The sequence below is a fragment of the Papio anubis genome, chromosome 7 (assembly GCF_008728515.1).
Source record: "Papio anubis isolate 15944 chromosome 7, Panubis1.0, whole genome shotgun sequence".
Taxonomy (NCBI): Eukaryota; Metazoa; Chordata; class Mammalia; order Primates; family Cercopithecidae; genus Papio; species Papio anubis.
In genome coordinates this window covers 127,055,725-127,127,813 of record NC_044982.1, presented here as the reverse complement: position 1 = coordinate 127,127,813, position 72,089 = coordinate 127,055,725, and the positions used below count along the sequence as shown (strand labels likewise).

General features: G+C 40.4%; 1 protein-coding gene and 1 long non-coding RNA gene across 2 annotated transcripts; both read left to right on the top strand.

Annotated features, from left to right (window-relative positions):
- Nucleotides 1–16,422: 16,422 nt before the first annotated feature.
- Nucleotides 16,423–18,925, top strand: LOC116275807 (protein MMS22-like). Its single transcript, XM_031668575.1, has 2 exons — nucleotides 16,423–17,027; nucleotides 17,121–18,925. The coding sequence occupies exons 1-2, from the start codon at nucleotides 16,600–16,602 to the stop codon at nucleotides 17,674–17,676; spliced, it is 984 nt and encodes a 327-aa protein (XP_031524435.1). The 5' UTR covers nucleotides 16,423–16,599; the 3' UTR covers nucleotides 17,677–18,925.
- Nucleotides 18,926–35,551: 16,626 nt separating this feature from the next.
- Nucleotides 35,552–49,579, top strand: LOC101005507. Its single transcript, XR_649178.4, has 3 exons — nucleotides 35,552–36,438; nucleotides 38,871–39,009; nucleotides 49,542–49,579. It is a non-coding gene; the product is annotated as an uncharacterized LOC101005507 (long non-coding RNA).
- The last annotated feature ends 22,510 nt before the right edge of the window (nucleotides 49,580–72,089 follow it).

Sequence of the window (72,089 nt, the reverse complement as noted above, 5' to 3'; positions counted from 1 at the left end):
GAGTCTCCTACTCTACCCCTCCTCCTGGTGTAGATATTACTTCTTCCTGCTATTTCATTTAAGCCACAGCTCATATTTTTATGCATATTAGCATTTTTGACTCATATCATATTGAATTCTGTTTTATCCTCGCAATTTAAAATAAAAAGTTCCTGAGTCTGATTTATAGTAGGTGCTCAAGAAATAAATGAAGAAGGGATATGCATAAAATTGTCTCAGGATGGTTCTGTTGCAGGAAATTAAATCCCACTCAATGTAACTCAAGGAAAGGGAGGTTTATTACTGAGATATAGGGAGAGCTCACAGAAACTGGAGGCAGGAAATAGAATCAGGCCCCAAGAAGGACATGATACTTCTTGGTTCAGGGAAAATTACAAACCAGTTCCCAGGCTCTGGGTCTCTCAGTTCAAATTCTCAAAAGAGAAGATCTATCTATACCAGGAAGAGTCAACTGTGGCCAGAAAGAAGTGAGGCCCCATGATACAAACATGGCAAAAAGAGTCTACCCTTAGGCTAGGGTTGATTGTTTCTCACCTGTAGAAGACACCTTTGCTAGAGATAGTAATGCTTTTCAAAATACTTCACAAATGTTGGTCTCAACTAGGCAGAAACCTCAAATCCTGTGAAATAGGGATGGATTTTTTTTTTTTTAATCTCTCTTTTACCAGCAAGTAAAGAGGCTCAGAGAAGCTAAGTGATTTGCTCAATATCACACACAAACTCACCGGGAGAGCAAAATACCTAAAACCAGGAATCTACCTTCCTCAAACCCAAGACTATTTTGATCACTTTCAAAACATTTCTTTCCATTCATTCACTGACCAATATTTGCTAAGTATGTGTGTGTGTGTATATATACGTACAGATGTGTGTATATATATGTATATATACGTATATATGTATGTGTATATATGTATACACACACACACACACACACACACGGGCTAACTCTTGCGCTTGAGATTAGAGAGGTGAATTCTTAAAAATCATTTTACCTATGCTAATCACTGAAGCGACAAGGTGATATCTTTCAGTTTACCACTCAAGAAATGTGACAAACGGGAGAATAGTTTATTAAAGTACTGAAACTTCTCCTGAAAGTTTCTATAATTAGTGCAGGTACTTAGTGATATTCTAAAGTTATTTTATTCGGCAATAATATTTAAGATTAATATATTCCTCTGGTATCTATAGTAACCGGTCTTTCGGCATAGTATTAAGGTTGGGGATTTATTTATATTTAGGCTTTACCCAGGAGGAAGATTTTTGTATAATTTATTGCTACATTTAGAGAGCATAAAACCTTTAGGCCACAATGTGTAGTTAATATTCAGAATTAAGTCAGTTTATTATGCATCAACTGGTAGGTCAAATTCAGCTTTGTGTGCTATAATTTATAATACAGGTTTTTGCCTGGAGCAACATGGAAGCCCTGAAGCAGTGCTGTGAATTATTACAACTAAATCGGGTACTACCTGCCAAAATATACGCCATTGCTTGTATTTCTATTGCACGAAGACTATAAACATGATTTCCAAGAGCTCTGTGCTGCAAGGACATCTAAATAAAATATCAGTTTCATGACCGGTGTCAGCATTTAGAAACTTATTTCCTGTACTTGCAGTGCTGCAGGTCCGGGTTTCTGTGGCAATTCACATCTTAGCCACTTACAAAATGGCAGTTTATAGGTTTTATGACTACACCATGTAAACGTATTTCTCTCTTTTAATGGGTGCACAAACTACACTGCAGTATAAGCACTATTAAAACTATTTGGAAAGCAACCGTAAATATGGCATTTAATAAGCCAAGATATTTTAATAAAAGATTTAATGCATGCTTAAACTATATTACAGATTTCTTTCCCTGAATACCATTTGTGTTTTTGATAACTGTTTACCTAGTTCCTTGGCTAGGATTTTGAAACTAAAACATGAACAAGCTCTTTTTGGACTGTGGCTTTCAACTGCCTTAATTCCAGGGGATATTTTATAGTCTGCACTAAGTCTAGCAAATGCAGTCACCTCTTGATTATGTATGAGTGAGTTTCCTATTTTATGGATCTGTAAAAATTATAGAAAATCATTTTAATCTAAACATTCCAAAGTAGGAGAAGGTTAAGTAAACTCTGGGACATAGAGTCTATGTATATGGCCATTTACATGATGTTTACAAAGAGCATTTAATCAATTTTTAAAAATTGTTGAATTCCGGCCTAGCGTTCCCTGGTGAAGGTCAAAGTCCAAAAAGAATGACACAAAAACAAGTGAAGGAAGCTAACCTACTGTAAAATTACATCACACATTCCAGGCACTGGGGAGACGAAATAGGTTTCAATAATACACGTCTCTCTCTTCTCTCTAAAAGGGGTGCCCAGGAGTCCATGCAATTGGCATTAGCGGAAAAAAAATCAGCCAAGAAGGAAAAGACAATGGGGAACAGATTTTGCCCTAACCTTAACCCTGATTCTAAAAAATTTAGACATTTCTAATAGTCATAACTGACCAAAAGTCTTCAAATAGAACAGTGAGGGCAAAGCCCCTGGGGTGGGAATCAGTTGGCATGTACTAGGGACACCGAGAAGGTCTTTATTTGTAAGGAGAAGAGTCCTGACTCCACCTTTTCATAATCTAGCAACTTTAGTCCAAGATACTAAATTTTTAGTAACCTTTAGTAGAGTACTTTTTAAGATTCTACTAAGTAAACCTTAGTTCTATAAAGAAACAGAAATTTTAAAAAAGGGAAAATAAAATCTTTCTATGGACACACCATTTGTCAATAAGAACCAAAGTAAAGGAATGGAATTTAAAATCAAATCAGGAAGTTGAACACAAATCAAGCTTTAAGAACTACTAGATAAAACCAGGATCTCTCCCTTTTTTTCTCAGTTAGCATATCAGGGATTGCCTGTAGCTGGGAGCCTATGTCATCAATGCTGCTCTCCCTATCTAGGGATTCCAGGGAAGACACAATCTGTGATGTCAGCATCAGCTGTCTGCTGTGATGCAGCAGACAGAAGGCAGACAGGCAGAGACAGCCATCCAAATAACAGTGGTCCTCTGGGTGGCTCAGTTGGATGACATTTAGGATCTTTTCAGCACTGCAATTCTATACAACTATGCCTCCTGACTAAAAGGACAGGTTGTACCACTTACTCAACAGACATGTACAAGAACATTCACCACCATGGCACACTGCTTCCAAAATGGCAGGAAGCAACTTCAAAGCAGCGATTGTAGTTAATATGTGTTTTATGTCCTTTTGGCTTGAGTATGAAGCACACAGGTGTGGGGAGAGATTACCCCTGCCAGCCACAGGGGCCCATCCTGGCCCAGAGGAGCAGTTGCCGCTTGTCACCTGCAATAGGTGCTCTGAGCACGTCTTTGAAGGAGAAATTTGGCTCATGCCGTGAACATATTTGCTTGCCTGACTAAAGAAAACAGGTGTGTAACCACCTCATGTAAGGGAAGTCGCTGCTCCATGGGCCATGTGATGAGCAAGCTGGAGCAGGTGTGCAGCCTGGCAGGCAGACCCCAGACATGCTCCCGGAAAGATATTGGGCAACAACTGCAGCGTGGTAACTGGCTGTTCCTTTGTGCTTGCCTCACAAGCCATGAGACTGAGAACATGCCAAAAACCTTGCTACTCCCACATCAGAGAGAACTGCACACCGCAGCCAGTAGGTTTGGGATCAAAGGCATATGAACTTTAGGGCAAGTAATCACCAACTTGAGGGTCGCCGTGCTTCAGGAGACCCCCAAAGTTCTCATTCATACAGCTTATGTATAGAAAAAATTTGATAGAGCTTTTTCCAAATTTTACAACAATTCTAGAAATTTATGATATTGCCAATAACTGTGTATGAAAATGAAACTAACTTTTCCAAACCACAAATAACAAAAATTACATTTTGATCAAATATGGTAAAGAAAAGAGTGAACTACCTATTTTCTCTTTAGAAAATACTATAAACTTGTCATATGAAGAAGATGTCAACCACAGAGATGTATAAGGCAGTTAATAAAGTATATTGTTATTTTTCTGGATTTGTATAATGTTTGTGGTATTTGTCAGCTTTCTGAATCCATAATTTGCTGTGACTTTTTTCCTTGTTCTAAATAAATATTCACTATTTTACCTAACTTTGTATGTAGTTGACATATTATTTTTCTTAAAGAGGGGCCTTCCAAAGTATATAGGCTTCAGATTCTACAAAATCTTGATCTGCCCCGGTTCAAAAGTTAACAGCAGGAATGGAAATTACATGTTAAAAATAAGGCAGCATGAGAAAGAAAACATTTAAAAGAATCAAATTTGAAACCTAGAAATAAACATATGGAGTCAGTGAAAAAAATTCCATGGGTGAGTTGAACAGAAAACTAGACAAAACCTTTGAGAAATTAATTATAAGAACAGATATAAGGAAACTGCTCAGAATGCAACACAAGGAGAAAATATGAAAAAGGGTTGAATACGTGGAAGATATAATAATAATGTGCAAATATACATTAGGAATTCCAGAACATAGGAAATGAAAAAATAGAAAAGAGTTAATATTCAAAGGGATAATATTTAAGAATTTTCCAGAATTTAAGAAAGAAATCCTCATATGGCAGGAACATAAAAATTTTTAGACAAATAAATTAAAAGAAACCCACCTCTACACACATAGTAATAGAATGGTAAAGTGTTATAAACAAAGCCATTCAGAAACAGAGAAATTAACAAGCAATAACATTAAGCTAAGACTTTCTACCACAACAAAAGATTCCAGAAGACAATGGAGTATGTTATCTAACTAAACCAACATTCAAGAGTGAGCACAAAACAATGGTGTTTTCAGAAAAAGACAGAGAGTTTACTAAACAAATCCTTTTTGAAAGATCTGCTAAAAGTGTATTTTAAGAAGGAAAGCGAACCCCAAATGATAAAAAGGCTTCAAAAGTAACACTAAGCAAATATATTGGCAAATATCTTTTGAATATTTCTAAAATATCCAAATAAGATTTCTCTTATTTAGATTGCTTTTGGAAACATCTAAATGAGCACTGAGTGCTAATCATAATAACAACGACAAGAGTGGGAAGAAGCCAGGTGCAGTGGTGAGCATCTGCCATCCCAGCTACTGAGGAGGTTGAAGTGAGGATCCCTTGAGCTCAGGAATTCAAGTCCAACCTGGGCAACAGAGTGAGACCCTCATCTCTTGTGGGAAGAAATCAAGGAGGAACTTAAATACTGGAGAAAAATAAAATGAATAGTGTCGGTGCAGAGATTAAAGCTTAAGTTCTTATATTGTCTTGGAAGAGAGTGAAGGTTAATGAATGAGGGTTAGAGTTTTGCAAAATCATAAAATGCATGTTCATACAGAAATCAATAGCCTTCACATACATAATAACCAGTTATAGAAAATAATGGTTAAGAAATTTATAATAGCAAAAGATTAAATATATAGGAAAAATCCAACAAGAAATGTGCAAAATCTCTATAAATAAAACTTTAAACCTTTTGGAAGACACAAAAGTAAACTTAAACAAATAGAAAGAATCTATTCTTGAGTAGGATGACTTAACATCATAAAAATTGTCAGTTCTCCCTTTGTTATTTTATCTTGTTTTATTTTTTTATATACAACAGAAATTTATTGCATACGGTTTTGGAGGCTAAGAAGTCCAAGATCAAAGTGCCAGCAGATTCAATGTCTGGTGAGGGCTCGCTGCTTCATGGATGGCACCTCTTGCTGTGTCCTTTCAAGGTGGAAGAGGCAAGGGAGTTCACTCAACCTTTTCAGGTTTGATTTTTTGTTTTTGTTTTTGATTTTTTCTGAGACAAGTTATCCCCTGCCGCCCAGGCTAGAGTGCAGTGGCACGATCATGACTCACTGCAGCCTCAACATCCCTGGTCTCAGCTGATCCTCCCACCTCAACCTTTAGAGTAGCTGGGTCTATAGGCATGCGCCACCACTCTCCCAGCTAATTTTTTGTATTTTTTTGTAGAGATGGGGTTCCACCATGTTGTCCCTTTGTTAATTTCTAAATTTAATGTTAACTCAATAAAATTCCAACAAGCATTTTTAAGGAGTTAGACCAGTCGATACTAAAATTCATATGAGGAACATACGTGAGAATAGTCAGGAAAGCACTTCAAAAAACAACAGAGGCTGGGCATGGTGGTTCATGACTATAATCCCAGCACTTTGGGAGGCCGAGGTGGGTGGATTACATGTGGTCAGGAGTTTGAGACCAGCCTATCAATATGGTGAAACTCCATCTCTACTAAAATTATAAAAATTAGCGTGACATGGTGGCGTGCGCCTGTAGTCCCAGCTACTCGGGAGGCTGGAGGCAGGAGAATCGCTTGAACCCGGGAGGTGGAGGTTGCAGTGAGCCAAGATCACGCCACTACACTCCAACCTGGGCAACAGAACGAGACTCGGTCTCAAAAAACAACAACAACAACAACGACAACAGAAAAATGAAAATAACTGGGGGGAACTAACTCTGTCAGACAGACATTAAACCATAATGTAAAACCCATATAATTAAAGCAGTACGGTATTGGCTCATGTACAGACAAATAGACCAGTGAAATATAATAGAAAGCTCAGGAATGAATCCAAGTACACGTGGAATATTAGTGTATTAAAAGTATGACATCTAAAGTAACTGGGTCAAAGATGGACTTTTGTTTTTTGGATTTTTTTAATTTTTAAAAATTTTTTGTTTTGTTTCTTCCTTTAAAGACAGACTTTTGAATACATGGTGCTTAGGAAACTGGAGAAACTGGATAGCCATTTGGAATGAAAAAAAAGCAAGATCCATGCCTCATTCAATAAATAAAAATGTTTCATAAAATAAATAAAAAATAAGTTTCAAATAAACATAAATTATAAAATAGAACCATACAAGTACATATATATATGTTTATGTATAGTCACTTTTCCCATGCTTAGGTTAAAGAGAAAGTCACCCATATATATGTTATATATTAAAAGTATTCTAATTATGACTCAAAATCCAGAGGTAACAAAATAATAGATTGATAAATGTTTCTATAGAATTTTAAAATAAGAATAAACATTTATTATTAAAATTCTAACTATTTATGGGAAAGACAAAACATAAGCCAAGTTAAAAGACAAGTGACAGAGAAAATATTTTCAGCAGATATTACAGATAGGGCTAATATCACTAATATATAAAGAACTTTTAAAAATCGAGGGACAAGGTACCAAAACTGCAATACAAAAATGTGAAAAAGATATGAACAATTTACCAAAAGAAAGATATAAATATGACCCTCAAACATAAAAAGATATTAAACTCACTCATAAGTACAGAAATGCAAATTAAAATGACATACCATTTCTTATCAGATTAGCGAAGATTAAAAAGACTACTTCTGTTGACAAAACTGTGATGAAAAAGGAAACAATTGCTCTCAAACACTGCTGTGAAAATGGAAATCACTACAGTCCTTTTGGAGTTCACAATATCTAATAAATTACACATGCACTTACCTTTTAATGTAATAATTCCACTCTTAGGAAGTTACCCTGAAGACATACCTCCATCAATACAAAAGTACACATGCATGAGGTTATTCATTGCCACATTCTTTGTAATTGCAAAATACTGGAAACAGTTTAAATACTCACACACAGAAGAGTAATTGAATGAACTCTGGTACATTCACGCTATGGAAATCTATGCAGCCATAGGAAGAAAGAGGAAGATCTCTATGAACTGTCATGGAGCAGTGTCCTAGTTTTGTCTACTAAGAGAATCTAGAAGCAATGTACATCTAGCAACCATATCTTGTTTAAAAATTTGGTCTCCAATAATAGGAACCAGAACTCCTTGGAGAAATGGCAGACTTTAGGGCTGGAGCAGGAACAGCACAAGGTGAGCCTGAAACATCTCATGTTGCCAAAAAGTAAAGAAATGCTCAAAAACTGATGGGGGCATATCCATAGGAGCCAACTTGAAAATGCTCCCAATGGCCAAATCTGAAACATTTTAAGCAATAACATAATTAATGATTATAATGGATTATGGCCCATAGAAAAAACAAGCGAGGACACAATAAGAATAAAAAGATGAATAAGGAAATGCAAAAAGGGAACAACTCTTCCTTACAGTATATTTTAGTTAATAAAAATAAAAGAAGTGATGGTGATAGAAACATTACCATTTTGCAAACACTATAATAAGTGTTGCAGGCAAGAATCATCAATGGATGCTAAAAGCGACAGATAAGAGTATGATGATGAAAATCAGCATGCTTTCCTGTTTCAAGGCATCTTCCTACAAGATATATCTCAATTGGAAAGGAAAAATGGTAACATTACAGTGGAAAAACCTGACAGACATCACCATAACCAAGTGACCAAAGTTAACATCACCAGTAATGAGACAAATAGGTATCGTAGTACTGAGAACCCATCGTATTTGTGGTATTCATGCCCAAAATGCAAAACTTGAATTTAATCATGACAAAACATTAGATGAATCCAAAGTGAAGATCATTCTACAGAATGTATTTGGCTAGTATTCTTCAGAATGTCGAGATCATGAAAGATAAGGAAAAAGCAAGAAACTGTCCCAGATTAGAGGAGACTAAAGAGATAAAACAACTAAATGTAATACATGATACTGGATTAAACCCTGGTCCAGGTAAAGGACATTAGGGGGACAACTGGAAAAATGCAAATAAGACCTATAAATTAGTTAATAGTATTATATCAATGTTAATGTCTTAGTTTGGATCACTTTACTGTGATTATGTGAGATGTTACTATCTGCGGTTGAAGAAGGATATGTTGGAATTCTTTGTACTATTTTTGCAACCTTTTGTAAGTATAAAATTATTACAAAATGAAAATTAAGAAATAAAAAATACATTCAAAAGATCACATATTAAAATTTCAGAAATACCAGGAATACCACCAGAAAATAAAAACAAAAAAAATAGAGAAAACGAAAGCAATCCAACAGAAAACAGGAAGCAGGGTGGGTCGGGGGTGGGAAGAAGCAAAGAAAAAACTTGTTAAATACAAAACACAAAATGAAATAGCAGAAATAAAACCAAATATATCAGTAATCACAACAGATTCATTATAAAAAACAGAGACACCTAGATGAAGTTTTGAACACAGCAATATTCTGTTCTGTTTGTTTGTTGTTTGAGAGAGAGTCTCACTCTGTCACCCAGACTGGAATGCAATGGCAAAATCTCGGCTCACTGCAACCTCCACCTCCCAGGTTCCAGTGATTCTCCTGCCTCAGCCTCCCGAGTAGCTGGGATTACAGGCAGCTGCCACCATGCCTGGCTAATTTCTTTTTCGTATTTTTAGTAGAGACCAGGTTTCACCCTGTTAGCCAGGCTGGTCTCGAACTGCACATTTAAAGCAAGGTTGAATATGAAGGAATTAATAAGTAAAATTTGAACAAAAGTCATTAAAATATATATGTGATATATGTATATATCATATAAAGGAATATATTTCAAAATAATTAACACTAACTTTTATGACTAACAGACCTCTGAAATCCCAGCAGGTTAATATAAAAAGATTCATTTCTCACTTACATAAAGTCAGTATAAGTTAGGAGGGCTGCTTATGTATTTTAGCTATGTCATTTGAAATGTAAGACCTCACAGATCACCATGGTAGGGGAGGAGAGAAATGAACGAGGCACTGCAGAGCCACACTTTTCCTCACAGTTTTGAAGGAGCATACTTTTCCTCACAACCCATTCTCCAGAACAGGTCCCATGGCCCAACCTGAGAGCAAGAATGTGGAGTACTAACTCTCTCTACCACAAAGGGGGAACACCATGATGACAAAAGGGAAAAACCACCCAGGAGATATACCAGTCATGAATTGTGTGTGCCCAACAGTATCTGCTTAGGTAAAGTGAAAAATGACAGAATTACATTAAGTTGACAAATCAACATGGCTAGCAGGAATTTTTTCACACATTTATCAGTAAGCAATTGTATTAGTCCATTCCCACATGGCTATAAAAAAAACACCTGAGACTGGGTAATGTATAAAGAAAAGAGGTTTAATCGGCTCACAGTTCTATAGGCTGTACAGGAAGTATAGCGGCCTCTGCTTCTGGAGAGACCTCCGGAAGCTTCCAATCATGGTGGAAGGTAAAGGGGGAGTGAGGCATCTCACATGGTGGGAGAAGGAGCAAGAGAGAGAAGGGAAGTGCTACACACTTTTAAACAACCAGCTCTCATGAGAACTTACTATCATGAGGACGGTACAAAGTGGTGGTTGACGCTAAACCATTCACGAGAAACCACCCCCATGATCCAATCATGTTCCACCAGGCCCCACCTCCAACAGTGGGGATTACAATTTGACACGAGATTTGGGTAGGGACACAGATCCAAACCGTATCAGCAATCAAGCAGACAAAAAAAATTAGCAAAGGCATAGATTTGAACAGCACTAATATCAATCTTGATCTAACAATGACACATAGAACCCAAGTGGAAAATACATATTCTTTTCACACACGCATAAGTTCAGTACCTACTAGGTCATAAAGGTTGTTTTAGAAATTGCATAGACTCTATGTTAAGAAGAACTCATAAATCAATAACAAAATAATTAAAATAAAATTGAATAAAAAATCATAAATTTGGAAAGCAAAAATCACATGTTTAGGTAACCAATGAGTTTGTTTGTTTGAGACATTCTTGCTCTGTCACCCAGGCTGGAGTGCAGTGGCACAATCTTGGCTCACTGCAACCTCTGCCTCCCGGGTTCAAGCGATTCTCCTGTCTCAGCCTCCAGAGTAGCTGGGATTACAAGCGTGTGTCACTAAGCCCGCCTAATTTTTATATTTTTAGTAGAGGTAGGGGTTTCACTGTGTTGTCCAGGCTGATCTCGAACTCCTGACCTCAAGTGATCCACCAGCCTTGGCCTCCCTAAGTGCTGGGATTAAAGGCATGAGCCACCACACCCGGCCACCAATGAGTTAAAGAAAAAAAAATCACAATGGAGGTTATAAAATATTTGGAACTGAATAACAACGAAAGCACTATATATCAAATTTATGGGAGTCAATGAAGACAAGAATTATAGAGAAATTTATAGTCTTAAATCCGTGTGTTAAATATTGAAAATAGATGAGTTAAGTATTCAAAAAGTAAGAAAAAGAAAAACAGATTAAATTAAAAGAAAATAGAAAAGAATAAATGAGAGTAAAAGCAATGGGAAAAACTATTAATGATCTGCAAAATTAAAAGCTGGTAGTTGCATTACTAATAGAACAGGAAAATCTCAAGCAAGGATGCCCGATTAGAAAGAGAAAGGGATGAACTACACATACAAAAAAGAATACTACAAAAAACTGAATTCTTATACATTCAAAAACTTAGATAACATGAAAAATTATATATAAGTATATAGATAAAAACAGAAATAGGTATGTATACTCAAACATACATAGATATGCGTATACATGCAAAATTTACCCAAGAAAACATAAGAACATCTGAATAAACCAATCACCATTAAGTAAACTGAACTGCTAGTCAATAGTTGGTTTTCCATATAGAAAGAGATAAAATTGAATACCCAGCTCATACTGTACACAAAAATAAACTCCAGAAAAATTAAATGCCTATAAGTAAAAAAATCCCAAACTTTTATAATTATCATAATATAATGTAAAAGAATATGTTTAGGAATTTAGAGTAAAGACTAATATCTTAAGCCCTCAAAAAAGCAAAAATCGTAAAGAAACAAATTGATAAACTTGACTACATAGAGATTAAAATTTCTAAATTACAATACACAGCAAAACACACAAGTAACAAACTGGAAGAAGATAGTTTGCTAGTGATATGGATTTGAATGCAGGATACAATTCCTATAATCATTAAGAAAAAAGACAAACATACCATTAGAAAAATTAGTCAAAATATATGAATGAGCAATGCACAGAGGAAACATAATGTCCCTAACAATTGGTCAAATGCAAAGTTTAAACTATAAGGTATCATCAGGTAAGCTAAATAATACCAAATGTGGAAGAGATTATGAGGAAACATTTGCTCTCATACAGTGCTGGTAGGAGCATAAATTGATACAATCACTTTGAAGAGGAATTTGGTAATTAAAAATGTGACTATCTTTTAGTTCAACAATTTCATTCCTAGTCAGATATCTTCCAATCTCATCACATTCTCATCCTCCTGAAAAAGAAAACCAAACCAAATCCAAATGGCTTTACAAGTTATTTTATCAAACCCTAAAAAGAAAAGAAAACCCAGAGAATCTCATCCTATATTAACCAAACAGTTTCAAGAAATTGGGGAAAAGTGAAAAATTATCCTGTTCATTTTATATGGTAACTTTGTTATAAAAGATAGGATAACTTTGATACCAAAACCAGAAATTCTCACATGTCCTTACAAGAAGAATAGTACAAAAATGCTCACTGCAATATTAGTCGAAATAGCCAATATTTACAAAATGGAAATTTCCATTAGTAAGGAAATGGATACATTATAGAATGTTCTCATTATGGACTACTACGCAGCAGTTAAAATGAATGAACTACTACTCAGTCATAAAAAGGAACAAATTAATGGCATTTACAGCAACACAGATGGAATTGGAGACTATTATTCCAAGTGAAGTAACTCAGGAACGGAAAATCAAACATAGTATGTTCTCACTCATAAGTAGGAGCTAAGCCATGAGGATGCAAAGGCATAAGAATGACACAGTGGACTCTGAGGACTCAGAGGGAAAGGGTGGGAAGGGGGTGAGGAATAAAAGACTACAACTTGGGTTGTAGTCTTTATACTGCTTGGGTGACAGGTGCACCAAACTCTCACAAATCACCACTAAAGAACTTACTCATGTAAGCAAATACCACCTATTTCCCAAAAACCTATGGAAGTAAAAATTTTTTTTAAAAAGTTAAATGAACTAGAGCCATGTGTATCAACGTAGACGGCAAAAACACAAAAATGACAAAAATATGTTAAGAACACTAAAGTTGGTATATTTGTGTAAAACAATAGGTTGCTACATGTTCTATACATGCACGCACACACACACACACACACACACACCACACCGCACCAAATACACTTTAGTGGAGAGGAAAGGAGGAAAATGAAATCAGGGAGAGGTACAATAAGCTTCAACTTGGCTGGAGAAAAAAGTGAAAGATTCAAACAAAACCAAGTTTTCTCTGACTCTTTCTGCCCAGTCCAGTGCCCCTAGTCAGGGCCTTCCCCAGGATACCAGTGCAGGAACAGCATTTTCTTTCACCAAATTTGAATCATTTGCACATATTGCATCATCAGTAAATCAGCCAGCATCCCATAGGGCACTTTGATGCAGCCAAAATATTTTAAGTTTCTCATCCTTCTCCCTTTCTAAAGACCAAAAGACTACAGCTGGCTGCTCTGGCTTCTGGCAGCCATGAGAATTCTTTTATTATTGCCTGGGACCCCGGCAAACAAACATCTCTAGTCTTCTCTTTCCTTTCCAGGCTCTGCATTCATCTTCCGAGACCTGACCACATACAAAAGTTAGTGTGCCCTGCTTCTCCTTGGAGGGCCCAGTGCCTTGGTGGAAAATTCCTTCTGGACAGTACAGCATAGAATTCAGAGTGCAGTCTCTAGAGTCCTACTCTGTCTGTGTCTGTGGACAAGGCACCTCACTTCTATGTGCCTCAATTTCAGCCTCCATGAAATGGAAATAAATATAGGACCTCCTGGGAAATGTTTTGGGAAGCTTAAGTAATAAGAGCTCACCTTTGGTACATGCTTACTCTGTGTCAGTTACCAAGCTAAATGCTCCACCTGTTTTATCTAGCCCTCTCAGCAATGCAATGAGGTAGACATTTTTGTCTCTCCTTTCAACAGACGGAGAAATGAAAATATTCTGTTTAAAGTCACACAGTCAGAAAGCAGCTTTGGTTTTGGGTCTTTGACCATTATGCTACATTGCCTCCCTGTCTAAGTGAGACAAGAAGAACCTCATGCAGTATTTCACAGAGTGCTTGGGATACAAAAAACACTCTACAAGGGTTAGATGTTGTAGTCGAGAGCCATACTCAGGCTATGCAGCATATAAACACGAAGTTTCCAGGTCCCGTCCATCAAGTGGGTCACTGATCATGACTCACTCCTGCAGACAAACCTGTGAGAGAGATCTGCTTATGAAAGGAAGTGTAAGACAGGTAAGAGAGCTGTCTATTTTCATCACTATGGCTCTGCCCCCATAAACCCATTCCATGAGCTTTCTGGCAGTAAGGATCACAGCCTAGCAATGAGCATCTGCCTTAACTTGCTTGTTTCATAGTCTTTAGTCGTCTAAGCATCATAATATTGCAAGCTCTTCAAAGGTAGCGACTTCTCATGTGTCACCTCCTCCCTGCCCACCTCAGCCTCTCTGTTTTCACTGATGATGTGCTTGTTTTGTCTTAAATCAATAAATGGTTAGATTATTTAGAGATAAGTTGTTTCAACCTAAAAGACTGAGAATCTATGGAATAAGTCGAATTTTTGAAGTAAGGAGTCAACTGGGATGCTGCTTTGGTGTCTGTGGAAACTGAAGAATAAATTAATAGGAAATTCCTCCCTAAACTAACTGATTCAATAAATAGAGAACACTTACATCAATTTCAGTATGCTCACATAAAGGAATATTATACAATCAATAAAAATTATAGTTATAAATAAGAGGGTTTGTTTGTTTGTTTGTTTGTTTTGAGATAGGGTCTTGCTCTGTCACTCAGACTGGAACTCAGTGGCTCAATCTCAGCTCAATGAAACCTCTACCTCTTGGGTTCAAATGATTTTCATGCCTCAGCCTCCGGAGTAGTTGGAATTACAGGCACACATTACCATACTCTGCTAATTTTCATATTTTTAGTAGAGACAGCGTTTCTCCATGTTGCTGAGGCTGGTCTGGAACTCCTGGCCTCAAGTGATCCACCTGCCTTGGCCTCCCAAAGTGTTGGGATTACAGGAGTGAACCACCCGCACCCGATCAAGAGCTTTTAATAACAGATGTTAAAGCAAACTAAATATGGCCTAAGAAGGACTCTGTACTTCTATATTTGAGCCCTTGTGGATGAAGAGTAACTTAGCTTAATAGTCTGACAAAATTGAAAACCTAACTTAATAGTATGCACCTGTAACAATGTCTGAGTGTTGGCCAGTCCCAACGGCCATACTTCAACCACTCAAAGACTACTGAATGTTCAAACTATTCAAATAAGGCAAACACCGAGCTGTAACCAACCTCACTCTTTCTGTACCTCATTTCTAATTTCTTTATGTCATCTTATTTTGTGTATAAATTTGTTCTGACCACGAGGCACCCCTGGAGTCTCTGTGAATCTGGTGTGATTCTGGGGGCTGCCCGAATCATGAATCGTTCATTACTCAATGAAACTCTTTTAAATTTAATTCAGCTGAAATTTTTCTTTTATCATAGAGAAGAATGTTTATGATACAATGTTAAGCAGAAAAGTAGGATACATAATTACACATAAAATGCAATCTCAGCTGTACAGAACATAAGCACAGAAGAAAGAATGGAAGGAAGTATGGTAAATTCACAGTATTTGTCTGAATGGTGAGATTCTGAATGATTTGTACTTTTTCTTCAGACTTTTCTGTGCTTCTAAAATTTTACAATAAGCATTTACTTATTGTATTAACTGAAAATGTTAACTTTTCAAATGGTTCCTTCATAGAATGCAGCTTCCTAGGCACACTGGTACCTCCTCTTCTCCCTCCACCAAAGACAGTGAAAGAATGGAGTCTGAAAGCTTGATCTGGGCTTTCACTCTCCCAGCCACTGGTTAGAGGAGCTTGGCTGAGCTCTTGTAAGCTTCAGTTTCTTCTTTAGATAAATAGGAATATAGGAATAATAGCTCCTCCTTACCCAGATATTGTTAAGGACCACCTGTGATGGAACAGAAGTAGAAGCACTTTGTAAATCCAAGTACCATCTAAACCTTAGCTGGTTGTATTTGCTCTGCTGTGATAGCACAGTTTTTTACTATTGTACCCCAGCCCCCAACACACACACACACACACACACACACACACACACACGCACATACACACACACACATTGACTCATATAGGCCTTTCCACCTCTACATGCTTTTATGGGAGAGAACACTTACCATGGCTGCCTTTTATCTCCTCCTATCCCAGGCCACACACTGCTAGTCTCGCCTCTCCAGTGGCCTGCTGCTGAGGGGCCCAGAGCCACACCTGCTTATCTTAGGTGGTAGCGGGTGGGGGTGGTTATTGTTGGAACAGAAGAAGGGTGACATCATCCTGGGTGCTGCTCATGAAGTGACCACAGGGCAGGGGCAGCCAAAGGCAAGTGCAGAAAGAAAAGCAAACACAGGAGGCGCGCGGTGGCGGGAATTTCGCTTGTTCGCGGTTTAGACCCCACAGATTCCTAGTGGTGGTATGGGTCACCGGAGGTAGATTTCGGGAGCTGGAAGTGTGAGCAGGAATTTCTTCACACCTTCTCTTTGGAGCCCTTAATGATACGACGAACCCCAAACATTTCAGAACATGAAGTAAACAATGGAAAACTGTTCTGCCGCATCGATGTTCCTGACTGACAGTTTAGAGCTGGAGCTGGGCACAGAATGGTGCAAACCTCCTTACTTTTCTTGTGCTGTTGACAACAAAGGAGAAGGAAAACATTTTTCTGGAGAATCCTACCTCTGCAGCGGAGCCCTTAAGCGATTGATTTTGAATCTTGATCCTTTACCAACTAATTTTGAAGAAGACACCTTAGAAATATTTGGCATTCAGTGGGTTACTGAAACAGCATTAGTGAATTCATCTAGAGAGCTCTTTCATTTATTCAGGCAACAACTGTACAACTTGGAAACCTTGTTACAGTCCAGTTGTGATTTTGGGAAGGTATCAACTCTGCACTGCAAAGCAGACAATATCAGACAGCAGTGTGTACTATTTCTCCATTATGTTAAAGTTTTCATCTTCAGGTAGGATATCAGATGAGTATTTTGATCACTGCATGAATTTCTGTGTGTATTCATATAGACTCTGATTGTTTATTTTATCTAATTATTTTTTAGGTATCTGAAAGTACACAATGCTGAGAGTCATGTTCCTGTCCATCCTTATGAGGCTTTGGAGGCTCAACTTCCCTCACTGTTGATTGATGAGCTTCATGGATTACTCTTGTATATTGGACACCTATCTGAACTTCCCAGTATTAATATAGGAGCATTTGTAAATCAAAACCAGATTAAGCTTTTTCCACCATCATGGCATTTATTACATCTCCACTTGGATATACATTGGCTGGTGCTAGAAATTCTTTACATGCTGGGTGAAAAATTGAAACAAGTTGTATATGGTCATCAGTTTATGAATCTGGCAAGTGACAGTTTAACCAATGTCAGCCTGTTTGAAGAACATTGTGAAACTCTGCTTTGTGATTTAATAAGCCTGTCACTCAACAGGTATGACAAGGTGAGGCCTTCTGAATCATTAATGAGTGACCATTGTCCATGTTTATGCATTAAAGAATTATGGGTTCTACTTATTCATCTTCTAGACCACAGAAGTAAATGGTCTGTCTCAGAAGCATTATGGGGTACAAGAATAGAAGATACAGTTCAGAGTTGATCAAGTTGGTAGCCTACAACTACACCAATTATCCATAAAACTGGGCACTCAGAAAGATGAACTAGAAACTCAACTAGATCTGAAAGGACAATTGACTATCTTTAACCATGGTGCTTTTCAGAAGTTTAAAATTGCGTCTGTGTGTTTTTTGTTGTATTCTATCCCTTATGTGGGATTACAGACTGAGTTCATGTTACCTAGATTTTATTAAAAATTTCAAACAGTTGAGCCGAGGAGATCAAGGATACAGTGAGCCAAGATTGTGCCACTGCACTCCAGCCTGGATGACAAAGTGAGACCTTGTCTTGAAAAAAGAAAAAAAAAAATTCAAGCCATTGAATTCTGGGTAGCCAAGAAAAATGGATGGATGCCTAAACCCACATCTGCCTACATAATCTTCCAACAAAATATAGAACAGCAAAATCAAATATATCTACGGTTGACTCTTGAACAATGTGGGAATTAGGGATGTTGACCCTCCCCCCAACATGCAGTCAGAAAGCTGCATGTAACTTTCGACTTCCCCAAAAAACCATTAGTAGCTTACTGCTGACTGCAGTCCTTACCCATAACATAAAGAAACAATTAACATGTATTTTGTATGTTGTGTACATTATATACTGTATTCTCATGATAAAATAAACTAGAGAAAATAAAATGTTAAGAAAACCTTAAGAGAATATATACTTACTTCTCATTAAGTGGAAGTAGGTCACCATAAAGGTCTTCATCCTTATCTTCATGTTGAGTAGGCTAAGGAGGAGGAGGAAGAAGAGGAGGGGTTGGTCTTGCTGTCTTAGGGGTGGTAGAGATGGAAGAAAATCCATATATAAGCGTACCCATGTATTTCAAACCTGTGTTCAAACGTCAGCTGTATACAAAAACATGCATATTATATAACTGCAAATGGGAGTGCTTAGTACCGTCAGTTTTAAAAACAGAAAGCCACTAAAGCTCTTACCACAAGCCTTTCTAATAAGGCAGGGCAGTCTGAGAAAAACTGCTCAGAGAAGAGAACTAACAGTGGTTATATTTTAAAATCATTGTCAGAATGTGAAGATACTGAAAAAGTTTTCTTATAAATCAGAGAACTGATGATAAGAAAGAAACATAGAAGTGTCCATATTACATGGAGTTTCTGTAGAATAAAAATATGAAAATAAGTCATGGTACCTACCCATTGGTGATTGGGTGATGAAGAGCACCAGAAGAGAAAGCAGAGAATTTAGGGTCTTAAAACACCACCACCAAAAAAAAAGAATAAATCAAAGGACTCATACCCATTCCCACCACCCAAAAAAAAAAAAAAAAAAAAAAAAAAAATTCGGTAAAGAAATGGGAAAATGGGACTTTGGTGCATTGTCAAAAGAAGGTGCCCCTGAATTAAGAATCTTTTAAGCTAGTCCTAATCTACAAAATGAACGGAATGAAACTAGACCCTTATAAACTTACTAGAAAAAAACAGATTTGATATACTTTACTTGATGGCATCCTCTCCCCCAGAAACAACTGTATAAAACAGAAGAAAATGACAGCATTGTAGATTGAATTAATTTGTCTGTTCAGACTACATCTGGGGGTATAGAAAAACACCTTGAATAAGATACTCAAATGTTAAAAACAAATGGACAGAAAACGGATTGGATGGAAAGAATACATTGAATGTAGGAAAGAAGTAGGAAGAGGAAAATTATATCAGAATTGACTAAATTACAAGATGACTAAGGGAGAATAGACTTAAATGAAAATTTAATAAGGGGCATAGAAGAAAGGTTGAAAAACAACTAAGGGAATAAAAATGAGATAAATATGAAGAGAGTGAGAAAATGGTTGAGGTGGAAGATAGGCAAAGATGAAATAACTGTACATATAAATGCAATCCCTAGAAAACAATGTGATATAGCTAATATTAAAAACTATAATCAAAGGAAACTTCCCAGAAATAAAAGATCTAAATCTATATTTTGAAAAGGCCTACTGGATAATTTGAAAGATTAACCCCAAGCAATCCACCCAAAGACAGGTCTTACTAAAACTGTTTCACTTTAAACATAAAGAAAAAAATCTCCAAGTTCTCTAGGCACAAAGACCAAACAACTTATAAGAGCAAAATAATTTTATTGACACTAGACTTGCAAAGTCAACTTAAAGCAAGGTCTGAATGCAGCATTTAAAATGACTCAATGAAAAAGTGTGCGCCAAGGATTTTGTAACTTTGACGCTAGCACTCCCACTTCCAGGCATTTACTCTAAATGTATACCCTCCAAAATTAAAATGCATATGCATACATTTATTTATTGCAGTATTGTTTTTATAGTAGTATAGTAGAAACTATCTAAATTCTCATGTATAAAAGAGTGGTTGAGCAAACCATGGTCTATCTGTACTCTGAAGTATTATTCTGTATTAGTGTGTGTTCTCCAGAGAAACAGAGCCCATAGGATATATAGATTTTTGGATTTATTATAATGAATTGGCTCACAGAGTTATGGAGGCTAAGAAGTCCCGAATCTGAGATTGGCAAGCTGAAGACCCAGAGGAGCTGATGGTATAATTTCCCGTCTCAGTCCAAAGGTCTGCAAATCAGGAAGGCCAATGGTGTAATTTCCAGTCTTGAGTCCAAGTCTGAAGGCAGGAAAAGAACAGTGTTTCAGTATGAAGCACAGGGTGTCTTCTCTACCCTCAGTATGACTTTTTGTTATATTCAGGCCACTAATGGATTGGATGGCACCCACCCATATTAGAGAGGGCAATCTCTTTACTCAGTCTACCAATTAAAATGTAACTCTCCACCAGAAAACCTTTATAGACACACCCAGAATAATATTTAACCAAATACCTTGGCATCCTGTGGCCTGCTCAAATTGACACATAAAATTAACGATTCTATTTATAGTTTTGCAATAGAATGAGGAAGACATCTGAACTGATGTGGAGTGAGTTGCAGAATGTATTGTTAGGTAATACAAAGTTCAAAACAATATAGGATGATGTTACCTTTTGTATAAGAAATTAGGAAAAAGGAAATGTGTGTGTGTGTATATATGTGTGTATATATATATTCAATTGTGCACAAATACTGGAAAGACAAACTATTGAGATTGGTGGGTAGAAATGAAGATGGATGGGTGAAAATGGAGTGGAAGGGTTTGATGTAATTATTTGGGTAGTTCTGACTTTAGAATCATGTTAATGTTTCACATGCCCCCAAATTAAATCAATCTGTATGAAAGGTGCACTCAGTGGAATATAACAGAAACAACTGAACTTAAATGTATTTTAAATGAGTAACACTCTTTGTGGAGATTGGCAGTACTAATCCAGGTAACTTTAGAATGTACTATTTTGACACTACTATAAGGCTAAAGACAAAAGAATCATAAAGAACTGTAAATATTTCACTTAGGAGATTTGTTTTTTACATTGTTATGTGAAGATTAGCAATTTAAAATCTATTCTATTTGTATTCTTGGACTGGACAAATTAATAAATACATCGTGTGTAAACAAAAAAAAAAAAAAAAAAAGAAAAGCAAACACAGGAAAGGAAGCACCAGAGTCGAGAGCAGGGAGGGTGACATTTCAGGAACTGCAGCTTCTATAGCTCTAGGCTCCCCATAGGGACCTGCCAGTTCTAGACAGAGAAAGCTTTGTTGCTCATCTGGTTGACCTCTCAAGATTAGCCCTGTTGGTCAGAACTCAACGCACCATCCAGAGCAACACCTTAGTGAACTGTAGCTTTTTATAAACCTTATATATTGCAAAATATTTGGACATATATTTTCTCTCTTGATCCTCACAACACTGCTATGAGAAGTGTATCTTCTCCATCCTAGATCCGGGATAATTTAAATGCATTATTCAAGGTTACACATTCTACTACCAATAATTCATTTGGATCGTAGCTAATCTAACTATGCCTGGTGCTAATTCTTCTAGTCTCCAGGTGACAAATGTCTTGCTATGTAAAGACCCAGCTCTGTTTTTTTGTTTTAATAAATTGTAGGAATTATATATAATACTTGGAGTTGGCCAGAAACAGTGGCTCACACCTGTAATCCCAGCACTTTGGGAGGCTGAGGTGGGTGGATCACCTGAGGTCAGGAGTTCAAGACCAACCTGGCCAACATGGGGAAACCCCATCTCTACTAAAAAAAAAAAAAAAGAAAATACAAAAATTAGCTGCATATCGTGGCAGGAGCTTGAGGCAGGGGAATCACTTGAACCCAGGAGGCAGAGGTTGCACTGAGTTGAGATCGCATCATTGCATTCCAGCCTGGACAACACAGTGAGACTTTTTAAAAAAAGGAGTCATTCATTCATTTCCATAGTTATTAAGAGCCCATAGTGCATCAAACACTGTTCCTTGCAACAGAGGGTTGGAAGAATAAGGATGAATTATACAGGACTGGTATCTCACTATCTTTCTCTTCCTCTTTCTTTACAGCAAAAATACATCTGTCAAACCTCTCTCCTCTCTACTCTTTCATTATCTCTCTCCTGGACTGTTTCAGCAGGCTCATAAGTGGTCCGCCAGCCTGCAGCCCTGCCCTGTGCTTGTCTATCTTTTTATAACCACTCAGGGCCATCCCTAACCCTCTGGGTTAGCCCTCCACTTGTTCAATATGGCTGCTGGATAAAAAACAAGATCTTAAGATGGGCTGCAGGGGTCCCTCTGGGTCTGTGCCCTCCCTCAGCCACCATGTCTTTTCCATTCTCCCTGAATTTTAATACTGTCCTTCTGGTAGGCAACCACTCCCAGGCCTCCAACACAGCTGCCTTTGCCCATTCCCAGCATTTGCATACACAACTTTCTCTGCCTGGCTTACTCCTTTCTTAGTCTTGCCTAGCAAATCTCTATTTAGCTTTTACAACAGAGCTCAGATGGTCCCTTCTTCTACTATACATTTCTGATAGTCTTCCCTAACTCGCAGAAGCCCCCATCTCCTCATGTGGAGTTAACTTCTTGTCATGTTGTACTATAAACCTTTTATTATTATTATTATCATTATTATTATTATTTTCTAGTCAGAGTCTCACTGTGTCACCCAGGCTGGAGTGCAGTGGTGCAATCTCAGCTCACTGCAACTTCTGCCTTCCGGGTTCAAGCGATTCCCCGGCTTCAGCCTCCCAAGTAGCTGAGACTACAGGCCCCCACCACCACGCCCAGCTAATTTTTATATTTTTAGTAGAGATGGGGTTTCACCATGTTGGCCAGGCTGGTTGAAAACTCCTGATCTCAGGTGATCCACACTCCTTGGCCTCCCAAAGTGCTGGGATGACAGGCGTGAGCCACCTCGCCCGGCCCATATAAACCTTTTAAACCTGTTTTTCTATCCTTCTAGATAAATCCCCTAAAGAGATTATAGTCACATCTTAACTCCTAGCTCACAGTTTGCCTGGCACATAGTAGAGACTCAATAGTTTTAAATTGGATTAATTGAATTGAGAGAACAAACTGTATTTTTAATCATAACTTACTCCTCACCTAAGAAGACAAATCTTCTGTTGTCTTCATATATCCTTTAGCCTGGCAGGGGGCAGGGAGGAGAAGGGAGCTTGTGATTCCGTAGGTTTCACAAGAGTTTGAATGTTTGTGTCCCCTCCAAAATTCATGTTGAATAAGAACATGGTAATATTCAAAGGTGGTGCAATATTTCAATGTAACACAAGCCCCGGCTTACAATGTTTCAACTTTACCATAATGCAAAAGTGATACGCATTGAGTAGAAACTGTACTTAACCATACAACCATTCTGTTTTTTCCTTTTAGTACAGTATTCAATAAATCACATGAGATAGTCAACACTTTATTATAAAATAAGCTTTGTGTTGATGATTTTGCCACCTATAGGCTAATGTAAGTGTTCTCAGCACACGTAAGGCAGGCTAGGCTAAACTATATATGTTTGATAGGTTACACGTATTAAATGTATTTTTGACTTAATATTTTCAACTTACCATGGGTTTATCAGGACACAGCCCCATTATAAGTTGAGGAGCATCAGAAGTATTAAGAGGTGGGGCCTTTAGAAAGTGATTAGGCCATGAGGGTTCCTGCCTCATGAATGAGATTAAGGCCTTTATAAAAGGGGCTTTCTGGCCAGGCAGTGGCTCATGCCTGCAATCTCAGCACTTTGGGAGGCCAAGGCGGGCGGATCACCTGAGGTCAAGAGTTTGAGACCAGCCTTGCCAACATGGTGAAACCCCGTCTCTACTAAAAATACAAAATTAGCTGGGCGTGGTGGTGCACTCTTATAATCCCAGCTACTTGGGAGGATGAGGCAAGAGAATTGCTTGAACCCAGGAGGCGGAGGTTGCAGTGAGCCAGGATCATAACACTGCACTGAAGACTCTGTCTCAAAAAAAAAAAGAACAGAGGCTTTCTATAGCATTTGCCATTTTTGTCCTTACATTCCTTTTGTTATGTGAGGGCATAACATTCATCCCTTCTGAAGGATGCAGCAACAAGGTGCCGTCTTAGAAGCAGAGTGGGGGCCATCTCCAGACATCAAACCTGCTGGCTCCCTGACCTTGGACTTCTCAGCCTCCAGAATTGTGAAAAATACATTCTATTTTTTAAACAAATTATCCAGTATATTCTATTGTGTTATAGCAGCACAAACGGACTAAGACAACATATTATCTGTTTTAATGTGTTAAACTTAAAACCATTCTTTATGCTCATCCATGTTCATTACATGTTTGTTGAAAGTAAATTTTGTGTGCATGTGTGTGTGAATTTTAATTTTGTGGATTTTGTGAATTTTTAATGTTGTGAATTGTGTGAAAGTGAATTTTTGTGTGTGTGAATTTTTAAAAGCAGCAGTTTTTGAACATCTACTACCAGCTCTGCCCTAGGGGGTATACAGCAGGATTAGACGTGCTCTGTACCTGCAAGGACACAAGGCTGTCCTCGAGAATAGGATCTGAGCGCTTGGGCAGGAGAATGCTGGAGCCAGAAGTCCAAGTTTGGGGAAGAATGAACAGTAAGGAGGAACCACTGAATCCAGGGGGACAGACAAGCTATCTCAGGGATAGGAAGGTAGGGCCAAGAACACAAATTCAAACCTTGAGTCCTGGGCTCCCTGAGGTCTAAGCAGAGGAAGAAGAGCATTCTAGAGTAGAGTGCAAATTGCAGCAGAGAGGTCAGAGGCAGAAAAGACAATCACATTGGAGAGTAAGACATATTCTCTAAGTGCAGACTGGTTGGACTCTAACTATCAAGAGGCAGGGGCCATTTCTACAACTCGTTTTATAGGTCAGTAAGTATTTTTCCACTGTTGTATTTTCACCAACGGATTGACAAGAAGACACAAACAGGTTGGGTGAGGCCCTTAAGCCAGAGCAGATCCATTTCTCTCCATCAAGGTAAGAACAGGAGGAGGGGCAAGTCTCCACCCCTGCACCTCCAAAGTCAGCTCCCTGGGTGTTATTCAGCACCACCACATCAGTATTCCAACCCCAGAGCTCCTCCAAATACCCATGTAAACATTCATTTGTATTTAAATTGTGCTCCTCTGGATTCAGACTCTTTCTCTGAAAACTCTAACAATCCAATTATCAAGAAAACCAACATGTCATTTCTAAGCCTGGTGGTAGAGACCTTCTCCTCTCCCAGGAAACTCCTTGTTCAGCATGAAGCAGCTTCAGGTGTCCCAGTCTGGATAGGTTTGGTCAGCATCCCAGCACATTCAAGGAAAAAACTGAAAATATTTGTGTTCCTTAGTAGGAAAGGATGAGGGTCAAGGAAGCATGCTAGCAAACCATTGCATTCATTTTAATGCGTAGAGAGGGAAGGGTGGTCAAGGAAAACTTTAGAGAAGAAAAGCCTTGTAAAAACTGCTGGAGGTGCTGCAAAGAGCTCTGCTCTGGAATTAGACAGAGCTGGCTTTGAATCCCAGCATGGTGGCTTCTTAGCTTTCTGAGCTTCAATTCATCTACATCTCTATACAGCGAGGTCAAAGGGTTTCAGTGACCTGGGCTAATATGTGCCTTGTATGGTTGTCTTGATGATTAAATGAAGCAATGTATATGAATATTCCTGGCACAAAGTGGACATTCAGGAAATGCTTTTCCCTTCCTTGTGAAGGCTGGGAATGCTGATTGGTAGAAAGTGAACTAAATCTATTCGCTCTGCAGTATCAGTGGGATGTTCCCTCCCTACTTACTAGAAACTAAACCAAGTCAAAGGAAGAAAATGGAGAAAACAAAGAAAGGGCTAGGAGAAAAACAATTAACACAAACATTTCAAGTTCTGCATACATGAGTCAGAGCTCCCACACCCAAGCAGACCTTGGTGTCATAGATTCCAGATTGCAACTGTAGCAGACAGCCAAACTATTAGGTCACTCTTCTTGAGGATCTCACATGGCTAAGGAGTATTCTTTCTAACAGATGTTTAAAACCCAAATACTTTCAACGACCTTCAGCCAACATCTCCATAGAATCTGGTTGGCCAAGATGCCTTCACTTACCCCCTTCTTGTCAGCCAGCCCGACAACCTCCTTCAGTGGAGGGAAGAAGAATCCTTCCACTAGATATTTTGGGAGTGGGTTAGATGAAGAAATTGGGACACAGCGAAGAACCTGGCCAAGAAGCATGAAAAGCTGATCTTATTACTGTTCTCCTTGGATGTGGTTTGAAACCTGTCCCATCTCAGGCTGCTCATTTCCTCATTAGTAAAACAAAGATATTACCCATGTAGCTCACACATGTCTGGGCCAGGAGTAATAGGGGCTTACATTCATGTAGCCCCCAAGCATATTCACATCCTTTTTTTTTTTTAAGATCTTCACAATATTGTTGAAAGGAAAGCTGGGAAAATGGCAGTTTCTCCCCTTCACAGCTGAGGCATCTGAAATTCAGAGAATTTAAGTGTCTTCTCAAGAGCAAGTCAGGAGTAGAACTGGCCCCAATCCCAATGCCCATTCCACTCCAACCCACTGCCAATTTTTTGCTATAAAAATGCAATTGATTGTAAAGTATTCATAAAATATGGTGTTTCTTTTTATATAATTTTATTGTTTCTCATTTTAACCAAAGTATTGCATATTCATCATAGAAAATTTAGAAAGAACAAATAAGTAAAGGGAAGAAAATCATGATTACCCGTAACTTCACTGAAATATAATGTTGTTTAAAGAAAAAGTAAAAAGATAATATGCCATTGTGCTAATCACCTAATATTCAATCCTGAGATCACCAAAGATGATAGGGTTCAAGAGTTACACCGGGCAGCGACCAGAGACTATGCTCTTGGGGAGGGAGAGGCTCATGAGGAGAGCTGTAGCAGCAGTTAAAGGAAAAAGTAGTGTCGGAGTTTTAATGCAGACAGATCTGTATGCTGTGGGGAAAGGCCAGCGGAGAGGGATGCAGCTGCTGCTCCAGCAGGGAAAGAAGAGAGCTGGAGTGACCCCCCTCTCAAGAGGTAGGGCCCATGTGGAGAAACAGCACTATTGACTTTTTGTCCATATTATCAGGAGAGACACAGGGTGGAAGATGGGAGAGATGGTGATGGGTCTCTAGAAGTTCTTTACTGATTTCCTCTTTGTGAAATTGTTTTCTTTAGTGATGGAGGAGGCAAGGTCTATCTGAAAGTATAAGGAAGATAATTGAGGGTTTCAGGAGACAAGGAGAGAGTAGAAACAGTTGTCTCCGATAAAGAAAGAGAAAACAGTAGTGAGGGCTCTGGTGAAGACCTCAGTCTGGTCTTATGTTTTCTCCAGCTACACAGGCATAGGCTTGGAGTAGATAACGAGTTGGATATAATCAGCCTGTGGCTAAGCAAGCCAGAATGAAGATCTAGGAGAGAAACTAGGAAGGTGGAGGTGTGCAAAGGAAGTGAAATGGTAAGGAAAAAAGAGAAGGTTTCTGGAAATTTCGAGAGAGACATAATGTTGGTGGATCCATGGCTAATAGGTGAAGAAGGGCTATTGGAGCTTGTGTAGAAAAGCATGTGAGCTAGAAAGAGAGGAGTGGTCAGGAGATGAGTGTTTAAAATTGTGATTGCTGGTGGCACTGCAGTTATTAATAATGACAAGGTCTAGGCTTTGACCTTGAAAGTGAGCAGCTGAACTAGGGTAGGACAGAATCATCGGCAAGACAAGATCAGGGAATTGAGAGGACCAAGAAAAGTAAAGATTCTTTAATTCACCTTTAAAAATGTATTGGGAGCATCGTGTATATTTATAATGAAATTACCAAGAATTAAGATGGAATAGTGTTGGAGACTGTAAAGTGAGACAGAACTTAAAATTGTGGAGAAAATGTGGTAGTGACCCAAAGATAAGGAGAAGACTTTGCACTATACATTACTGGGTATTGGATCTTGGAACCCTGACATTCAAAAGCACTTATATGTGATGTTACTTAATTTGGTTTTTTTGTTTGTTTGTTTGTTTGTTTAAGGCAGAGTCTCACTCTGCTGCCCAGGCTGGAGTGCAATGGCATGATCTCAGTTCATTGCAGCATTTACCTCCTGGGTACAAGTGATTCTAGTGCCTCAGCCTCCCAAGTAGCTAGGATTACAGGCATGCACTACCACTCCGGGCTAATTTTTGTATTTTTTGTAGAGACGGGGTTTTACCATGTTGCCCAGGCTGGTCTTGAACTCTTGACATCAAGAGATCCGCCCGCCTCAGCCTCCCAAAGTGCTGGGATTACAGACATGAGCAACAGCACCCGGCCTGATATGACTTAATTTGAAATTATTTAGGAATAGAAATTTTTTTCCAATGGATTAAGAAAAGCAAATAAATGAGCAAAGAATATAAAATCTTAAAATGCATACATTCTCAGCCTCCTCCATTGAAGAAATTCTATCATTTTAAGGTGTAGAGCTTCCACTAAAGAGTAATGAGTTTTGTTACCGCAGACATTTAAATTACTGGTGATCACCCTGAACTAGTGGAAGTTTTGTTAAAGCAAGTCAATTTCCCTTAAAATGTAGGGGTTTGTTTTGTTTTGTTTTGTTTTGTTTTTGAGACAGAGTCTCGCTGTGTCGCCCAGGCTGGAGTGCAGTGGCATGATCTTGGCTCACTGCAGCCTCCACCTTCTGGGTTCAAGCGATTCTCATGCCTCAGCCTCCCCAGTAGCTGTAGCTGGGATTACAGGTTTGTGCTACTACACCTGGCTCAGAGGAGATGCTTTTTTTTTTTTTTTCCTTTGTGTTGTTTTTTGAAACAGAGTCTCGCTCTGTCACCCAGGCTGGATTGCAGTGGTGCGATATTGGCCCACTGCAACCTCCACCTCTCAGGTTCAAATGATTCTCCTGCCTCAGCCTCCTGAGTGGCTGGGACCACAGGTGCCTGCCACCACACCCAGCTACTTTCTGTATTTTTAGTAAAGATGGGGTTTCACCATATTGGCCAGGCTGGTCTCAAACTCCTGACCTCAGATAATTCACCTGTCTCAGCCTCCCAAAATGCTGAGATTACAGGCATGAGCCACCGCGCATGGCCAGAAATGCTTCTTAAACTCAGATGTGGAGGGTGAACATGAGGATAAACTTGTAAAAACATGTCAGGGAATACCATTACAAAGATACAAGAGTAACAGACTTAGAAGTTCAGAGAGTGGCAACTAACTCCCAGCAGGTTGAAGAGAAGACACCATGAGGATAGGTAAAAGAAGAGTCTAGAACAGTAGCTCTCAATCCTTAGCTTGCAATAACATCAACTGTGTTGCTTGCTGAAATGCAGGTCCCTCCCAATCTGATGCACGCCAGCTTAGTACTTCGCGAACTCCTCGTCTAAAGAAGTAGAGAGTGCCAGCCCACGATGGGCTCGGGGCATGGTACAGAGCTTAGATTTTAATCTCTACAAGATGGGAAATTATTGAAGCATTTCTCACCAAATGTACCAGAGGAAAAACAAGTGTGTCTTCATGGCTAAATGTATTTCAAATCCACATTTTCCCCCTCTTAGCCTAAGCAAGGAGCTTTCCAACATTCCAGGAAACTATAACCTTCCTTGGTATCATTAACAGATATTAGAAATAGGATCTAGCACACAGGAGGTTCTTAATAAATGCTAAATAAATAAATAATAAGTAAATAAAATGTGGTTTATATAATACTGTCACCTCCACTCAATATCACTCCAAAATTAATATTGCTTTCTTTTAAAGGCCTTATATATTCCTAAAGTTCCTTTTCAAACTCTAAACCCATTCAGAAAGCCTTTGGATTCAGCATGCCTTCCTTCACCAAATTTATAGGAAGGACAATCTTGAGCCATCTGGTGCCTATTTAATTTTTAACCACCTCTCCCTTGAAATATTTCTTTCTTCATTCTTATTTTGTCCTAAAAACTTGGCTATGAGCTAAACTGCACCATCTGTGACTTCCAGTAAATACAACTGTTGCTAATGAAATTACCCAGTTTCATCATTTTGATTTAAATGCCTTGCCTGTTTTTCTTCTGACCTTTTGTTGCTTGCCATCAAACTCAAGCTTTTGTGAATTCAGATACATACGTCCATGTAGGTCAGTCTTGAGGAATAAATCTTCTCTGTGAAGCACAAGAACCTGGGCCAAGCCCGCTCAGCAGGCTGACATGGGAGGTGGGGGCCGGGGCTGTGCAGAGAAATATAGATGGCACTTGTGCCCGTCCGCTCAATGTGCGCAGGGCCCCAGGGCAGACCCCTGCCATGTGACCAAGTGGCCACTCGGTCTGGCTCTCCGGCCTCCCATTTGTTAGGATGCTGATGATATTAATGAGTTGGGGTGTTGGAGCCCATTCCTTGGCCTTTGGTGTCGGTTCCTCCCTGCACAGGAGTGCTTGACCTGATTGAAGAAAAGGAAAGTTCAGAGATTCTAAACTTTGCCCAAGTGGAGAGAAGGCCTTCCAGAAAAGGAGAAACTTTTGAAGAAATCAGGTCCTTTCACTGCCCAGGACAATGCTTTCATTTAGGTAGCAAACCACTGTTTTTATCATGACCCTATCAAGGGAATAAAAGAGAATGAAAGACGTTCGTCCATCAAGTCATTCAGTCATCAAATTGTTATCAGTACTATTGTCTATATATCAGATAATTAAATAGTGGAGGTTATTACTAGTAATTGCATTGGCTAACACTCATTGAGTCTTCACTATGTAGCAGGCACCGTGCTATGCCCCTTACCTAATCAGTTCATTTAACCCTCATAACAATCCTATAGCTGGGAACTGTTATTATTCCCACATGACAGTGAAGAAGTGAGGCTTAAAGAGGTTAAGCCACTTGTCCAGAGTCCCACAGATTCTAACTCATGCTCATAAACTTGCTGCTTTATTACTTTGCATTTACTGGTGCTCTCTTCCATGCCAGATACTGTGCTGGGAACTGGGGATGCAAAAATGACAAAGATGTAGTCCTTGCCCACTTTCCAGGGAATCAAGAGATAAAAATGCAAATATGCCATCTGAGTGAAGCTACAACAAAGTAGGAAAAATATTCTGGGGTCGCAGAAAGAGAAGGGATTCTGTCTGGGGGAGCCAAGGAAAGATTCACAGCAAGGAGACATGAGATCTAGGTTCGAAGGGAGATGGTGGCCCTGGCAGAAGGAAAGAGACATCCAAAGGAGTGGAAGTGTATGAACAACGGGCCAAGGGGAAGGAGCTTCTGTGTGGGTGAGGATGGGTGGGAGGGTTAAAGGACTGAGTGGTGTCCTTGCCCAGACTGAAGAGACTGGGATGGTGGGGGGAGTCAACCCCACAACTTTACACAAAAACTGTCTGTCAGTGGGTCTCTACAATCACCAGAGGTGGGGTGGAAGTGGGGTGGAAGGTGGGGATGGGGTAGAAGGTGTCTCCAAAGCATCCCAGCACATCTGGTTAGCATTTAACCTAAGAAGCAGCAGGACTCAGCTTTCATTGCTGAATTTTCATTAGCCTTAAGGACTCGCCTGTGCCCTCAAGGTGGTTAAACGCTCAGGACAGTGAGGATATACCCAATAGGCCCAAAGGAGGTTAAGCTGCAGCGCCACAACTCCCCGATTGTCCGTTATCTTCACTTTAATCTCTCCCTCTCTTCTAACTTCAGGATGCTGCTCCTAATGACCGGGAAGGAGATCTGTAAGTCAAAGCTATTTTTAGTTCCACCAACAGTAAAGATATGTTCATTCTCCGTAAGTGTGTCATCAATGTAGTATGACTTCAGTGAAGACAAAATCTTCACAATTCCAAACGCACCCCCCGCCCCCGATGCTGTCATCAGTTTCCACATCGCTTCCTTCTTAGGACCAGGCTTTAAAGGCTAATGCTGATAAGAGAACCCTACCGAGAAGGACTGACACCAGGAACAACTTCATCAGGAGCATGCATCAGATCAGCCAATCTCCTCCTAGGACCCTGGGGAAAGGGACAGGTAGGACCAAAAAAGCTTTCTTGTCCTGGAACAAGGGTCAGTAAATACTTTCTCTAGAGGACCTGACAGTAAATATTTTAGGCTCTGTGGGCCACTTGGTCTTTGTCACAACTACATAATTCTGCTATTGTAGCATGAACACAGCCATGGACAACGGGTGAATGAATGAATGAATGAATGTGACTGTGCTCCAATAAAACTTTATTTGCAAAAATTGGGCATGCAGGCCAGATTTGGTCCACTGGCCATAGTTTGCTAACCACTAAGACAGGTCAATGGGCACCTGTACAGAGAAATAGGATGCCAATCTGAAAAGAGCTCATGGGATGCTGAAAGTGGGATCTACCTAATGAATTTGGTTGCGGTCAGCCCCCAAACATGTTACAGCTCCCCGAGGGTGCTTGTGGGAACAGTCCCCTTTTCTGACCTCCAAAACACAGCCTCAGTGTCATCCTGGCTTCATTCCTCATTTTCAATTAATCCAATCTACCACTAATGCTGTGGGGCGACAGCATTTTCAATTAATCCAGTATATTGCTATTTTCTCCAATGAAATCTCTAAAACCATCTAAAGCTCAAGAGGTTAAGAAATATGTTCATAGTTATCTACATAGCAGTAAGTGACAAAGCCAGGACTTAAACCACGTATGTCAGACACTAAAAACAGATGAACATCCTCACTGCATCTTTACTTTCCAGGAGCCCCTGGGAAATATGTTTGGCATAAAGCCGGCCATGGCAGCCTCACACGGCATCTCTGGGAACCCTTCCCAATGACCCTCACCTTCTGTACTCATAGCTGAACCCCCTGCCGACCCCAAGGGAGATACTCAAGAAATAAGACCCATGTTTAAATATAAGTGCAGGTGGTTGTGGGTGCTGGGATTCCAGGCATACAGTCAAACTGTACTACGTAAATAGATAAGTCAGAATGTGAGCTTTTAAATCAAAGGTGTAAGTTTAAAAGTAACTTTGTAAGAAGGTTAAATCGAAAGTTAAATTTTTAATTTTAAGAGCAGGGTCTGAAACAAGTGTCTATGAGTCGGCAGGAGAAAAAACTATTATTTTATAATAGCCGAACTTTAATGATACATACGTTGTCAACTTCTGAAAATGTTTGAGGTGGCTTAAATATACATGTAAGTGATTAAGACAGTGGTAAAAGAATAACCTAAGTAGTAAAAGGGGAGAGATGGTTGAACCATGCTGCCAGAGAGTTCACAATCACATGGCGTAATCACAATCACTTAGGCCTCAACAAACACTGTTCTCTCTGGTGCAAAACTCTAAAGCTGTGGCCCTCAAAACTTAGGGTGCCCAGGAATGACCTGGAAAGCCTACGTTAAACAGATGACTGGGATCCCTCTGCAGATTCTGACATAGTAGGTCCTGCCTGGCCCCAAAAATCATTGTTTTCCACACACATTCCTGGTAGTTTTGATGAAGATGGTTTAGTGATCATCCATGACAAATGCTGATTTTCGAGAACTTCATGGCAGGCTCTCTGAACAACACAATCATCGTCATTGTCTCAAGAAGAAACTTAAGCAAAGAAATATTCTTTGAGTGACTTTTCAAAGAACTCAATCCTTGGTAAAAACATTGAGGACAGAGGATTCTATCACTGCCCTGGGAGGACGTTTCCTTCAGGAACTAAGGAAGTTTAGTGCAGATCCTACCTTTCTGGTAATCCCACTCTCTTCAGAGACGGAGCTTGGAGAGCCGAGGTGAATGCATGGTTGGTTTCAGATCTTCATGGTGGGTCTCCACGTTGCCTCCAGAAGAGTGACTCAGTCTGGATCTCTCCACAATATAAGGCCACATGCTTCCCACGTGGACGGTCAAGACACTGGGGTCACAGGGTCCTCTTTCTCCTCTACTCTTTACATCTTGTCATAGCCCCTAAAAAAATCTAATTCCTCTAAGCACCACTCTGCTTGCCCCTCTGAATGCCTGCTGCTCCGGGTGTCCTCTGTGCACCCCAATCTCTCCCTAGTCTACCTCTCTGTGCCCAAGAGACAGGGCATATGGATCCCACCAACAGCTCCTGTGCCTTCTGAACTCTGGTTCCTATTCTACTGAGTCAAAGGGTGGCACCTGCTGCAGTTATTCCTCTGCCAAAGGCTGGGTTCTGAGTGGCCATCCTCTCCAGGTTGTAGTGACAGCCCTCTCCTGTCCCTCTGCAAGCCCAAGAGGTAACAGTTCCCCCATTGATTTTAGCCCTGGGATAGGGCATTTCCTTCGGTGGCGGTCTTTCACCTTACCCGTGCTTTTGTAAATAGTCCTGCTCCTCAATTTCCCCATGCTATGAGCATGGAAAGAGAGATGAAGCTATACTACCGAGAAATAAAAAGGGACCTACTTCACAGTAATTAAAGAAACCCTCATGTGTCTGGGAACGGTAACAACATTATTCGGTAGAAAGGGAGCAACTGAAAACAAAATCATTAGTGGAACTTCGTGCCACAGTTCTAGCAACTATCCCTGCTTCTGTGCGTCTAGGCTATAAATGAGATGATTAATATGAGAGCATATTAAATCTTATTTTTAAAAGGGTCAAAAGTAGTAAATACCTAAAGGAGTGAATTGTGTAAGCAAAACCAATTTTTCTCATCTGTAAAACTTATTATTTTTATTATTATCCTTCAATTTGAACAGTTTACCTATAGGGAGATTGCCTGAAACCATTGCTACAGAATAAAAGATGAAACACTCCTGATTATTGTAAATACAAAATTGCATGCAGGATTGTGTAAAGACAATGCCAGGTTGGACTGCCAGAATGAACCAACAGCGCGTGATGTGCTTCCCCGTGCAGAGAGCCTATGAATGGACGTGCAGTCAGGGAGGTTTCACATCACAAAGTTTCCTATCCCAGAAAAGCAGATGTTCATAGCTCTAGGAATGGAATGCGACCCTTGTGGAGAGCCCGTAAATGGACGCATGGGGGGCGTCTGTCCATATGGATAAGATAGGGCTATACATGCCCTCATCTTGCCACAGCTCTTCTAGGCCTCTTTAGGGTTAAGGCATACTCCCTTCTGAGAATTTCTGGTCTAACCAGTTGTCTAGCTTCATGTCCTGTTTCTGTGGATTGTTTGTAACCAGCTTTTGCTGTATCTGTTACTGCTGATTAATATCTTGCTAATCATAGGTTATGGAAAGACTGTGTTTCCGTTTTAAGGCTCTGTTAGAAATTACTGATGCACACACTATATTGTAAATTCTTATCTCTGTATATTGTACTTCTGCATACAGATGTTATGTTAAAGAATTACTTCATCCCCATGTGACCATCTCACCTCATAATCAAATGACCCTAAATCCCTCACTAACATACCCCTGCCCTCACTGAACTTAATAATAAATGCTGGCATATCCAGTGCATTGTTGGCACTGCGGGACCAGAAGGTGGTGACTCCCCTGGACCCAGTTTTCACTATCTTTTGTGTGTCTATTATTTCTCGACCTGCCAATCCTCCTGGAAACAAAGAGAGAGCCCCGTTGCATTGTGGGCTGCCGGTCAGATCCCACAATATTTACCAGGTGCTCTTACATGTGTTTTCTTATTTGATGTGTATCTCACACCAGCCTTGGAAAGGGGACAGGACTGTTCCCCTTTATAATGCGGAGAATGATGCTCTGAAACTTTAAGGCATTTGCTCACAAACTCACAGAAGTGATCCAGGCGGATGTTCAGGGCTCTACCCATCATATAAGCCTAATTCAGAGGAGGTTTGCAGTTCTGGGGGCCAATAGGTTTCACACAACAGTCAGTTTGCATTGGTTGGTAGTAACTGTGCTGTGTTGAGAGGATTCTGAGGCTGTCTGGACTCAAGAGAAAAGAGTATCTTAACTAGCAATGTCTGGCAAGACATAGAATTGAGGAGCAATACCATGCCTCCTACAGATTTTCTGCCTTGGCACAGTGTTTGAGATCATGGGCTTTGGAGGGATGAAGGCCTGAGTCAGCACCTGACTCGGTCTCCCCACTCAACCTTCTGAGTCTTGGTTTCCTCATCTGCTATCAAAGGCCATAATATTAACTTTCCCACAGAATTGTTTCTTTTTGTTCTTAACCCAAACTTATTTTCACATGAAAAGAAGCACCACCCTTATCTAAAAGAACAAATCGTGCAGAGAAATCTATGAACAGCATCCATTCTAGACTTAACAATTCAATCAATAAAAGTAGCAAAGTACAGGAGGGGATGAGCTGGGCTTCGAGTTAGGAATGCTGGCATCTGTCCCAGTTTTCCCTTCATAATTTGTTCTAGGGCTATGGAGATGCCCGTAAAGGACTCTCATTCCTATTGCAAGACAAAGAGAATGCAATCCAATGCAATGTTTCAATCATGGAGTCTTTATTGGACACAGGCTGGCATGAGTTGACGGTACTTGAAAATCAGCAAGGTACTTTCCAAAATAATATATAAGCCTTTCTTAAAAGTAGGTCCTGTTTGTCAGTCTTGATGAGTTCTGTCTGACCTATGTAATCATCGGCACATGAGTTCGTTTTTTAAATAACGGTTTCTTAATCTAGAAAATGAGATTGTTGGAACATAAGTTTTTTAAAAAGAGTAATTCTCCTACTGGGAAAAGGAGTATGAGAACTATGTTTGTCAATTTCCTAACTTTCTTGGTATTATATTGTCTTTGTAGTAATGAAAATAATAGTAATAATATCATAATTTAATATCTTTTTGAACCCTTTAGAATCAATTTATTTTTCTCTTCTTATCTTTCTGGTGGCTTTGATTACCTCTCTTACTTTTTAAAATTTGTGTAACACTTCTATTTTTGTAAGCATTCGTTTTCCTTGCAGAATGCAGCGCGTGAGCATTACTTGCATGCTTTGTTCATGATAATAACTGAGATAGGCCAGAAAACCTCCCATCCTGAAATATATCCTCCTCACGCATGAAACTCCATGTTTCTAATAGTGGAATCCGTCCCTCTGACTTGTGTTGTCTTTGCAGCTACAAATGCTCATGGGAGGAACAACAGCTTCAGTCCCTAAACCTTGGTGCAGCTGAGTTTATTAGAGATTTTCCAGACCTTAATAAGAGCCTGTGACAGTACTAAGACCCTGGGGATGGTGAGAAGAAGGCTGGAACCAGGAGGCTGCTGCATTTTACAGGATACTGGAGCGCAGGTCTCAATCAAAGGCTAGAGTTCAGAAAGACATGCCTCTCAGATCCCTCTACCTTTAAGCATTTTTTTAAATTAATAATTGCATATTGACCATTAAAACCATCACATGTATAGGAGTTTGTTGTCTAAAATTTGTATTATAGATACAATTGAAATGTTTAGCAATCTTTATAAGTAAGAAAATCATTACTACTTGGGTCAGAAGCAATGCAAGTCAAGTTTAGGTCTATGGCTTTTGTTCCTGATCAGTAATATATAGATGATTTGCATTCTCTTACCCTCTCTAAATCTGGAAAGATGCACTTCATAGTGTCTCTAATCTCACACATTTTAACTTGCACTTTTAATTGTTGAAAATGTCATTCTGAAATCCAACAATGAATGAATGAATGTGTATATACTCATCATATACGTGTACACATGCACAAATAAAACCTGTATCTCAGAGCCCACATATCTTGTTTAAGCTGCTCTTTCAGGAAGATTTATGACACTCTGCTTTACAAAGAAAGTTTAAAAGAGAGAAAGAAAACGAAATGAAACAGTGACTGTTCCCTAGTGCAATTACTCTGTCAAATACTCCCCTAGGGAAAGGAATTTGCTCTTATTGTGAAATAAATTAATATAGAAACCAGACTCCTGAGGTAACTTTTCTTTATCCCCAGGCAGTATTTTCCCACTACTGCTCTCAAAATTCACTTTTGGTGATACACATATGGGAGGTTGGAAATAGCTAGAAATTATACGTTTGAATTTTAAATATATTCCCATTTCCATAAATGTTAGCAGCTCCCCAAATTATCAGGGAGTACACAATTGTTTAGAGATCTCCTGCCTCAGAAATCAATTGCTTGTTCTCTTCACCCTTGGTGGGGGGTGGAGGAGGAGAGGGAGCACTTTCTCTTACAATCTTTTCAATCCCACAAATCAGAATTTCTTTCCCAGAAGCTGTCACTTGCCCAGAAAATGTGGAATGACAAGGCCCATTGGGCTGCAAGAAGAGTGTAGACACGCCCAAGCTTAGTTAGTCCTTTTCCCAAAATCCACAACTCAGCATTCACTGGGAACCTTCACTCCCCACATGCCAGCTCAAGCCCTTCGTGATTCCTAATTAGGGGTTCACTGCTCAATTAGTGCCCCATTAGCCTTGTACCATGTTAACTTCAAACCACTGGTCATGTTTCTCTTCACTTCAGCCATATTATGAATGGATAGAACTTACAATCAATCATGGAAACCCTTGCCAGCTGAAATTCACTCTAATCTTAAAACAACATAAGAGCAGTATATGTAAAATCAGTGAGGGACTGTCTTAACCAAACTACAGAGCAAAGCAGGGCCTTTTAGGAGGTGGCTATTCAAGGGGGAAAAATCTGGAATATATAGTGCAAATAAATATCAGGCACATGGAAATGAAGATAATGACTAAATGCTTCATGCTGACCTTTATGATTTGAGAGTCTGTGCCTTCCCTTTCTATGTCATGGAAGCCTTACTGATGAACAGGTAGAAACCTCTTTTTGTTGCTTCCTAGGGACAGACATTTCCATCTCTAAGTTATTTCACTTAGAAACAACTAATATTTATTGAGCTCTTACTTTGTACCAGGCTTTAGTCTATGGGCTTTATATGTTTTAACTTGTTTAATTCACACTGTGCTGAAAGTTATCTTTCCTCTCTCCATTCAATAGGAAAGAAAACTGAGGCTTAAAGACCATAGATACCACTGCACAGAGTAGAAAGCAAGAAGACCCTGAAGACGAGAGGTTCTACGTCCTATGCTACATTGTCTACTAGAAGGATTTTAAAATGCCAACAGGTTTAATAACAGTAAGTATCTTATCTATCATTTATTAAGTGTCTACTACAGTATGTTCTTTTGTGCACATGCACGTGTGTGTGTGTGTGTGTAAGTATAGTGTGTCTGCACTCTTATTTTCCGAACGATGCTGGCTCTTACACACACAAATGAAATAATGTTGGCAGGATAATGAACTGATTAAGAGCACAAGCTGTGGAGTCAGACTCTCAGATCAAACCTCAGCTCCACCACGGCTAGTTGTGTGACCTTGTACAAATTACTTGAACTTTCTAAGCCTCATCTATAAAAATGAAGGCAATAATGGCAACTACTTGGTGGGGTGGTTGTGAGGATGAAAGGAAATAATCTCAGGGAAGGGCTTAGAATGGAGCCCAGTGCATAGTAAAAGTTAAATGAATACTGTAATTATTTTCCTCTGTTGACAGAGAAGAGATTTTTATAGTCAATAGGTAGGCTGGCCTGTATGACTCCTCCACTAAAAATATAACTGGTTACATTGTGGTTTCACACCAATAAGCACTAAGAGATGGGAGACTTTTCTTTTTTTATAGTGTTGATTTAGTTTGGCTTCGTTGGGCCGTTCAAAAAGCATATCTTTTGACCCATTCCCGGTATTCTCTGCAAATTGCATGGACTAAAGGAGACAAATCCAGCGAAGGGTGAGAAAGGGCTATAGAAACAGAAAGGAACGCAAAAAACATTGTCTAATTCTAAGAAATTATAAACTACTTTCACTAAAAGGAACATTAAGGCATCATATTCTATTAATTCTTATTATAAACAACACATTCTCAGCATACAGAATTTAGAAAACAGAGAAAGGCACAAAAATTTTTTAAAAACTAAAAGAAGAAAAGAAAAATCAACCTCATAATCTTATCACTGTTGATTTTTTGAGGATAGATAATGAGTCAGGAAATACTGGCATGGACACACCAATGGAGAACAGAGGTGTCCCTTCTGATTGGCTGGAGCCAGCTACAACAATTCCCAAATACTCCCACAATCACCCAAGGCTTGTGCACTCTTTGTATTCATATGTGTTTGTTTGTGGAAACACATTCAATATATAGGTTCATTCAGATTTTAAAATTGCTTTTATCACTTATACAATGAACTTTTCCTGTCATTAGACATTCTTTAAGGGCATGATTTTAAAATCATCTACTGATAATGCAATCGAGTTGATATCATGATCTATTGAGACATTCTATTAGTGTTCAATATTCATGTAGCTTCCAATTTTTGTTATCATAAATATCTTTTGTACATAAACCTTTGAGTAGCTAATGTTATAATCTGAAGCACGTATTTACTTACATGCCAAAATAACATTTTAATTTTAGCACAAGCTGTTACTTCTACAAGTTCCTGGGTTATTTGGTATGTTTGTGGGGATTCTGCTACTAGGAATGAAATTCACACTTGCCTTACATATACCATTAAATGTAAATGAGTGTAAAAGTGTTCTATAAATGGTAAGTTTCTATACAGCTATGTCATTATGATTATTGATGATAGCATTAGTATCATCAACCACAGGTATTACAAACTCTCTGCTTTCTATCTTGACTTTTAGACTTGTAGGGCTTTTAAGTCCTAATAACAGACTTAACTAAATAACAGTAAAACTGAACTTGTCTGCCTGCAGATGAAGATATTGCATATCTTTTTCCTGATCCCCATTTGATGACCCCACCATTGCAAACCCCCACATTTTGGTGTAACAAGCACCTGGACACATCTCACTAAACATGTGGCCAGGTAAAAGCAAAAAGGAAAGTAAAATGGGCTGGGCATGGTGGCTCATGCCTGTAATCCCAGCACTTTGGGAGGCTGAGGCAGGTGGATTGCTTGAGCTCAGGAGTTCGAGACCAGCCTGGGCAACATGGTGAAACCCCATCTCCATAAAAAATTTGCCAGGCGTGGTGGCATGCACCTGTAGTCCCAGCTACTCGGGAGGCTGAAGTAGAAGGATCGCTTGAGCACAGAAGGTGGAGGTGGCAGTGAGCCAAGATCAGGCCACTGCACTCCAGCCTGGGTGACAGAGTGAAACTCGGTCTCACAAAGAAAGGGAAGTAAAAGGGACATCCATTGCTGGCTATCCAGCACACATTCACCCTCCTTCTGGACAGAATACTGTTATTTTTTGTCCCATTATCACCCATGTGGCTTGAAGAGTGTTGGGGTGAGCTCCCTGAGGGCTTCAGCCACTCAGCCTGTGCCATCCCCAGCCACAGTGACTGGCTCAGGGGCATACAGCCCAATGTCAGCCAGTGAGACCAGGGAGTTTCCAGGAAAGTGAAACTATTCCCTTTTTCAATAAAACTACCAGAAGAGACCATCACTTTTCCTCTAAATTTGTTGATGTGAACACCTGGAACTGTTGATGTCATCTTGGTACCAGAAGAGAGAAGCCTAGCTCCTTCTAGAAACTGTATTGTGGAATCTGAGGATGAAGCCAACACTACACAGGCCAAGCAGAGATAGCAGCAAACTAAGACAAGCTTTTCGTTCTAGAAAGATGGGCCGACTAAAGACACGCTCAAAATTTTCCTAAGTGTCTAGAAATTCTGGGTATACATTATTTCTGTAATGAAAGTCTGAGCTCACACAGAAGGGTAAAGTGTGTGTGTGTGTGTGTGTGTGTGTGTGTGTGTGTGTGTGTGTGTGTAGAGAGCAAAAGAGAGAGAGAGGGAGAGAGACCAAGTCAGAAGTTAGCATGCTTACTCTTAATTCTATTAAATATACTAGGCTGAAGATGGTAGAGTGATTTAAAAAATAGGTAAAGATCCCAAAGGTGAGCTCAGATCTCCCTGGTGAAGCCACTTAGGAGATAATGATGCAGTTAATTAAGTGATTGCCATCACTATCTTTCTAAATGGTCAAGGAGAACCCTTAAGGAATGGGGAAGCCTGACTACCACTGCAGAGGGAATTGAAGATGGGTTTAGCAGAAGAGAAGGTAGATGGCAGAAATGGAAGGAAATCATTCCGAGGCCCTGAAAAGAAGATATCTGCTTGGTTACCTAATAATGTCTACTATTTTTTAATGACAATGTTTAGTACTTTTAAGCAAGAGGATTTTATGCTGATTCTCATATTTATGCCTATAATCTTTGCCATATGTTAATAAGATTGTCTGCACATAAGATGATCAATTATTTTCAGCAGCTTGTATCTTAAATGTTATGCTGGTCATCTTGATTATGAGCTTAAATACCAGGCTGGTGATGGATTCCCCTTTTTAACTTTTCTCTTTTAAAATGAGCAAAATTAGGAAATCGAAATACACCCCATATAGATTTTTCAATACTTAGTGAAAGTTAGTAATGACACAACTGTAGCCAGGCTGGCATTTAAACACATCATTTGCTGGCTTAATTCCAAAGTGATTTCTTGTCCCTTAAAAAATTTGGAACATATAAAAATTATATCAGCATCAATTTTTTTAATCATTTTTTGTTAAAATTAATCTTTCTCAATTTCAGTGCATTGGTATTATAACCTAGTATCTTTTTTAGTCTCATATTTCTTCATTAATATTCATTGAAAGTATCTGCTACTTCAATAAACCCACACTAACTTTTTATTACATATTCATAAGTATCACTTTTAAAGGCTTTGAGCTACTTCCACCTTCAATGAAAATAATAATTTGTGCTTCATAGTAATGCAAGTGACTCCTCAGAGATGCACTAAAGTAATGAATCGGGATTGGAGGTCCTGCACTTCTCCATTCTGCTGAGGAACATCACATTGTCTTTGCTTTAATCAGCAGTCTTCTTGACTGATGGAGGTCCAAGAATTAAGACCAGAACTGATTACTTCAATCCAAAACAAGGTTTCTTAACACAACGCCTTGGCAAAACCTCAAGAATTGTGAAAATCTTCACTGGAACACAGGATTGGGGGTACAGGCAGGTAGATGCATGTTTCTGATGATAAAGTCCATAGTTCTTATCAGACTCTCAAAGGAGTTTTGAGGATAATGGTGATGGTGGTAGTGATGATGGTAGTAGTGACAAAGATAATAATTTTTAGCCTCCAGATTATGAAATTATATTTTGCCTGAATTATCTTCAGGAGGAGGCAGTTTGTAGGAGTTGATAATTGTTGAAGATATTAAGTGAGTATGTGATGGTTCATATTTTCTATAATAAAAGGTTTTTAAGGATAAATAAATAAATGTTGCTTGAGTCTGAGTGTACCCATTTTGGGGGCCTGTGATGCCCATTGAGTGTAATCTTCCAGTGCCAAATGGTGGGTCTCAATTAAGAAGGGAAAAGAAAAGAAAAAAAAAGAACTGCTACTAATGACATGATCAAACGCATTTTGCAATAGTTCTGGCCTACTGTGCAAAAAAGAGCCCAAAGGTGCCTCACACACAAATGACCTCATGATTTCTGTCTCTGCTCCAAACAGGAAGTATGCAGTCATGCAAGTCAGAGTCAGAGACCCTAGCACCAAAGGCAATCCACACCTGGCCTCTGGTCAAGCCATCTCTCTATAGTTTCCTTAGATACTCTAAGGCCAGGACCAAGCTGCCTGTCTGAAGGGCCACCAAGAAAATCTATAGCTTCCCTGTAGGATGTAGAATTTGGGGGCACCACCACCACCAACAACAAAAACCTATGTGGGAATTGGCCTGGGTGTGGCGTTTGCCCTGGTGTGTGACTTTTTGCACTACTTCTATTTGGCATTCCGGCATTGTCCCCATCCATCACCAGCCTCCCTCTCTCTGGGCTGGTTTCCTGTCTGAAGTCTTCACCATCTAGCTCATGTAGCTGGTTGGCCTTCATTTGGGCATTCATTTATTCACTCAGCAAATATCTACCAGCTCCCAGGAGGCCTGGACTAGAAGCTGTGCAGTCACAAAGAAAAGATCACAGCCCCTTGCTGCTAACAAGCTCATGTTCCAGGCTCTGGATACATGAATACAGGCATACCTTAGAGATATTGTGGATTGAGTTCCAGGCTGCTGTGATAAAGTAAATGTTGCAATAAAACGAGTCACATGAATACTTTTATTTACCGGTGCATATAAAAGTCATATTTACACTAAAATAAAGCATTCTATTAAGAATGAAATAGCCTTATGTCTAAAACAAATTTGTACATACGCTAATTTTATATTTTATTGCTAAAAAATGCTAATGATTGGCTGGGCACGGTGGCTCACACCTCTAACTCCAGCACTTTGAGAGGCCAAGGTGGGCGAATCATTTGAGCCCAGGAGTTTAAGACCAGCCTGAGCAACATAGCAAAACCCCATCTATTAAAAAAAAAAAAAAAAAATCCAAAACTTAGCCAGGTGTGGTAGGGCGCATCTGTAGTCTTACCTGTTTGGGAGGCAGAGGTAGGAGGAACCGTTGAGGCTGGGAGGTTGAGGATGCAGTAAGCTATGATTGTGCCACTGCATTCCAGGGTGACAAAGTAAGATCCTGTCTGAGAAATAAAATAAAATAATTTAAAAATTAAAAAATGCTAACAATCATCTAAGCCTTATCATCTTTTTGCTGGAGGAAGATCTTGGCTAGACGTTGATGGCTGCTTGCTGATCCAGGTGGCAGTTGCTGAAGGCTGGGATGGCTCTGGCAATTTTTAAAAATAACACAACAATTAAGGTTTTCTTTCACAACTAGCATATGATGCTGTTTGATAGCATTTTACCCACAGTAGAACTTCTTTCAAAATTGAAGTCCATCCTCTTAAACCCTGCCATTGCTCTATCAACTACGTTTATATAACATTCTAAATCTTTTGTTGTCATTCCAACAATGTTCACTACATCTTTACCAGAAATAGATTCTACTTTTTTCCTTCTCCATAAGAAACAATTCCCCATCTATTCAAATTTTATCATGTGGTTGCAGAAATTCAGTCACATCTTCAAGCTCCATTTCTAATTCTAGTTCTCTTGGTATTTCTACCACATCTGAAGTTACTTTCTCCACTGAAGTCTTGAACCCCTCAAAGTCATCCATGAAAACTGGAGTCAACTTATTTCAAACTTCTGCTAATATTGTTATTTTGACCTCCTCCCACGAATCAGAAATGTTCTTAATGGCATCTAGAATGGTGAATCCTTTCCAGAAGTTTCTCAATTTACTTTGTGCAGATCCATCAGAGGAATTACTATCTATGGCAGCTATAGCCTTATAAAATGTAATTCTTAAATAATAAGACTTGAAAGTCAAAATGCTTCAATGATGCATGGGCTACAAAATATATGTTATGTTAGCAGGCATGAAAAGAAACATGAATATCCTTGCGCATCTCCATCAGAGTTCTAGGGTTTTGGTGTATTGTTAATAAGCAGTAGTATTTCTAAAGGAATATTTTCTTCTAAGCGGTAGGTCTCGACAGTGGGCTTAAAATATTCAGCAGTTAAGGTTAGAAGCAGATGTGCTGTCATCTAGGCTTTGTTGTTTCATTTATAGAGCACAGGCAGAGTAGATGTAACATCATTCATAAGAGCCCTAGGATTTTCTGAATGGCAAATGAGCATTGGCTTCAACTTAAAGTCACCAGCTGCATTAGCCCCTAACAAGAGAGTCAGCCTGCCCTTTGAAGATTTGAAGCTAGGCATTGACTTCTTTCTCTAGCTATGAAAGTCCTAGATGGCATCTTCTTCCAAAAAAAAAAAAAAAAGGCTGTTTTGCCTATATTGAAAATCTGTTGTTCAGTGTAGCCACCTTCCTCAAATATCTTAGCTAGATCTTCTGGATAACTTGCAGCAGCTTCTCCATCAGCACTTGCTGCTCTACCTTGCACTTTGATGTTATGGAGACAACTTATTTCCTTAAACCTCTTGAACCAACCTATGCTAGCTTCAAACATTTCTTCTGCTTCCTCACCTCTCCCAGCCTTCGTGGAATTGAAAAGAGCTGGGCTGTGCTCTGGATTAGGCTTTGGCTTAAGAAAATGTTGGGGCTGGTTTGATCTTCTCTCCAAACCACCAAACTTTCTTCATATAAGCAATAAGGCTGCTTCACTTTCTCAGCATTAGTACGTTCATTGAAGTGGCTCTTTTAATTTCCTTCAAGAAATTTTTCTTCGCATGCACAACTTTGCTAACTATTTTGTGCAAAAGGCCTAGCTTTTGGCCTATCTCAGCTTTTGACATGCTTCCTCAATAAGCTGACTCATTTCTAGCTTTTAATTTAAAGTGAGAGACACACAACTCTTCCTTTCATTTGAACACTAAGAAGAGGTCATTGTAGGGATATTAATTGGCCTAATTTCAATATTGTTGTGTCTTAGGCGATAGTGAGGACTGAGGAAAGGGAGAGAGATGAGGGAATGGTAGACTGGTGGAGCACTCAGAATACCAACAATATTTATTAACTATGCCAACCTATATAAGCATGGTTTATGGTGCCATAAAACAATTACAATAGTAATGTCCAAGATCACTAATCCCAGATCACCATAATAGATATAATAATAAAAAAATCTGAAATATTGCAAGAATTACCAAAATGTGACATAGAGACACAAAGTGAGCACAGGCCGTTGGAAAAATGGCACCGATAGACTTGCTCAGCGCAGGGTTGCCACAAAGCTTCAATGTATAAAAAACAGTATCTGCAAAGTGCAATAAAGCAAAGCATGATAAAATGAGATATGCCTGCATTTAGCTTGAAAATCACCAGACCAAGCCCTAAGAGAGCCCACTGCTTCTGCAAACACTGTTATAATACTTGCCTGAAATCTCAGGGTCCTCGCAGGGTAAGGAGATTCCGGTACCTCTGAGTTACACCCTTGGTTTGAGTTACACTCCTAAGTAGGTTCCTCAAAAACCAACATTCTTACCCTACCTCGAGAAATAGGCAATGTCCCCATAAAGGACCACTGTATGTTTCTGAAATATATTACTCATAAACAAATCCAAGGCCTCAAAGTCATTACTCCAAAGGAATATAAAGTGGCAGGGAACTCTGCTCCCCACTCAATTTTACCTGCACTAAATTTCACCTGCACTAAATTCCTAGGATAATGACTCTCTCCCAGGAGCACATTTCCATAAAGGCGTGGCTCAGACTCCCCTAGTGGGATGTGGAGACAACATGTAGTTTAAGAAAACATATTCAATAATATGTTTTTATGGTTGAAAAATGAAAAACACAAGCATTATTTTCATAGCATGAATGACTTGGCATAATGGTATTTTTTTTAACACCTACAAAGTGCCAGGCCCTATGCCTTGTGCCCTACATGTCTCATGTAATCCTCATGACAATTTGATGAAATATTCATTTCTACTTTTTGATAGATGAAAAACGGAGACTTCGAGAATTTCACAAGAGTAGTAGTACCAAAGCTAAGATCAGGCTTCTGACATTTATTCTACGTGCCTTAGAGGTATCTTGTGAAAATCATTTTTTTTCCCTGCAAAATTCTCTTAGGATGCTCAGATGAACTTTGAACATCAAGTTGAGCCTCTGGGATATTAGAAACCATCTGCCCACCATTACTTCACTTGTGACAGGTGGCAAGAGTTAGAGAAGAACAGTAAGTAGTATTTTTAAGAATCTGTTGATCCATTCCACATTTATTGAGCATCTACTATGTGTCAGATGCTATTGGGATACTGAGTGGAAACACCACATTTGTCCCTCTCCACCTGCACTTGGAAATAAGCTGTCAGATGCCCTTGAAACACTAAAACTCCTACAGAATAACTGTGACACTAGCCACACTTGTCTTCCACGTCCTGTGTCTGCTCTGTGGTTTTTACAACCTTTTTTCCTCAGAAACACAAAGCTCTCATGCTCTCTTCCTCTCCACCCTTCAAAATCTACTTTAAGGAAAGATCACCATCAATCATTTACACATCAGTAGGAGTTTCTTTTCTGAAGGGCATCTCCCAGGGCTTTTAAAACTCACTTTCAATGGGAAAAATAGATCGGTTCCTTATGAAAGAAATTCCAAATACTCACAAGCGTGCTGAAATTATAACTTTGAAATAGCCAAGCACCTTCCCAGATTCATATTTCATCCATGGAGGGATTTGGTGGAAAGCAAATTTGAGAAATGGTAAAAGAAAAACCTATTATAACCCCAAACTCTATTATTGAGACCTCTCCTTTGTCATGTCTTCTTTATCTATTGGAAGAAGCTGCCTTGTTACTTTTCCGAGCTCTCCAGCATGATCTTTGCAAGACCATTATTTTTAAAATTTCACCTGCACTAAATTCCTAGGACAGTGATTCGCTCCCAGGAGCACGTTTTCTTAAAGGAGTGGCTCAAACTCCCCTGGTGGGATGTGGAGACAACATGTAATTTAAGAAAATATATTCAATAATATGTTTTTATGGTTGAAAAAATGAAAAACACAACCATTATTTTCATAGCATGGAAATAAACGTCTAAAAATTGTCTTCACTGATGGAGATAAACAGAATATACTGATTTTAAGTAGAAATGGTGGAAGTAAGGGTGAGACAACGAGTGTCTCAAAATCTTGGCAGTGAAGGAAGGGAGTTTTAGGTACGTCCAATAAAGCATGGGCTTTAAAACACTGGCCTGTTCTCTCCTCAGTTTACGTGTCAAATTAGTGAATAAATAAATGGGTCTAAAATACATCATCCTCTTAGTACTTGCTATGGACTGAATGCTTGTATTCCTTCCTCCCCCTGCAAAAATGTGTATGCTGAAGCCCTAGCCCTCAATGAGACGGTATCTGGAGGTGGGACCTTTGAGAGGCAATGTGGCCATGAGGGTATAGGTCTCGTGAATGGGGTTAGTGCCCTCATAACAAAAGACACAAGAGAGATGATCTCTCACTCTGCCATGTGAGGATACAAGAAGATAGGTGTCTACAAGACAGGAAAAAACGTCCATTGGAACTCGACCATGTTGGCACTCTGATATTGAACTTCTAGCCTTCAGAATTGTGAGAAACAAACGCCTGTTGTTTAACCCACCCAGTCTACAGTTGTCGTTAGATAGCAGTCTGAGCTAGCTAAGACAGTCATTTTTGTACATGCTTTACTACGCTCAGATCCCTTTAGTTAAACTTTCTGCAACTCCAGAGGAACTAGCCCTGGTGGAACTAATCACAGCTTAACCCTGAGTAATTGTTTTAGATCTTCCAGTATATTTCAGCTTCTGTGGTGGTCATTACCCCACATAAAGGAGAAAGATGGACTAGTGTGCCTGACTCCAAGATCCATAACCAGTGTGACCAGTAAAACCTACCACAATGAGTCAGAAGCCTTGAGGACTAACTTGAATCTTTATGACCCAGGTATCCTGGATCCATGCCAACGGCATACAAACTAGAGTCCCTATGCAGCAAGGCAGCTTTTGGTGTGCTTTTTTGTTTGTTTCTGTTTTTGAGACAGAGTCTCACTCTGTTGCCCAGGCTGGAGTGCAGTGGTGCCATCTTGGCTCACTGAAATCTCCATCTCCTGAGTTCAAGCAATCCTCCCACCTAAGCCTCCCAAGTAGCCAGGACTACAGATATGGGCCACCATGCCCAGCTAAATCTTATTCTTATTCTTATTATTATTATTATTATTTTTTTTTTTTAGGAACCTGCTACCCAGCCCTGTTACCCAGGCTTGTCTTAAACTCCTGATCTCAAGTGATCCACGTGCCTTGGCCTCCAAAAGTGCTGGGACTACAGGTGTGAGCCACCACACCTGGCCCTCCAGCATGCATAATTTTACAGAAAATGTGAGTATCATCTCCATGTCACCTCTGCTTTAGTCTCCTCACACCGCTCCCTGATAAAATACCTCCACCAACAACCTAGCCAACAGCTCCCCAGCAGCAGTGATGCCAGGAATGAGCATTTAGTGACACCCAGGGGATCCAGGGGATCTATCACAAGAAGCTGGTGGGCCTCCTCCCCTAGCAGCTTCAGAGCAACACACCAGGAGAGCTGGAATCCATTCAAATGGGTGTGAATGGCTGGAGAGATGCCCAAGAAAGCGCAATTTGTGGATTGTTCCTTCTGTCCTGTCGTTTTGTTTGGCTTTCCTGGAAATCTGAGGACAGAGAGTGCTAAATGAATGGTGGGACCTGCAAACAGCCAGGCTGGCTGGCGACCACTTGTCTGGGCAGGGACTGATCGCTTGTAGAGCAGAGAGGATGGGCCACAGCCAGGTACAAATGAGCCCCTCCCCTCCAGGGCAGGGCAAGTACAACAAGCCCAGAGAAAGCAGCAACATTTGGGGACTCAAGAAACTGATACTCGATGAAGAGAAGGGAAATCAACTTTTCCTTCAAATTTCACAAAAAGTTTGCCCCTCAAACTTTGCATATCAATCTCCTAGGGAGAGTCCTAAAGCACAGATTCTGACTCAGTTGGTCCGGGTGGCGCCTGAGACGCTGCATTCCTAGAAAGCTCCCAGGTGAGGCTGCTGCTGCCGGTTACTGGATTTTATTTTGAGGCAAGATAGCACATGCAACGATTCAGATAGGAAGCCCTGAAGTGGGAGTTGGGGAGGAGAGGAGGGAGAGGAATAAGGTAAAAACCTACCTGATATTTTACCCACTTGTGTATTATTCAGTTTTTTCCATTGTGTTCTATCTTTGTAATTTAAAAATGGTCAAATACATAATCTAGTTCTCTTTGTTTTTTTAAGAAAAGAAAAAGGATCATCTCTGGGTTTTTGTTTGTTTGTTTTTCTTTTTCTTTTCACGAAGTCAGAATGTGCTCACACTGTGCCTCAGGGAATGACTAGGGAATTCTGGGCCAGTGCAATCTTACACACACACAGATGGGGCCTAGAAGGCTCTTTCTGAATAGAAGGGTGGTCACAGTAATGGTGAGATCTCTACTAGATCTGTGCTTCACACACCAAGGAGTATGGTCGGTCACATACCAAGGGGGCCCAAAACCCTGGCTATTCGTAGGCTTGGGTGGGGAGTGGTTACCATGCATAATTTAACTGGTAAATAATTTAAAACATTATTTAAATCAAAACAAACATGTAACAGAATCCAGACATTAAATACATTTTGCAGACAAAACAGGCACTTGAAATAATATTGCTTCTTGCCCCAATCTTTCCCATGGTATAAGAGCATCTTGGTAGAAAAATTGGAGAAATGTTGGCACGTGTAAACCACAGTGTGGCTGAAACTAATGATCTCACAGCTATCTCTGGGCATGCAAACAGAGAAACGGCCCCAGCAACAGGAGCATTTCCCAGAACTAGAACATCCATTCGGTCATCATGGTGAGTTTCACTGTCCTGTCCCACCTAGGAGTCACTCCTCAGCTCTACAATCTAACGTTTTCACCTGAGCTAAACATCACTAAAAACTTGTCCCACAAATACAACATGTCTACACTTAAACTCATTTCAAAGATTCCTGGGCTCTACACCTCACCCCTTTCTAATTTGATCCTCTTTTCATGTTCTGTTGATCTCCAGAGAAGTGTGACAAACCCCTCCCCAGCTTTTTCTCTCCTTTGCCCACAAGATCTGGTCTGCCAATCCTGCCATCTCCTATGATGCCAGCAATCTCCAATCTCCTCTCTCCACCTTGTCTCATCCGGACTATTGCCGTGGCCTCCAAGCCAGTCTCCCTGTCCCAGGCTTTCCCCACCTCAGTATTCTCTCCATGCACTGGGGGCTGGGGTGATCTTCCTAAAACATGAACCCAGACATGTCCTTTTCTGTTTAAGAGTTTTAGGTGACTCCCATGCTTTCTCTGCATCCTTCTTTCTGGATCAAAATGCCCAAACCAAACTTTATAAAAAGGCCTTTATAATGTGGTCATCACACTGCTGTTACAACCCCATCTCCTTGCCCAGTCCACACATCCTCTTCTACCTTGTCCTTCTCTGACCACGCTGTGTCCCAGGGCCAGTACTTTGTACATAGCATTTCTTCTGCCTAGAATGATTCTTGCACATTCTCCATCTGATGAAATCCCCTATACTCCAAAGCTCAGTTTAAATGTCACATACTTTATGAAATATCTACAGACCTCATGGCTAATCAAATCCTTCTGCCTCCTGGCTCCCACAGTACCTGCCTCGATTACCGCCCTTTGCCACAACATCATTGTTGCTTGTTTATTGTGAGCCCTTCACAAACGAGGACCAGGTGTCATGCATTTTGATAGCCTCAGAGTCTAGCTCATAACAGCCCATTGATTGAGTTCATGAATGAATGAAAGGTTGCCTTTCTACCTAGTTTAATTCTGTTTAATTCTATGCATTCTGACCCAAGTAGGAGGAGCCTATTGACCCTACTTAAGGAGACACCTCGCGGCAGACCATTAACCATTTCTCCCTAGCTAAAAAACCACCCCATAGCCTAGGAGAATGCCGTAAGACATAACCTTGCATGGAGACATCGGCCCTGCTTTGCTGGATTTCTTACGTCAGTCCAGTTGATGACGCTAGTAGCTTCCAGCAGTGAGATAGGCATAGAGGGAGTGGATAACATTTCTGAGCAAGAGTTCAAGATACAAAAGTTGAACGTCACCAATCTCGTTAAAATAAAGTTTTTGTAATTTTGAAATGTTATGAATGAATTCCCAGGACACGAATGTATAAAGAACTAGAAGTCTGAGTGAATGCGATTAGAACTGTCTGTGCTAGTACACATTAGGTTCCTAATACTTATGTCAAGACAATCCAGTGCCGGCTTGAATTGGGATATAAATGTTTCTGGTAGATGTCATATCTCCCTAGTCAAATTGTATTGTGAGTATAAACTATCTTTTTACCTAAACTGGGTTAACTTTCTGAGCTCAGTGTTGTCCTTTTAATATAGAAGAACTCCAATAAATACTTAATGATCAAGCCCTGGCTGTATACGTGCATGTCTATATATACTAAGTAATTTTTTTCTCTGATACTTTGCCTACAGCTTTCACTTAAAACATGGAAAGAGATGAACCAATCAGGTTTTGCAAACAAAATAGGAATATAGGTCTGTACCTGAACCTAAATGGGTTTTGCTTTTGGTCCTGCCAGAGGCAGGGGGATAGATTAGTTAACTCCCCCAGGGATTTTCCAGCCCTGTGATTTCACTCCACATTTTCTTCCTATGAGAGTCACTGTAGTCGACTCTATAACCCTATACCGAAGCTTCACTGTGGATTGGAGCTGACATCTAGAAACCACACTGGTGAATCTTAAATATGTTAATATGGATAATTTAAACCTTATAAATAGCTTTTCATAATGTGTTTTTTGCCTGAGGGGGTCTTTTGGTTGGAGTGCTATACAATCAGTCTTGAGTTTGCAACTTAAAAAGGAAAACAATATGAGAAGTAGAAATTTTTATGTGGCTTTTTCTTTCTCTCATAAGCTCATGTTTATTGAAAGAGCTGGTGGTGAGTCAAGGGAAAATGGAGTTGTAAAGGAGGCATTCTGAGATTTCTTAAGTTTGCTGTGGGTTCTTATTAAGTTGGTGTATCTTCACAATCAAAAGCTAATTATTCCAAGCACTTTTATCTGAGATTGGAAGCCTGCCTATGCCATGGTGGTTCACAATGAAGCTTTAGTGATCAACGGGTAAACATTTGTCTGATGACACCAAGAAAATGAATAAGCAAGAAAAAGATATGTAACTTAATGCCCTTTTCCTAACTTAGAAACAAAGAAATAAAAACATAAATTGGCCTTTAAGACCTAGTAAAATGATTTCCACACTGCTTGTTACCTTGTTAAGTACATATCTTCATTATCTTCTAAAACAATTGTCCAAATTATAAAAGAGACTTTTTATTCAGACTGTGTGCTTAGAAGTTTCTTTAGAGGTACAGAAGTTGCTGGAAAAATTTCAGCCCCAGTAGTCCTTCTACAAGATGCTTGTGGTGGTCAGCATCCTGGCAAGCCCTCTTGTACCAACTCAGGAGGGCGTCTGTCTTGACGCTACCTGGTAACGAATTCCAGAAGTTTGTAACAGAAAATTTTGAGCAATTTATTTTATTTAAATTTGCAGTTCATTTCATGCTTATCAAAGAAATCAAGCAGCATAAGAACTTCATAAAACTAATTTCAAAATATGAATGGGGGGCAGAAGAGCACTGTTTGAAATTGCAGGTTCTGGAGTTCAGATCATATTGACTTAACTCAAAACTACCATTTACAGAGGGTGTGGCTTCAAGCTTCTCTAAGTCTCAGCTTCCTTATCTGTAAAATGGGATCATAATAGTATCAGATTCATAGGGTGCTTGAAAGAATTAAGTGGGAAAAAGTAATCAACGTGCTTGAACATGGCAAACTCTAAGACATTTATTATAAGTGTGTGAGATTTGTAGTTTCAGGATCTTAACCATCCCTCGAACAAAGAAAATAGTATAGTGATCTCAACTTCCTAGCGAATCTACAAATTATGAAACATGCCTCGATATACAAGAGTAGGATGAAAACAAATCACTGTATCTATTATTACTTCAAATATTGTAGGCTGGGCACGGTGGCTCACACCTGTAATCCTAGCACTTTGGGACGCCGAGGCAGGCTGATCACCCGAGATCAGGAGTTTGAGACCAGCCTGGCAACATGGTGAAACCCCACCTCTACTAAAAATACAAAATTAGCTGGGCGTGGTGGTGGGCGCCTGTAATCCCAACTACTCAGGAGGCTGAGCTAGGAGAATCACTTGAACCCAGGAGGAGGAGGTTGCAGTGAGCAGAGACTGTGCCATTGTACTCCAGCCTGGGCAACAGAGTATCAAAAAATATATACGTATTTTAATAATAGATTATTTTTCTAAATTCCATGCTTTTAACCAAAATGTGTTTGTGTGTAATTTTTTGCAGAAAAACTAGGTATAAAATGGGATTTTATCTATACACGCAGTCACTATGAAAGGGACCCAAGGTCCCCTAGGAAGGTTCTTTTCCTCCTTGCTCTACTCCAAGGATGGGCGGGTAGGTGCACGTCTGTGACATGACACGGTGAACAGGCACTAGACTGACAGGCAAGAAACCAGGTCTGCTGTTACACAGTCTTATGACCTTGGTTGAGTCACTTCACTTCTCTGGGCCTTGATTTCCTCCTACCTGAAATGGTAAGACTAAAATAGATGGCTCTGTTGTCCCTGTCATCTCCCAAGTTTTATCCTTCTACCCACTAACAACAAAATACCTGTCGAATGAGTGTTCCAAATAACTGAATGTTCTGTTTACTTGACAAGTAACATAAGTACCATAAATGAATTACACATGTTCAAGAAAGAGATGTGCATCACCAGTGACTTAGTCTTAGAAATCAACTGTTGATTTGATGACTCAGATAGCACTTCGGGATCTGGTAGTGCTAGAGGCTCATCATTAGAGACAGAAACTGTAAAACTCCATTCTAAATCACATCTGATTATTTGAGCATTGCTGTTGGGGCTAATGAGCTTGTGAACTTAAATTTGCTGTCCTATGTGTCTTTTCTTTCAATTTTTGAGCGTATACCTTTCAAGGTAGATGTGAAATGAAAATGCTTCAGTAGACGAGCTGTCAGGGTGTCAAGCATATAATTCTAGTTCTGATACTAACTAGTTCCATAACCAAGTAAACCACTTTGAATCTCCTTTTTCTACATATAAGATGGGAAAACTGTATCTGTCCTATTACACAGAGTTGATGTGAGGATCAAAGTTATAACAGGTTGTAAAAAACTGAACAATAAAAACCACCAAACAAATACCATCAACTTATTCTTCTCTGTGAGAGAAATGAGATGATAGTCAATCCAAACAGGATTCAACATGCCAATTCTGTGAGGTGAAGAGGCCCGCCAAATGGCTGGAGTGTTGCCATTTTCCATTCGGATGTTCACTGCCCTGTTGACTCAGCCTAAGTCAATTTGAAGACATCCCATATGCCACACAGACGCTGCTCTCATTTAGATACTTAGGTTTTCATTACACACCAAACCTTGACCTGCTATTCAAAAAACAACTAGGAAGAGAGAGAGAGAAGAGAGAGAGAAAGAAGTCCATCTTTAAAACTTACATGCTTAACATTCAGAAAAAAAAAAAAATGGAAAGAGCTAAGCATTCTCCATCAGTTATCACCTATAAACAGTTATGTGTGTGTGTGTGTGTTTGGCAGATTCTGGATCATAATGTCATAGGGTCTCACTCATTTCACTACAAAGCTTGTTATAAGCACAGCTGAGTCCCTCCTTTCTAACTAGCCTGTTGCTACAAACTTTATTGCACAAGGACTTTACTTTCTCGATTTTCAACTGGAAGTGAGAAACAGTGTTTTGAGAACACGTTACACCCTCCACAAAAAGAGGACAAAAAGAGAACATACAGAAGGATTCTCCTCTAGTCCAGGAAGCCAAAATAAAATTATAAAGCAAAACACCAATGAAACAATGGCAGCAGTTGGAGAGGTCAATAGTATTTGACTAGGATTGGCCTGAAATCCACAAAAGGGTCTTCTTAGGGACATAGATTACTTTTCCTTTCTTAAGTTCATATCCAATTTTTGTGATTATTGTTAAACATTTAACTGAATTGATTCAATTGACTGGCTATACTTTGACAGCTCAAAATCCTTCCTAAGTACCAAGTTATTTAATTACCTCATTTTCAATTAGCACAGTCGCTTCTAGCCTAGTGTAAATTAAGTCTCCTCAGACTCAAGCAAAGGAGAGAAAGGAGGCCAATGGAACTGAGACTTCTGTTGTGCATCTCATTCTGTCAGAAGTTTCCAGTTCAGGTCAGACCCATAAAATAATGTATTTTTTTGTGTTTAAGTGTTAACTGGCAGCCAGGTGCTAAAAGAGAGCTGAATCAGCCCAGAAGAGAGGGAGGAAGAAAGAAGAAAGTTTGGTTTATAGGCTGAAGCAAGCAAGGGAAACAGAACCTGGCGAGAGTTATATATTGCTCAAGGCAGGCACAGGTGGATGGAACTGCAGGCCAGGTCAGAAAAAGAGAAAGATTTATGTTCTGTGCAAATAAAAGGGCAGAAGAAAAATCACCAATCCGGTTGGGTAGCACTGAACTGAAGGAAACAGCTGTTCATACAGTGAAGGAATGGTCAGGTAAGACAGGCTGGAAATAGTAATCAGAAGGCCATCTGCTGACCTGGGATGGCACGCCCTGGAGGCACGCAACAAATCCGGTCCTCCAGGAGGCCGAGCGAAGGGGCCATTACCGGCCAGGCAAGTAAACAGTGCCAGGACAAGGCATTAAAGTTACATGAGCCTCATGCAAGAAGTTGCCCAGTGAGTTTACTTCCGAATGTGAAGTCGAGTGGAAACACAGTGTTTTCTTATTTGAGGACTTGGCAAACCCACTCCACCCAGCCTCTCTGTGAAGCAAGAATGCAGAGAGGTAGTTCATCAAATGTCAGTGCCTATTACCCATCACCTTATCCAGATACAGCTGCTCCACCCCTCCCAGCTGCCCGTGTGGGTGGCCACTGGACTCGCAGTCAGGGCAGCTGCTGGCCTGGGGATACTGCAGCCCAAGTGAGTAGAGAGTGAGTCGGGGTGGCCTTTGATCATGGAAGGCAGCCCACCGGCAATAGAATGGAGGAGCCAGAAGGGCCACCGGGAGGAAAGAGGAAACAAGTGTAGGAACTGGCAATGACCTTGCATTAAATGGACATCACACCCACTGAAATAAAGACCCACATGAGTGGGGCTTTGCTCTAAGGAAGCCCGGCAGCTGAAGGGCCCTACCAATACTAATGAGCACCATTATATTCCTCATACAAACGAGCCAAATTTCAGACAAAAGGTAGAAGAGAGAAAAGATTTATGTCATAACACAAAATATAAAATATAAGACCAAATGTCACTACAGAACCGATTGATAATTGGTGAGACAACAAAGGCAATCAGAAGAAAGCATGGACTGTCTAAAGTACTAAGATTAATAAGAGTGAGTGTTGCAACATTATTAGTTAGTGACCAAACTACAAAGCTGAAGTTGAATTTCTTGACCTCCTTCCCTTCTTTCCCTTGCCCTCATATTGCTATTTCCCTATGCTCATGGTGCTATAATTACACACACACACACACACGTAAAAATACACACATACAGATGGAAAGAGTGAAAGTAGTAACATTTACTGAATCCATATTATATGCCAGGCAGACTTCTAAATCTTTTATAGGTTTTAATTCACTTAATCCTTAGAACATGCCCATGAGGTACATACAATTTCTATCCCCATTTCATAAATGAGGAAAATGAAAATGAGAGTTTATGCAAGGTAACACAGCCAATACATATGTGAGCTGAGATTGGAACCAGGCATTCTGGGTTCCAAACTAGCATCTTTGACCACAGCTCTCCTTCTTCATTTGAGAAACCAAAATCTCAGACCAGAAGCTTTGGTAAGAAAGAGGTGAGCTGTCCACACTGAGCTCCTCACAGTCAGCCTCTTTTCTTGTTCTCCACACTCCAGCCCTCCTGCCTCCTGCTGAGATATCATCCCCTCCTCTCTATCCATTCAGATCCTTCCTTTTCTTTATGGCCCAGCTCAAGATTCAGGAGCTTAGTTAGCTGCATGCCAAACCCATTTTTTCTTCCTGGGCCCACGATGAGACTACATTTCCCAAACTCCCTTGCATTTAGGTGTGGCCATGTGACTCCCTTCTAGCCAAAGGAATGTGAATTGAAGTGATGAGTGCCACTGCCAGGCCCACCTTACTGAAATCTGCATGCACTTGGAATCCTCCTTCTAGTCTGATGTAGCTAAGCAAGGAGACCTCAGAAGCCACCTGTTGAAGACAGTGAAACCATGTAATAGAAGGTCCTAATCCCTTATCCCTGCTTAGAGGAAGGCCACCCATTAATCAGAAACTTCTATCTGGGTCTCATGTAAGTAGGAAATAAAGTTCCACCCATCACATCTGAGTCGTTTGATTGGAAGTTTGCTTACTACAACAGCCATCAATACCCTAATATGAACTTTTACAGATCCAGCTCTATAGTAGGTTCTGTTTGAGTAAGTTAGTCCCTGACCTTAAAAATTCACAGAAAAGAAGAGAGAGAAAGAGACAAGAATAACATAAATAGAACATGGGAATTTTGCAATAAAAGAATGTTTAAGATTCTTCTAATATTCTATGTGAACAGAGCTAAAAGCATGCAGTCAGGAAAAGTCATTAGAAACATGGTGACGTCTGCAGAAGGGGTGGAGTTGGCTACTCTCTCTCTGATAAGCCTTTCCCAGTTATTCCATCTTAGCCCTGAATTTTCTTTGCTATATCTTGCTGACTTGTACCTTACTTTATATAATCTGGAGAAAACTGTATTAGAAAAGTCAATTGCGGTGTCTACCATGTTCACTATCCCTTTCCAGGGCCGTCTTCTTGCCCCTGTGCTAGGGGAAGATGCTCCAAGCTCTGCCTTGAGCACATCTTTGCTCCTAGTTAGACCAAAGGTGGTCCAATTTCCAGGTGGAGTAGAGTCATTCGGGATGGCCTGATACTACGCTCTGCCCAGTGGTAATTAACAAAGCCAATCAGATCCCCCAACTCTGGAAGTTGAATGAAAGAACCATGAAGAAATTAGCCTGTTTGAGCAGGATGAAAAGAAGATGTAGGCAGAGAGGACCAGAGATGAAAGGTGTGCCACAGCCCAAGTGTGAAGGTCCTGCCCCTGAGGGGCATGACAGTCAGCTTCCTAGTGGCAAGCAGCAAATGAACTCTGGCTGATTGAAGCAGAAAGAAATTTGTTAAAAGGATAATGTCAAGCTCACAGAAGCCCTCTGTCTTCGTCAGTTCGAATGCTATAACAAAATAGTATAGACAGAGTGGCTTAAACAACAGACATTTAGTTCTTGCAGCTCTAGAGGCTAGGAAGTCCAAAGTCAAGGTGCCAGCCAATTTGTTTTCTGCTGAGGGCCCACTTCCTGGCTTGCAAACAACTGCCTTCTCACTGTGTTCTCACAATGGGAGTGAGGGTTAGGGTTAGAGAGTGAGCACTCTGGTCTCACTTCCTCTGCTTATAAGGGGACTAACCCCATTGTGGCAGCCCTATTCCCCCATGACTTCATCTGAACCTATTTACCTTCCAAAGGCCCCACCTCCAAATACCATCATATTGGGGATTAGGGCTTCAACATACTAATTTTGGAGAGATACATTCAGGCTATAACACCCTTGAAAGGAAAGCTAGGCTCTGTGGCTCTGCTGCTAGTCGCCACACCCAAAATTACTCCATAGAGCTGTCCCACAAGAGCACCACCTCCTCTGCCATCAACCACTTAATGGAGGCCTGGTTCCATCAGCATCACTGCACTGGACACTGCCATGGTCATCGCCTATAGCACTTGCCACCCCCCACCTGCACCACAATCATTTCTGACAACATCTGATCCCCCTACGAGGACAGTGGGTCCATCTCCATATGTTTCTCAGTGCCTAGTCAGCAGTCTTGAGCATAGTGGTTAAATGAATCCATCAATATCTGACGAATAAATAAGAATTCCCATTTAATATAACAATGCCTAAAGTAACAAAGCTGCAATAATTGTAGCTACAATGCATTGGGTATTTACTAAACACCAGTTACTTCTTAAGTGTTTTACGTGCACTCTCCCACTGAATCTTTACAATAACCTTATTTTTATAATAAACTTCAGCTTTGCAATAATGCCATATGAGAAAGGCATTATTATTATCTCCACTTTACAGAAGCAGAAGCTTGGACTTAGAGAGATAAGTAACTTGTCCAATTTCACTCACCAAGTAAGTTGTAGAAACAGGACCCAAGTTCTTGATTATGTCTCCAAAGTTATACTTTTAGATCATCTAAAATAGACACCCACCACCCCACAGGCTCATGTTAAATGCCACCAAGATAAGAAAAAATTCCCATAGTTCATTTCTTCCCCTCCTCACTCTTCCCTCGTTTCAAAAAGTTAATAATGGAAAGACACATGACATATCTGCCACAGATTATTGTTTCAGTTCATTCAGCTAATTTCAGAAAAGATGATGCTAATTATTGGAGATAATGAAAACTTGCTCTTCCAGTACAACCGAAGGGGAATAGTCCAATTGATTAACAGGGATTTCAATCCACGCATTCAATTTCTCTTGCTCGTTTTGTAATGGATGGGAAAAATTGGTTTGTAGATAGAGATTTTTGAGAGCTAAGTGTCTAAGACACTGAAGGGAGCCACCTCATTAAGTCCTAGGCCTGGTTAGGCAGGCTCTCAAAACCAGAGGCAAAGCCAACGGCAGGTAAACTCACTACAGGCATTATTTAATGAAAGTTTGCAGTTTATCAGAGAATTCTTCCTGAATCCTCAATTTTTTTCTTTCTCTTTTAACCATTCATTAGTCTTTTTAAAATGCAGCATTGAAACAGTTAAGAATAAATCTAGGATTTACAGAACAGTAAGAATTTAATCATGGCAGCAAACTAAGCCCCAGAGACAATTTTAGTCTCAAAGTCAAAATATAGTGTATCTGACTCCAAGTAAATTGACTTTTCACAGAATACTCTAACATAATGCATAATAGTCATGCACTCCAAGAGAAGCTCCTGGGTATTGGTCCAGAGCCCACAACCAGCAGGAAGATCATAGTGTATGTTGAAAAAAATTACCCATTCTAAAGGTCCTCAGCTATCTTGAATATTTTATTAAAAACCTTTCTGTGGTGGAGACCAACTGGGACCTCTTTCTCCTAGGAGCAAACTGTCAATGGTAGTACAATTGAAAACCAGACAAAGTCAAGCTTAATTAGATCTCCCCCCAACTCCAACCTCACATTTCTGGTATATTCATTCCTGACCATAATCCTTGATAAATAACAATATAATGGGATTCATTTCCCCCAAACCTTTCCAAAAAAAGAAGCACAGTTGTGAGCAGGTGGAGAAAGAAAATAAAAATGTAGCAACAGATTTTACAACTCTATACAAAATAATAGCTGAATGTCACCAATAATGTAATCATAATAATGTAATCAGAAAACTCATAAGGATGCCTCAAGGGTGGCACATGGCAAAGAGCTGGGAAATAGTCCAGCTAGTTAACAGGGATTTCAGATGCACCAGTAAAAATAAAAAGTTTCTGAGCCTCTGCTTTGAGGCCAGCACTTTGTGGAGCAACACAGGAAAAGTGACTGATACATTCCTGTATTTTATGAGAAAGCCTCAATGTCAAAAAGCCTCTCCCCTGATTTCTGTGCATCCCTGTGTTCTTGTAAAAGCACATGCACCAACTCTGGGTTCAGACACTATGACCAGTGAAAGAATGGTGGACATAACTCACCATTCATAAAGAGTTTATAGTTAAGCTGCCATAGTAAGGGAATAAAAGCAAAGACTACTGAGTGTAGATGGCAGAGTTAAGAAACCATCATTCTTTATTCCGAGCCCACTTTTATGGATTGCTATGTTCTGTTTTACGTCTTTACATTTTTCTACATTCTTAAGTACGTTAACTTCCTTTCTTTCTAATTTGACAAAGTGTAAGAATTCATAGAACATTTCTTTGTTAAGGTATTAAGGTGACTTTGCATTACTAGCAATATTTGTGTTGTAGCTTCATCTTGGGGAAACCCCTTTAGTTAGTCTACCCTTTGCAATAATTTCTACAGTGTTGTATTACACAAATAATTTAATATGAGCCTGGTTTCTTTTGAAACTGTGTGCATACCCATTCTCCCTTAGTTTCACAATACACAACACATCTGTTAGTTCAATGATAACAGATGTTATACTGAAATTGTAATAACTTGTGAGTTAACTGTATTCAAAACTTTATAGTTACACACGTTTCAATAACTTAATCCTCTACCATTATCTCTTCAAATTGATTTAGCCCTGCAGAAGTTGGAGAAAATCAAATATTCATTGTGTTTGTTTTGTGCATATATACAAAAATCACATCATGATTTATCTCTCCTGGTATTAATCCTGTCTTCCTTGGAAAGATGGAGTAAAAATCATAACAGCATCAACAATCCCTCCTCTCTTTACTCATGAAGATAAATTTCATAGCCAATTCAGGATTATTATGCATGCATCTGTGTGCAAGCATTTTTTATGGATTTGTAGAAGCCCTATAAATCCGATCTGCATTTCTAGCCATTTACTGTTTAAATAAATGACCTTTCCTCTTATCTCAGGGGCACAAGCCTACCCCCATTTGGCCACTTTATCTTTTATTAGAGAAGCACCTCTCTTCTTTTAAAGCAAACCACCTTTTTTTCTCTCAAGCTTCCGTCTTTGTTTTTTCCAAATCCACAGATGACACACCCTCTGCTGAAATGTGTGGGTTACAACCAAAATCCACCAGTAGACAGTAGACAGTGGGACAGTATAGTGGGGTGCTGGGAGAGCAGATAAAAGTCAGGAGACAGTCTCCATCTTCTAGTATGTTCCATACTGGTAAGAGCAGAAGACTTGTGTGCAACAGGGGACAAAAGTACTTTAGGGCACTCTGGGTTTCCCAACACGTGCTAAGAGTTTCAGGGAAGGGAGAGGTAGAGAGCAATGGAGGACCAGGAAAACATCAAAGAGGAGCACAGCCTTAAGGTGGACCTTGGAAAATGCATGGAGTTTGGGCCAAAATGCAGCATGAGGGCACTCCCAACAAGGCCGAGGCTCCAAAGAGGCTTGGGAAGACTGTGTGAGGAAGAGTGCTGGGGTATGAGCAGAGAAAAGTCTGGCCTCTCTTTTGGCTGATCTGCCCCGACTAGAGAACCATGCTCTTTTCCATTTCCAACTCTTTGCTTCCCTATCCCTCCAAATAGAATGTAAAGCAACACCAGCCTTTTCACATGCACACATCACTAAACACACAGCCCCCAAAGTCACCAGCTGCACAGGCCTGGGTCGGGGAGGAACCCCCAAGGAGAGGGGCTGTGTCAAGGTCTCACTGGGCCCTGATTTATGTTCTGGCTCATGGATTCTACTGACTTCAGACAGTTAGTTCCATCATGCTTGGCTCATTCCCAGGCCAACTTGCCATCTCCACCAACCACCCTCTAAGGGTCTCTCTCAAAACTCCAGACAAGCACATGCTCAAACAATGCAAATGAGCACAGAGCCTTCAACAAGTGTCCCTAGATCTATTTATTTATAAGTGAGAAGAAAGAACTGCTTGAGGTGGGAAAACAGAAAATGAACTACAAAGTCAATAATGAGTACATGGTTTTGCTGTCATCCTCTGTCTTGGGAGACAACAGAGCATACCAGGCTGCGAAACCAGACTGCCCAGGTTCAAATCCCACTTCAGCCACTTTCCAGCTGGGCGAGTCACTCAACTTCTCTTTGCCTCAATTTCCTTCATCTATGAAATGGGTACAATAACAGTTCTTACTCCATTGTGGTGTTGTAGGGATTATAGAAAACAAAACATGTAAGTTTCCCTTAGAACAGTATAGAGTATGCAGTATTTCCTATTATTGGGGCCATGTCCCTTCATTAGTGCTAGTATTGAAAGGTTAGAATCTTCACAGCCCACTGATGGAAGAAACTGTATCTAGCTCAACAATCCCTTTCGCCTCTCATCCTGGGCTTGCTCCTTGGCCTTCACCCTGATATTCCTGCTTGGATCTCCTTTAATCCGAGTGATATTTTAGGTGATGATTTTTGTTGTGCAAATTTGGTCTCTTTTAACATCTTTTGAATATTGCTTGTTTCTCCAGACAATATTACTCTTCTGTAAATGCAATGTTGGGCACAATAGGTACACAATGAAAGCCTGGCAAATTGAAGTTGACTGTGTAGACACTCTTGGGCTCTTCTCAGTCTGTATCATGTCATTGTTCATGACTGCTCAGTAAATATTTCCCTTACTTTTAATAAAATCTCCTCACTTGTTATAAAATCTTAATGGAATATGATAGATTTTATGCACTTCTTGAGGACAATAGAAAGTAACACGAGCTCTACGTGTTACATGAAAAACAAAATACTGGGCCTTCTTAAACACAGAAACAAGGGAAAACAACGATCAGATACATATTTGTAAAGAAATTCTCCTGAGGGCCGGGCACAGTGGTTCACACCTGTAATCCCAGCACTTTGGGAGGCCGAGACGGGCGGATCACGAGGTCAGGAGATCGAGACCATCCTGGCTAACATGGTGAAACCCCGTCTCTACTAAAATACAAAAAAAAAAAATTAGCCAGGCGTGGTGGTGGGCGGGCGCCTGTAGTCCCAGCTACTCGGGAGGCTGAGGCAGGAGAATGGCGTGAACCCGGGAGGCGGAGCTTGCAGTGAGGAGAGATTGCGCCACTGCACTCCAGCCTGGGCGACAGAGCGAGACTCCATCTCAAAAAAAAAAAACAAAAAAAAATTCTCCTGGGGACAGAAAGACTCAAGAGGATGAAGTTTAACTCTAAATTTGGTTGTGTTCGAAAGTCTGACTTCCTTGCCTGTACATGGAACACACATTTCCAGAACATGCTATCTGGGCACACTCACCATAATATTCTGCTTAATCTTCGTGATGCTATGATGAATGACTTACCATTATGGAAAAGAAATAACAGTGGTAAGAAAGAATACCCAGAGAGCACCAACAAGGGGCTGGGGATGGGGTAGAGTCAGTCAGGGGCGGTTTTATTCCATAAAATAAAAGTAAAGATAAAGTAATTGACCCATGTGGTTAATGCTCCTCCTGTGTCTTAAGCCAGGCTCTGCCTCCCACTGTCTGCCTGCTTAGAACACAAGGTCTCATCTACAGCAAAGTAAGGAGTCCTGGAGTACACATTCTTTGCAGGCAGGAGATTCCCGGCTGCATGTTTGGTCACAAAGCCAGCTTTCTCTAATTGAACACAGGTTTCTGTTTTTGCTCCACTTTGCATCTCTCTCAGGTCAGCTAAGTTCCCTCTGACTTAAAGAAAGCAAGCTTCCTGTGGCTCTATGCTCAGAGACAGCCCTTGTTTGAGGCCTTGTGTGATCAGCATTTGGAGGGGAGAGGAGAAAGGTCTGGTCATAGAAGAGACCTGAAACCTGATTATGAAGGCCAGCATTGCCCCACTTAGGCAATGGGGACCCAAGAGATGGGTTTCTCTGTTGTCCTCATAATTCTTAGAAGACTCTAACTTATCATTTGGGTGTCAGCTGCCTGAATTCAGCAGAAAGACATGGATTCTTCAGACCCTCTTAATCCTTAGAAAAGACCAGCAAATAAGCCTGCAGTATCACACAGGGATTCTCAGTAAGTTCTAAGGACAGCTAGATGTTCACATGAAGTTCCCAGGTGAGATTTTAGAGGCCCTTCCCCAGGACAAAGTATCCTTTCTGGTTTTTTGGTTTACACTTACGACTTAACAAATTTCTTCTCCAGCAAAGCCCAGTTTCGATTCTCCTGCTTCAATAAGTCTTCTCTCAGATCTGTGGATCTTCACGGATCCATCTTCAACTTGAGCCATCTTTGTTCATCTGTGAGAGAAGAAAGGACAGCCTTGCACCGGAGCGTCCTGTGTTTGCTGATTATTAGTGCAGCTCCTCTCAGAGCATGGCCAAGACTGGGACCACAGTTCTGCTCCTCCTGCATTGTGAGCCAAGATCTGCCTCCCATTGTCTGCCTGCTTAGAACACAAGGTCTCATCTACAGCAAAGTAAAGAGTCCTAAAGTACACATTCTATACAGGCAGGAGATTCCCAGCTGCATGTGTGGTCACAAAACCAGCTTTCTCTAATTGAACACAGGTTTCTGTTTTTGCTCCACCTTGCATCTCTCTCAGGTCAGCTAAGTTCCCTCTGACTTAAAGAAAGCAAGCTTCCTGTGGCTCTATGCTCAGAGACAGCCCTTGTTTGAGGCCTTTGTCACCTCAAGCTGGGTGTTCTGTCTTCCTAGGGCCTTTGCCCAGAATCCTTCCAACTGGATGACTTCCCGGGCCCAGATCATGTCGCTTGAGCTTCTATTCCTGCTCTTGTTCTGACTCCTGGCTCCTCAACACACAGGCTGTTTGCCTGGTTTACACTTCCAGGCCCAGAGCCTTGTCTAGCCCAAGTTGTCTCTCTTACCATCATCCCAGTCTCCTGCCATCAATCCCTGGCTCATCCCCACAGCAGTGTTCTGAAAACCTACATGCATGGACTATTTCTGCCTAGCAAAGAGGCATGCTGTATAATGACGGCACACACAATGCTTCACGGAGGGTCTAAAACATGCCAGGCGCTTTTCCAAGGATGGCACCCTCAAGGGGCTACAGTCTGCTAGAAGACATAGAGGACTAGTAGGAAATTAATACTCAGTGGTGAAAAATGCTAAGGGAGTGGTAGAAATAGAATGTGGTGCTTACACAAAGGATCAGCCCAGCCAGCACTGGGGAAGTGAGGGATGGGTCCCATGAGAAGACAGTAACTGAAATATAAAGGAGGATGAGGAATTAGCTAGGCAAGGGAGAGAGGAAAAAAGGGAGGATTGTTCCAAGAAAGGAGGCTGGCATGTGCACAGGGCAGGGAAGGAAGAGAGCATGCAGCACTCTGTGGCCTATGGGTGATGCAGTTAAGAATGCAGCAAAGACCGTGCGCGGTGGCTCATGCCTGTAATCCCAGCACTTTGGGAGGCTGAGGCAGGTGGATCACCTGAGGTCAGGAGTTCGAGACCAGCCTGGCTGACATGGTGAAACCCTGTCTCTACTAAAAATACAAAAATTAGCCGGGCACTGTGGCAGGCACCTGTGATTACAGCTATTCAGGAGGCTGAGGCAGGAGAATCACTTGAACCTGGGAGGCAGAGGTGGCAGTGAACCAAGATCATGCCACTGCACTCGAACCTGGGCAACACAGCAAGACTCCGTCTCAAAAGAAAAAAGAAGAATGCAGCAAAGAGGTCAGGTGGGAGTGGCCAAAACCAAGACTGAAGATGTAGCCAGGGCTAAGCCATGAAAAGTCCGGTAAACTTGACCAAGAGTTTGGAACTTTATCCAGGGAACATTAAGAAGACATTTTAAACAGGAGGCTGATATGATCAATTTGTTTTAGAAAGGTCCTCTGGCCATGATATGGACCTAAATTGTGGGGGAGCTAGGATTCAGGCCCACTAGTTAGGTAAGTAGTCATTTGTAGAGGCGCTGAAGGCTTGAGCTAAGGTAGAGGCAATGCAGGAGGAGAGGAGTTGGCAGATAGGAAATATTGGAGTCTCGATGAGGAAGAGCTATGAGTGAACATGCAGACCCAGGCTTCTCTGATCTGGCAACAGGGAGATCTATGGTTCCTTCAGCTGAGACAGAGATGTTAAGAAGAGGAACAGGTTTTGAACACCAGTTTGAGGAGCCTGTATTTGTTTCTACATACAAGTGGAATTGGCTAGACATGGACTTAGAAAGTGGAAACTCCACTTTATACAACTCAATCTGTGCTATCTGCAAGGATAATGCATTCCGCAAGCATGTCACTCTGTGTGAAATAGACTATATGTCTTTCTTTCTCTCCTCAGGTATCATTATCTCACTCACATGAAACAATCAAAAGCAGGAAAAAAATATGGGCTAGACCTAAGAGCCAGAACTTCTGGGTCACATGGCCTTGCTAGGCCATAAGGGAGCCACAAATATCATTCCTCCCAGTGACTGGAATGAGAGGAGAGGCAGATACTGGATTGGAGAGCATCACTCATAGCTACTGAATCTGTAATTCTTAGCAAATCCAGGGATTGCCCTGCCATGGGAAACCAACTATCTCCTAGGATAACCCATTTCATTTTTTCCTCATCCTTGATCGATAAACAATCCATCTTTATAATGAATTAAGAACTCCCTCTGCAGCATCTATCCCTTGTTCTATACCCTTACAGAACAATGTTTTTATCTTTCCCATGACAGACCTTCAACTATTTGAAGATAATTATCATGCCCTCCCAGGTCCTCACTTTAACAAGTTGAATGAAAATTTCAATTAGTAGTTCAAAACTTCAAGTATCTGAAGATACAGTGACATTGAACAGCAAGTTTGGAAAAGTACAGGAATTTTGATTCCCTTCAGAGAAGGACAGCCAAACTGACTTGTTGGATCAGACAAAGAGATAATGGATGGGAAGGCACGCTGCTATCTAAAAGTGGGAACAGAGAACCAAATAATCTAAGATGTCTTTTCCTACTTTGACTCAAATTAAATGTGAAATCCTCATTCCTCGGTTGCCACTTCACTTCTGGCCTGATAGAGTAAAGATGTTTCTGCAGTTATCTTCCTTGACTGCTGGGGGTAGCACCAATGAAAACATACAAAGAAAGCTTGATATCCCTCCAGTTCTACTAATTGACTCATCTTATGTTTAGACAAGTGTTGTTTGAGGCTAAATTACAGAGCCTTAATTCAGACTGAGACTCTTAGAATCTGCGACTAATGAATCTTTCTTTTTCAGAAGTGTTCCTTAATACAGCCACTTCACTAAAAAGCCAGATGAGATGGCAAATACAACTTCCCTTCTTTATTGGATGTGCCTGACAACTGTGGGTTAATTGCATAACCAGGCAGCCAGTTAACACCTGCCTGTGGATTTACATACTTCCAGCCATATATCATCCCCCACCTGATACAGACTTTGTTGAAACCCGAATGTTTTACCAGGACTGGAAGGTCAGTCCCATTTGTCAAAGCAGGGACAATCCCTTTGTCTTAGACAGCCTTATCTAGGTTGTGGAGTCGCTCAAGGACATCATCTGCCTTCCCATCAGCAGAGCCTTGAGAAAGTTGAGCTGTGGGAACAGCGGGTCTTCTTATTCATTTATTTCTAGCTTCTCCTTTTGTCCTTATTAGCAGGCCAGAGCCTACAGGCTGATAAGACAAAGACACCCGTGGTTTGCAAGGACCTAAGAATGTAGTTGTATGAGACATTTGCTAACTGTATCAGCATTAATTTCGATAGGTTTTATTGTGCTCATTTCATCAATGAGTAGGAACCAGGCAGCCCGGTGAGATCAGTGAATGGGGTGTACTGTCATGAAAAAAGGGGAATACTGGCTAATGTTCAATAGGAGATCCCAAATAGCAAATTCATTGATTTGGCAATTATTTATTGAGTACTTACCATACGGCAGAGTTTGATAAGCACTAGGAACTACAATGTTCCCTGTTTCCTTTGGGCTCACATGCTGGTGGAGGAGCCACGCATTAATCGCACAATCACATCACACCTAACATTCAGGCCAGCACAGGGCTCATGCCTGTAATCGCAGCACTTTGGGAGGCTGAGGCGGGTGGATTACTTGGGCCCAGGGGTTTGAGACCAGCCTGGCCAACATGAGGAAACCCTGTCTCCACCAAAAATAGAAAAATTAGCTGGGCGTGGTGGCAGGTGCCTGTAGTTCCAGCTACTCAAGAGGCTGAGGGAGGAGAATTGCTTGAACCCAGGAGGCAGAGGCTGCAGTGAGCTGAGACTACACTGCTGCACTCCAGCCTGGGCATCAGAGTGAGACTCTGCCTCAAAAAAAAAAAATCTTACATTCAAGGAGTACTTACTAAGTGCCTGGCTCTGTTCTATATATATTACACACATTCATTCACTTAATCCTTACAACAATCCTATGAAGCACTTACTAACCTTATCCCTATTTTACAGGTGAGAAAACTGAGTTACGAAGAAATGAAGAAACTTGCCCTAAACCACATAGCCAGTAAGTGACAGAACCAAGAACAGAACTCAGGCAGGCTGGGTTCTAATGCCGTACTGCCTCTCAGCTGACCTGCAAGCCTTTTCAAAGACATTCAGCCACACCCACCCCAGGCAGAATAAGTGACCCTTTCACTGGTGCTTCCTCCAGTGCCTGCTCTACCAGTCACCACACTGCATTTCATAGGTCCATACATCATCCTCAGTTATAACATGGTTATCTTTTTTAAACACTTCTACTACTACTAATTGACTCATCTTGTGTTTAAACAAATGAAATCAAGATGCAGTTGAAAGTGGAAGCCAACGTTTCATAAGTAGAGCACAGGACCAGGCCAGAGCAGGGCTCTGTTGCCAGATGAAAGAAAAGCTACTCTCATGTTGTCTAGTGAAAAGAGAAGAAACCTAGAAAATTACAGATACAGAGTTACACACGTAGAGCTAGAGGGAGCCTGGGGAAGCACCACGCCATATGACAGGAGAAGAAATCCAGGCTCAAGAGCAGAAGGTTTTGCTCAAGGTCACACTTGAAGAATCAGTTCTTGACAGCGATTAGCCAGACCCAAGTCTCCTGACCTCCACCCAGCTCAGGGCTCCTTCTGCCCTTTCCCACTCCCGCCAGAATTCTTACAAGAATCCAACCCACAAGAAACCCAAAGCCAGAGGCAGCAATGAGGAATGTCCTGTTTACATTTCTGTTAAGTAGAATCCTTTGTTCTAACAATAACAACAAAAAACTCTTGCTTTCCACAAAGACATTTGTAACAATAAATGCATTATTTCCCCCAGGAAAAGTTTGAATTTCACTTATTTATAGTGACACAGGTGTACTCAATGCTTTCTTTAATTAAACTCCTAGTTAACATTTGATGTCTCTCAATCCAACTTTCCCTGAGCCAAGAACTGATCAATCCTGACCAACCAACAATGAGTATTACGCCATGGATTTTCAAATGGTTATTTTTACCCCTCCATGGAACTTAGCAGCTTTTTAACCACATGAAATATGCACAGATACATGAAATCTTTGAACTAGGGAAAATGTGATTGTAAAACTAGCCCTCTCGCCAGTCTAGGTTGGACAAACAGGGAAGGCATTTGGGGTACTTCTGTTGTCCCTTTCATTAGAATGCTGCCAGCCAGCGTTCTCCCTAAAAATAGTTGTCACGCCAGTGGAGTCCTCACTCTGGCAAACAGACTGTTCTGCACCAAGATCCTTTTTAACTGGTTCTTAAGTTACAGGAATTTTAACTAAATTAGAAAGTTTGCCACTTTGTTCCTTGTAAAATAAAAGTGTAAAAAGCCAGAGTTCCTGAAACACAGGTTCAGCTCAGTTTGAAAAAACAAGAAAACGTCGTCTTCACTTCTGGCATAAAAAATGTTGAAGCTTGAGGAGGTTGAGAACAAATGGAACTTCCTACTTATTAATGCTTGGGTAGTCAGTTTCTTCACACGGCCATTTCCTTCCCCCTGCGCCTTTCTGCGAATGTTTTATCAGCGCTGGACCACAGAATGATAAATGCTATCCTGTACAAAAAGGTAAAGATGCCTTAAAAACTCACTCTAGTGTTTCAAAGCACAGCTCTGCTTTCTAAAGTGTTTTCATTTTT

Bases quoted from the DNA above. Each gene is read 5' to 3' on its own strand.
- LOC116275807 (XM_031668575.1), top strand. From the start codon at position 16,600: ATGGAAAACTGTTCTGCCGCATCGATGTTCCTGACTGACAGTTTAGAG. The intron at 17,028-17,120 runs GTAGGATATCAG...ATTATTTTTTAG, and splicing joins GTTAAAGTTTTCATCTTCAG to GTATCTGAAAGTACACAATG.